At 31.8% G+C, this 69803-nt stretch overlaps 11 protein-coding genes across 16 annotated transcripts; 6 read left to right on the top strand and 5 right to left on the bottom strand.

Annotated features, from left to right (window-relative positions):
- The first annotated feature begins 122 nt into the window (after positions 1-122).
- LOC130934913 (uncharacterized) lies at positions 123-1313 on the top strand. The gene is made up of 3 exons (XM_057864435.1): positions 123-353; positions 471-782; positions 873-1313. Exons 1-3 carry the CDS (start codon positions 123-125, stop codon positions 1311-1313), a joined length of 984 nt encoding a protein of 327 aa, XP_057720418.1.
- A 5471-nt stretch (positions 1314-6784) lies between these two features.
- On the top strand, positions 6785-8394 carry LOC130935128 ((S)-8-oxocitronellyl enol synthase CYC2-like). Its single transcript, XM_057864707.1, has 2 exons — positions 6785-6896; positions 7042-8394. Exons 1-2 carry the CDS (start codon positions 6855-6857, stop codon positions 8173-8175), a joined length of 1176 nt encoding a protein of 391 aa, XP_057720690.1. The 5' UTR covers positions 6785-6854; the 3' UTR covers positions 8176-8394.
- A 7764-nt stretch (positions 8395-16158) lies between these two features.
- LOC130936603 (uncharacterized) lies at positions 16159-18582 on the top strand. 2 transcript variants are annotated; one of them, XM_057866696.1, is made up of 3 exons: positions 16159-16403; positions 16924-17510; positions 17936-18582. In XM_057866696.1, the coding sequence occupies exon 3, from the start codon at positions 17941-17943 to the stop codon at positions 18433-18435; it is 495 nt and encodes a 164-aa protein (XP_057722679.1). In that variant the 5' UTR covers positions 16159-16403; positions 16924-17510; positions 17936-17940; the 3' UTR covers positions 18436-18582. The 2 variants fall into 2 exon arrangements, with proteins under 2 accessions (XP_057722679.1, XP_057722678.1); XM_057866695.1 differs by having other exon boundaries at positions 16851-17510.
- Positions 18583-23295: 4713 nt separating this feature from the next.
- On the bottom strand, positions 23296-25269 carry LOC130934912 (uncharacterized; the record flags this gene model as incomplete). The annotated part of the gene is given in 5 exon segments (XM_057864434.1): positions 23296-23412; positions 23716-23875; positions 24169-24297; positions 24915-25089; positions 25092-25269. Coding segments are annotated over 5 exon segments (759 nt in total), but the record flags the coding sequence as incomplete, so codon positions are not given.
- A 242-nt stretch (positions 25270-25511) lies between these two features.
- LOC130934911 (mitogen-activated protein kinase kinase kinase 20-like) lies at positions 25512-26488 on the bottom strand. The gene is made up of 2 exons (XM_057864433.1): positions 25942-26488; positions 25512-25859 (listed from the first exon to the last, which is right to left on the bottom strand). The coding sequence occupies exons 1-2, from the start codon at positions 26486-26488 to the stop codon at positions 25609-25611; spliced, it is 798 nt and encodes a 265-aa protein (XP_057720416.1). The 3' UTR covers positions 25512-25608.
- Positions 26489-28547: 2059 nt separating this feature from the next.
- On the bottom strand, positions 28548-30216 carry LOC130936111 (uncharacterized). Of its 3 annotated transcripts, none has more exons than XM_057866106.1 (4): positions 29925-30216; positions 29718-29831; positions 29399-29582; positions 28548-28969 (listed from the first exon to the last, which is right to left on the bottom strand). In XM_057866106.1, exons 2-4 carry the CDS (start codon positions 29817-29819, stop codon positions 28944-28946), a joined length of 312 nt encoding a protein of 103 aa, XP_057722089.1. In that variant the 5' UTR covers positions 29820-29831; positions 29925-30216; the 3' UTR covers positions 28548-28943. The 3 variants fall into 3 exon arrangements, with proteins under 3 accessions (XP_057722089.1, XP_057722088.1, XP_057722087.1); XM_057866105.1 differs by having other exon boundaries at positions 29718-29827; positions 29925-30215; XM_057866104.1 differs by having other exon boundaries at positions 29718-30216.
- Positions 30217-31051: 835 nt separating this feature from the next.
- On the top strand, positions 31052-32913 carry LOC130934910 (uncharacterized). The gene is made up of 3 exons (XM_057864432.1): positions 31052-31664; positions 31748-32094; positions 32251-32913. Exons 1-3 carry the CDS (start codon positions 31052-31054, stop codon positions 32911-32913), a joined length of 1623 nt encoding a protein of 540 aa, XP_057720415.1.
- Positions 32914-37917: 5004 nt separating this feature from the next.
- Positions 37918-40280, top strand: LOC130935225 (uncharacterized). The gene is made up of 4 exons (XM_057864849.1): positions 37918-38247; positions 38926-39031; positions 39280-39339; positions 39883-40280. Exons 1-3 carry the CDS (start codon positions 38132-38134, stop codon positions 39292-39294), a joined length of 237 nt encoding a protein of 78 aa, XP_057720832.1. The 5' UTR covers positions 37918-38131; the 3' UTR covers positions 39295-39339; positions 39883-40280.
- An 87-nt stretch (positions 40281-40367) lies between these two features.
- LOC130935223 (protein NPGR1-like) lies at positions 40368-45640 on the bottom strand. Of its 3 annotated transcripts, none has more exons than XM_057864847.1 (7): positions 45264-45640; positions 44482-45179; positions 43552-43862; positions 43011-43269; positions 41558-42798; positions 41076-41223; positions 40368-40885 (listed from the first exon to the last, which is right to left on the bottom strand). In XM_057864847.1, exons 3-7 carry the CDS (start codon positions 43750-43752, stop codon positions 40575-40577), a joined length of 2160 nt encoding a protein of 719 aa, XP_057720830.1. In that variant the 5' UTR covers positions 43753-43862; positions 44482-45179; positions 45264-45640; the 3' UTR covers positions 40368-40574. The 3 variants fall into 3 exon arrangements, with proteins under 3 accessions (XP_057720830.1, XP_057720829.1, XP_057720831.1); XM_057864846.1 differs by having other exon boundaries at positions 44275-45179; positions 45264-45639; XM_057864848.1 differs by lacking the exon at positions 44482-45179.
- Positions 45641-51956: 6316 nt separating this feature from the next.
- On the bottom strand, positions 51957-57296 carry LOC130935259 (uncharacterized). The gene is made up of 13 exons (XM_057864937.1): positions 56913-57296; positions 56106-56277; positions 55637-55717; positions 54693-54787; positions 54501-54616; positions 54284-54394; positions 54057-54166; positions 53665-53974; positions 53481-53558; positions 53350-53400; positions 53135-53224; positions 52745-52822; positions 51957-52291 (listed from the first exon to the last, which is right to left on the bottom strand). The coding sequence occupies exons 1-13, from the start codon at positions 56920-56922 to the stop codon at positions 52241-52243; spliced, it is 1353 nt and encodes a 450-aa protein (XP_057720920.1). The 5' UTR covers positions 56923-57296; the 3' UTR covers positions 51957-52240.
- Positions 57297-63313: 6017 nt separating this feature from the next.
- On the top strand, positions 63314-66738 carry LOC130936065 (receptor-like protein EIX2). The gene is made up of 2 exons (XM_057866043.1): positions 63314-65722; positions 66511-66738. Exon 1 carries the CDS (start codon positions 63557-63559, stop codon positions 65717-65719), a length of 2163 nt encoding a protein of 720 aa, XP_057722026.1. The 5' UTR covers positions 63314-63556; the 3' UTR covers positions 65720-65722; positions 66511-66738.
- The last annotated feature ends 3065 nt before the right edge of the window (positions 66739-69803 follow it).

Raw genomic sequence — 69803 nt, 5'->3', positions numbered from 1 at the left:
ACGGAGAGCGAGTAAGAAGTCTAGAGGATAAGTGGATAATGAACTTGGATAAGGATCTTGATGTTAGAAACCTTGATATTGAGTTTGTGAAGGAACTAATTATTCAAGGAGAGGGGTAGAATATGGATAAGTTAAAGTTGTATTTTGATGGAGCTTCAGTTGATAAAATCCTTAGAACCTCAGTAAGTCTTTTTGGTAGGGAGGATAGGTTTTGTTGGCCTTTCAGATTGGATGGCATTTACACCATCAAAACGGGATATCATGTTGCTCGGAATGAAAAGAGCCTACAGAACAATAATCCATCCACTAGTGTAGACTTAAAGTTCTTACGGCAGGAGATCTGGAATTTAAGAGTTCCTCAAAAAATCAGAACCTTTTTATGGCGGGTTTCGCATAACATTCTTCCTGTCTTTGGAAATCTTTTTGATAAAAGAATTACTAATACCCCTATGTGCCCTATTTGTTTGCAGGAACCAGAGACCATTGAGCATGCATGGCTACTATGTCCCTGGACTAGAGCGGCTTGGTTTATAGCACAAATTCAATGCTGTCATATGGCCCTAACAGTTTCTTCTTTTGAGAAGTGGATGATGGAACTTCTAGGAAAAATGAGGTTGAATGCAGGGGCTATTTATGATCTAGTTTGGGAGGTGTGGAAAGCGAGAAATCTAGCAATATATCAGAAGATCAATCCTAATCCTATAATGGTGATTCACAAGGCTAAACTAATGGAGCTAGAATTTGCGAAAATGATAGAAGAACCAGTAAAGCATGCAACTACTGTAACAAGATTAGGCAGCAGGGTTACCTGGAAACCGCCGCTGTAAGGTTGGAGCAAATGCAACGTTGATGCAGCTTTCACTGGAGCTCAGTCTGTGGGTGCTACGGCTGCAGTATTCAGAGATCATAATAGAACCCTCCTCTCAGGAATTAACTCCACCATAGTTGTGGCCTCGCCATTGGCTGTGGAAGCATTAGCAGTTAGGGCAGCGTTAATTATGTCACAGAATTTTCTAATGCAAAAGGTTATCATAGAATCAGACAATCAGATTCTCATTCAAGCACTAAAGTCACATGCATCAGTGGCAGAAATTCAAGTTGTATTAGATGATATTCGACATTTAACAAGAGGCATTCCAAATTGTGGTTTTACCTGGGTGCCCAGAGAAGCAAACTCATTAGCGCATGAGGTGGCAAGACTCACACATCAGGGAGCTCTCCACCAAAATTGGGTCATGCATAAGCCAATTTCTATAAGGAACATCCTCCGCAAGGATAATTTGGCTGTCTCAATGTTGGGAAACAATTCTTGACTGAAGGCAGGAGCTTTTTGGGAAGACAGGGGGTTGAGGTTACTCCGGTGAATATCTCGACGCTCTAGGAGTAAGTGCTGACAGCTAACGCAGAGATTGGAGTTGCTGCATTGCCGGAAGAACTAGCTACAGTGGGCTTCTTCACCTCGATCTACGATTTTCATGAGACTTGGTAGTTGGAGGGCTGTGGCGGGTGCATCTGCCGACAACTAATTTGAAGGGAAGGTATGTAATTGGAAGGATGTGGTGCGGGGTGCCAAATGAAGTACAATTCCGGTCCCAACCCCTAAAAGAAAGGAAGCTTAATTAGTACCATGATAAAACATAGAACAATATTCTTGAGCCCAACAAGAGCTCTCCGTCGCTTCACTTCTTACCTAGCTCTGGTTTATGGTTTCTATTCAACTAATGATGGCTTCCAACAAGACCTGTGTAGTGGTGGATATGCATGAAGCCACTTAGCTCTCAAACTGTTGATCTGGAGGTGGAATCTCTGAGATCTGGGCTGAACCTCATGGCGCACAAGTCTCTTAGGTAGCGTTTGGTGGAGAGACAGAGACGGAAAGACAGAGACTGAGAGACAGAGACTAAGAGATAGGGATTGAAATAAATCTCAGTATTCTGTTTGGTACAAAATGGGAGACAGGAATTGAAACAAGAATGAAACTCTAATTTAATTTGCACAAAGGGTAAAATTGGAATTAATTAATTGAAATGAAAGTATTTTAGGTATAAAATGTTATTAAAGTTTCAGTCTCCATCTCTAAAAATTTCAGTCCCCTGTGTCCCTACTTTTTTGAGGTACTAAAATACTGAAATTTTAGAGACAGAGACAGAAATTTTAGTACCAGTCTCTGAACTAACAAACACGATACTGAGTCTCAGTCTCTCAGTCTCTGTCTTAGTACCTCAAAACAAACGCTACCTACAGCGATGTTGCATTGATCTGGAACGGGATTCAGGCATCTGCAAGTGGGAGATGACAATGGAGAGGGTTTGGCTTCGTTGGCAACCTTAGGAAGAATGGTGCACAAGGGATCTGATGGAGTTTGCTTTCTGGGTTGGGTGGGTCTTGGGGGGTCTATCCACTTTTTGTGCTTTTGGCCCTTAATGGGCCTTGGCACTGTCCAAAAAAAACAAAAAAAACCAACAAAGTCAAGCTCGTTTTTAACTCAATAACATCAGTGATATTAATTACAATTTTCTGCTGACTTAATCTCCTCGTGACAGAACACACGTGACCACAATAAAAGACAGCTTTTGCACTTTCTACCACGTATCAGAACTTGTCTATCTCTAGGGACAGTTGTCATATTTAAAATCTGCCACCGCACTTCTACACATGTAGAAGGCGCCAGTCATTCTACACCAGAGAATTGACCCAAGCGAATAATGGTAATAATCGTTGTCAATTGCCAATGCCAAACGCGTTTACTTTGTCAACGATTTCTCAGAGATAGAGTCACTTCCCAATCTTTTTTTTGCCATAGATTTTTACAACTTTGAAGAGTTGGAGTATATTGGGACTCTTCTTATCAGTTTTTGAAATAGTCAAATTAGATTTTAAAAAATCTAATTAAATTCGTCTTTCATAAATTTAGTTAGTCATATTAATTTTTTTGTCATTTTTGTTTATAACATTGTCAGAATTTGTTTATGTGGCATGTTAAGTAATATTATAATAGATATCTAGTAGTCTTAATTGACTACTAACATGATAAATTTATAAAATTAGATCAAATCAATCTCAAATTGAGAGATTTCAATGCCTCAAATTCTCTCATCAGTTAGGTTTTAATTTCATCTAATTTCATAAATTTATCATGTTAATACTCAATTAAGACTTTTAAGTGTATGTTGTGGTGTCACTTAAAATCTTTGAAGGACGAATTTAATAAAAAAATATTTAAAAACAAATTTAAAAGACGAATAATATTTTAAGATCAAATTTAACAAGTTACTTTCATTGTATAAATTTGTTTGGACCATTCACCATTTGTCTTTAGTCTACCATATTTATTTGATTTGGGAGGGGGGAGGGGAAGGAAAGTTACTTTTTGCTTTTATCAAGGAAAACAAATATATGTTGCCCTTCTAAATTCTAATAGATAATTTTTAAAATACTGGTGATTTAAATTAGGAGTATTCATGAATCGGATTTGATCTGCATATCTGCGATATTTATCCTAATTCGATCCAAAATTTGTGAATATAGTTATATAGATCCAATTTGCAAGGCTATTGGATATAATCCGCACATTAATAGGATCGGATTGCATATTTTATGTATCCGATCCACATATCTGTGAATCCGCGCAACCAAAGCTCTCGACCTCTGTCTGTTCCTACTCACGAAGCAATCGAGGGCATCTCCTCATTGCAAAAGAAAACGTCAACAACCACGCGAAGGTAGTCCGTCTCTTCCTCGCACCTAACCACATCCTCCATCAGCCCTAAATCCCCTGTTTGTGTTATGTTTGTTGTTTTCTTTTTTTTAAACCATTAATTAAAAGGAACGAACATGACTAAATTAATTATTATTAGTGTTGTTGTTGTTAGCAAAGAGATATAGTAGTGGGTAGGAAAAAATTATTGTTATTTCTTTTTGTCTTTTCTTCTATTGTTGTTGTTAATAGTGTTGGTGGATTATGAGAAAGAGTCTGTGAGTTGTGTCTCTAAGTGAGAGATGAAAGTAGAGGTATGAATGATTCGGTGCGTATGGTGGTGGGTGAATGAGGTTCAGTGGGTTATTGGTATTGGATGAGGTTGAACGGTGGTGAGTGGATGAGTGAGAAGAGCTTGACTTTCATCAGAAAGCAAAACGGGTCTCCTCCCAGATCTGGTGCATATGAAGTAATTAACAACTGTTGTGATGGAGTATTATCTTTAATTTCTGGAGGTGGTGGCAAAACTTCCACATCTTCTATTCCATTTATCCTAGCATCTTTTGCAATATACTCGTGGCTAATAATGTAACTGGAATGAAGAGTTTTGTTGGGAAAAGGTTTTTTAATTTTAAAATTTATTTTTTGTAAGGGTAAATTTGTTTTTTTAGGGTGAAAAGCATGATTTTATAATTTTTTATAACGTTGAGGATGATTTTAATACCAAATAAAGGTTGAAGATGATTTTGTTTTTGACCCCAAACCTTAAAGAAGAAAAAAAATACTTAATCCTTAATTTATTATTTTAAAAAAAATATGTTTAATATTATTTTAAAAGTAAACATATTTAAAAGAATAGAAAAAAAGAATTTTATTGATATTTTTAATAAAAAAAAGCTTTAAAAAATATTTTTGTATTTTGCGGTTATATCCGATCCAATCCGCAAATATGTAGATCAGATCGAATTTAAACTAAAAAATTGTAGATATTAGATCCGATTCGATAATTTTAATACAGATTAAATCGAACTTTTAGTTATATCCAATTTGATTCGATTCGCATTTATCCTTAATTTAAACAAAAGTAATCCCAACTAAACATACCCAAAATTAATTAAACTACACCTTAAATAAGAGATATTTTTTATGGTTTCTAGAGCTGGAAAAATGTCCATTACTTTAGAAATGGTATCATTTCATCAGCCCAAATTTCAAATTTGTAGAAAAATAGACCTTCTTTTCTGGTCAAAAAAATGGAAAAGTCCTTGATCCAAAAAGAAAATGGCTCATAATACATTTTATTTTAAACAAACTTTTTGTAATCTTTTCCAACTTAACTTTTGTCACTTAATATACCGTGTTAGTAAATTTTTTATGTCATCAATAAAAGAAATAATAGAAAAACTAACGTGATTAATTTAAAATTTTTAAAATACAAATTTAGTTAATTTTTTTAAATTAATTTTAAAAATAAACAATCTTTTAAAAATAAATTTAATTATTTACTCTCGTTGTATACTCGTTTGGACCATTCACCATTTATTTTTAGCCTAACTCTTTTGTCTACCATATTTATTTATTTGGGGGTGAGGTGTTGGTGGTTTAGGAAGTTACTTTTTGCTTTTATCTCTGTCATTTGAAAAAACAAATATATGTTTTTCTTCTAAATTTTAATAGATAAATTTTAAAAGGTGATTGCTATGATGTTTGAAAGGTAATATTAGATATCTAAGTTATCAAAAAAAGTTAAAATTTAATATTTAATTTAAAATATATAAAAAATAATTTAAAAAATTTAAAATTTACTATAAAAAATAAGTTAGATAAAATTGAATAATATTATATATCTAAATCTTTTTATGAACCAAGTCTATCTAAGTTAAATAATAAAACTTAAAATAATATTAACTATAAATAATTTTTATTATAGTAAATTAACTTAATTGAACTTGATTAATAAAAAATTAAATATATAACATTATTTGACAAAATTTAGACACTAACTCAAACACAATAAAAATGGCCATTTCAAAACACAGGTAATTTAAACAAAATTATCCCAACTAAAGAGATCTAAAATGAATTGAAATACACCCTAAATAAGAGCTGGTATTTTTCTATGGTTTCTATGGGCTGGACTTTGAAAAATGTCCATTACTTTTGAAATGGTATCATTTTATCTAGCCTAAATTTGTAGAAAAGTGGTTCTTCTCTTCTCGTCAAAAAATAAAAAGTCCTTAATCCAAAAAGAAAATGGCTCATAATACATTTTATTTTAAAGAAACTTTTTGTAACCTTTTCCAACTTAAAAAAAAAATTGTTAATCCAATATATTTATTATTCTCACATGCTAGCATCTTAGACTCTTAGTATAGTTTTATTGAACATTTTTTTATTTTTAATTTTTAATTAATGCAAAGAGCTATATAAGCAAAAGAGTATTTATACTATAAATTAGTTATTAAATAACAATATTTGGTAAAAAAATTATATTTAATTTTTAGTTTTTCTTTTTTACGGAAACTGATTAATTAGTTGTATGTGAATAATAGTTCAATAATTATTTTTTTAACACTTTGTATTTTTATTTAATGTTATGATATAAATGATTATTAGAAGGTGAATTATATGGTAACAATGTAAGTTTATAAATTTTTTTTAATAGAATAAAAGAGAGATTAATAAAGATAAGACTCATATTTTAAATAATAAAAAAATAATTAAAAAATTATAAAAAAAATTTATACTCCCTCTTTGTATCATTTCAATCTTTACAGTATGCCCTTATTAAAAATACCAAAAATGAAGAATGATTATGTTCTAGGATGTTCTCTATTCTTTAGATAGGTCCCGTGTACAATTTCTCCAACCCCACAACTTACTGTGCTCAATCATTAATGTGAAGTTATCAACTTAGTCTTATGTATGTATGTCATGGCACTTGTCATCAAATAAAACAATTCAAACCAAGATTATGTTACTATATATTAATATTATTTTGCCATCGTTTCTTCTGAATCCTAGTACTATATATAATATATGTCTGAATGAATCATGAAAGTAAATATCAAAGAATCAAAGTTGCCACCACTTGCTAAAAACCAAAGCCATCTTTTCTTACCCTTAATTAAATCTTGATCTCCAAAAATAAAATAAAATGAGCTGGTGGTGGGAAAGATCTACTGGAGCTGCAGCCAAGGTAAGTTCAAATTAAATGACATTAATATGTTGTTTTCCTGTTATATGTTCTTTGTTTTATTTTCCTAAACATTAAAATTGCTTTAATGATTTAAGTATTTAACTATATCTCTAACATAAATTCATATTTTGGTTTTTGCATGCAGAATATATCCAATGAAATCGATGAATCATCACAAAACTTGCAAAATGTGGCATTGATTATAGGCGTGACAGGCATTGTAGGCAATAGTCTAGCCGAAATTCTCTCTCTCCAAAACACACCAGGTGGTCCATGGAAGGTTTACGGCGTAGCGCGGCGTAATCGACCGGCATGGAACACCAACCACCCTGTCCACTATGTTCAATGCGACATCTCGAACCCAAACGACGTCGTGTTGAAGCTCTCACCGCTAACTGACGTCACACACATATTTTATGTCTCATGGACCAGCAAGTCCACTGAGGCCCAAAATATTGAAGTCAACGGGTCCATGTTCCGCAACGTCCTCAACGCTCTAATTCCAAACGCTCCCAATCTCCGCCACGTGTCTCTCCAAACAGGAGTCAAACACTATGTAGGGCCCTTTGAGCTTTTCGGAAAGATCAAGGCCAACGAGCCACCTTTCACTGAAGACTTGCCACGTGTTAATGCACCAAACTTTTACTACACCCTCGAGGACATATTGTTTGAAATGACCCAAAAGAAAAAAGGCCTAACATGGTTTATAAATAGGCCACGAGTTATCTTTGGATTTTCACCGTATAGCCTGATGAATCTTATAGGAACCCTTTGTGTTTACGCAGCTATTTGTAAACACGAAGGCGTTCCGTTAAGATTCCCAGGAACCAAAGCTGCATGGGAGTGTTACTCAGCGGCTTCAGATGCCAATTTGATTGCGGAGCAGCACGTGTGGGGTGCAGTGGACGCACGTGCGAGAAACGAAGCGTTTAACGTTAGTAACGGTGACGTGTTTAGGTGGAAGCATTTGTGGAAGGTGTTGGCAGAGAAGTTTGGGATTGAAGAGTATGGGTTTGTTGAGGGTTCGAGTTTGAGGTTGTCGGAATTGATGAAAGACAAAGGTGGTGTTTGGGATGAGATTGTGAAAAAGAATAATTTGCAAGCTACTAAGCTTGAAGATGTTGGTGATTGGTGGTTTGCGGATATTATATTGGGAATGGAGGCTGTTTTGGATAACATGAACAAAGCCAAAGAGCATGGCTTTTTGGGATTTAGAGACTCCAAGAAATCATTTATAAATTGGATAGAAAGGACCAAAGCTTACAAAATTGTGCCATGAATATAATAAGAGCAACAATAATACTTGGCACCGACACGAATCTAGTCTTGGCACACTTACGTGATGTAAAATAAATGTGCCTATACAAAAACTAAATGTGTCTGTGTTAGTTGTAAAATAGGTAAGGGATTGAAGTCTGATGGGATGGCTTTTACTTAATTATTATGCTAATAAACATTTTCATGTAACTTTTCACTTGTTTGTTATATATTTTGGTGAATTAATAGAGTAATATTAGAGAATCAAAGTTTTTAATTAATATTAGTAAATTTTTTAAATTATTTTATTTTTTTTCAAATTATAAATTCTAAAATAATTTTTTTAATTATAAATTATAAATTTTTTAAAAATTAAAATTTTTAAAATAAAAAAATTAATTAATATTGACTAATTAAAAATTATTTTTCAGTATTTTTTTCTTAATAAAATATGATCGGAAAAATAAAGAATTTAATAAAATGCCAGTAATATTGCTCATTCATAGCTACATTGCTTAAAATTATGTAAACAATTTTTAAATTCTAAATTTTATATTAACTAATTAAAATTTATTTTCCTATATTTTTCCTTAATAAAATATGATAAGAAAAATTTCAGCAAAACACCGGTAATATTGCTCATCCATAGCTATATTGTACTTCTTTTCTTCTTAATAATTGATAAATTTGTATCAACTCTTGATCATCATTTATAGTCTAATCAGTGTTAATTGTTTACGATACTTAATTATATCAATTTCATCGTAAATTTTGTCCTTTTTGTTTTATGATAATTGTTCTAAAATAAAACCAAAGAACACATATTGACTAAGAAAAATAAAAACATTCTGCTAGAAATAAAAAATGTAAACAGACAAAATTATTTTAATATAAAAGATAAATTTTAATTAATAAAATAATTATTCCTATAACTTTTTTATTTCCTAACCCTCCCTTTTTCTCTCGTGGAGTAAGGCTATCTGCATTATAATCTTCTCAGATCACATCAGATTTAAGTTTTGCAAATAAAAAATGTTAATTGCACACAAAACGTTAAATATCATATTAGACATTATATATTAGCATATATATATATATATATATATATATATATATATATATATATATATATATTGTTAAATTTATTTTTAATATATATTTTATATTTTAATGTATATTTTATACGAATAACTAATTTTCGATTTACACTTAATTAGTTTGTTTTCACTAAAAGCACAAATATAAATATATAATGAGCTAAAAAATATTACAAAATAGTTATTACAAAAACTATTAATCTATATATGTTCAAATATATTATAAATATTGAAATGAGATTATAGAAAATAATTGAACCCTTTTGTAATTGATTATTAATCACTTGCTACCTCTATTCTTCTCGGGAACCTTCACCACATATGTAGTAGTACTATGTGCTTTCACAATAGCTTTTGTTTCCATTTGGGTCCCTGAGATAAAGGGAAAAACTCTTAAAAGAAATCCAAAGGTCTTTTAGATGAAAGTTTCTTCTTTTGTGGCAGCAATTTTGTATTATTATTATCTATGGAAAATGACAGTTAATACTCATTAGTTTAATTCATTTTCTGTATTTTGATTTCAATGAAAAATGGTAGCCAGATTATTATTGTGCATGAATTGCAAATAGTTTCACGGAATCTTAAGTTTAAGGGGGATGCTACCATAAAGATGGATAAAATCTTTTTTTTTAAGATATTTTTTAATAACTAAAATTTAATATTTATAATAACTTAAATTGTGTTATTTTTGTCAAAATTAGACCAGACAAATTAATTTGATCGAAAAATAGTGAATCAAATTTTGAATTGGTCTAAATTAATATTATTTTTTATAAAAAATTATTACACTACTCCTATTATATAAAATGACCAAAATATTCATATTATATATATTAATTTTGAAAATACTAAATTCTAGTCCTTTTCTTCTCTATTGTTGTAGGGTTAGAATTTAAACTTTTCAAATATATATATATATAATAGGGATAATTTAATTGTGGTTTATATCAAGGACATTGTAATAATTTTTTATAAAAAATATTAATTTATACTCATTCAAAATTTAATTTATTAATTTTTTTGCTAAACTAATTTGTGTAGTCTAATTTTAATAAAAATAATATAATTTAATTGATTATATGTGTTAAATTTTAATTTTTATAAAACATCTTTAAAAAAAAGACGTTTTTGACATCTTTATCTAAATAGCTCCCTAAGTTTAAACCTCATTGCAACTTATGCAATAAAATAAAATAAAACAAATAAATTTATATATTATTTTAACACCAACATTATGTTAATAATTAATTTGTTTTTTTAATTAAAAAAATGTCAAAAGTATTTAGTGTATAAATATTGTTAATTGAAAAATTTAAATAAATAAATTAAACAATGATCAAACAATATTATTTTATTATTTACTATTAGAAGTCAAACTAGTTGATTTTTGGTGGACCCTAATCCAATTAGATGTTCAATAATCAATATACATAAAATCAGACCAAAATTTAAGTCTTTTTAAGTGTTATTTTTTAATGCAGTTATGATTTAAATAAGATGTTAAAAAGATAGCGTGTAGCGTGGTATATGGTCTTACCCCATATCGGACGTTGAATTCGTGAGTTACCTGGCATCCAGAAAACCGTATATTAAACTATTCTTCTATCTTAGTCCATAACAACAATAAAGAAGTCTCACAATCCACAAATTCAACCCAACAAAATTTATAAATTCAGTTTTAATTTTAGTCTTTATTATTTTATCTTATTTTTATTTTACCATCTTATTTTATCTTTACTTTTTTTGGCAGACAATACTCCATCTCTATATATATTTAATTTTACTCTTATAATTCGATCAAATCAAGAAATACATACGAAAATATTCTTTATCTTTGCGTACTCTTTAGGTACTCTTTCAATTTTGGTATCCGTATGTTGTCCGTGATCCGTGACGCGCTTGAGAATTTTATTTTCATTGCACCAGACGACCATCCTTGTGGGACGAGATTGCAGAGGGGAACGCATTATACTTCCAAGATCCTGTCCGATGCTGAGCCCCTACATCCGAACCCGCATCCGCATCAGCATCAGCCGCATCCGCATCCGCATGCTCATCATCGTGGTCATCCCATGGGTTGGGAGGCAGAGGCTCAGCATCGAGAATGGCAGGATCTTGGAAGTATAATGCGTTTCCCTCTGCAACCTCGTCCCACAAGAATGGTCATCTGGTGCAATGAAAAGAAAATCCTCAAGTGCGTCACGGATCACAGGCAACATACGGATACCAAAATTGAAAGAGTACCCAAAGAGTACGCAAAGATAAATAATATTTTGATATGTATTTCTTGATTTGATTGAATTATAAGAGTAAAACTAAATATATATAGAGTATTGTCTGCCAAAAAAAAGTAAAAATAAAATAAGATGGTAAAATAAAAATAAGATAAGATGATAAAGACTAAAATTAAAACTGAATTTATAAATTTTATTAGGCTGAATTTGTGAATTGTGAGACTTCTTTATTGTTGTTATGAGCTAAGATAGAAGAATGGTTTAATATACGATTTTCTGAAATGCCAGATAACTGCGAAATGACGAATTAAACGTCCAATATGAGGTATGACCATGTACATGCTACACGCTACCTTTACTCTGCTTAATTTGTAATTACTTCTCTTTTTTGGACTTATGCCCCGTCTTACTACTTAAAAAAAAAATTCTGCATTTTGCATAATTTCAATGCATTATCAACATAAAAGTGTATATTATTTTTAGTTGTTTATATTCATGTGTTGTTAATAATCTCTAAAAAATTTTGTCCTATCTTTTTAACATCTTATTTGAATCATAACTACATTAAAAAACAACACTTAAAAGGACTTAAATTTTGGTCTGATTTTATGTATATTGATTATTGAACATCTAATTGGATTAAGGTCCACCCAAAATCAACTAGTTTGACTTCTAATAGTAAATAATAAAATAATATTGTTTGATCATTGTTTAATTTATTTATTTAAATTTTTCAATAACAATATTTATATAGTTTTATTATTATGTATGATTATATAAAAAAATTATTTACTTCATTTGTGATCTTTTTAAGCATTATTTTAACATTAATTAAATTTTATATGGTATACAATTTTATTAAGTTACCTATAAAGTGATCAACCTTCTTGAAATTGTCATTATATTTTCAGAAATAAATAAAAAATATATTTTTTTCCAAATAAAAAAATGTATTTATTGAACTCTTTTTTATTTTTTTCAACTATTTAATAATTTTTATTAGTATTGTTGTAAAATCATTTAACCCAAAAAAATAAATTAGACATACATAAATGATTATATATAATACGTCTCTCATGTAATAGTTTTTTTTAATTATAAAATTATTTAACCTAAAAGATTTAAAATATTAAATAAAAACATATGAATAATTATGTCTCATTGATACAAAACAATACCAAAATAATTTGCACATGTTGAAAGAGCTCAGATTTTTTAGAATAGGTTTGATAGCTTCCAACCTTATATAACATCACAGCCTCCAACTTTATATAACATCACAATATTCATGTATAATATACACTCACACACTCAGCACTAAGCGTTTTCATTCACTATTGACCTAAGTTAATTGACAGTGAAAAACTGTGTGAAATTATATTCTGATAACAAATAATCACAGTAATCAATTATAAGCATAGGTTAAACAACTTTAGCAGTGTATTTAGCCTTAATACCTTAAAGGTCACAATATAAAGTCCTGCGCTAGTGACGTTGTTTAAATTGAGATTGGAATGATATGTTGAGCTTTCCCATTTTTTCCCCTTTTGATTTTCTCCACTCACTCATTTTCTTAGATTCCAATTTCATAAGTGATGTTTTTAGTTTTGATATATTACTATTATCACATATTAGTGTTAACCTATACCATTTGCAGTTAATGAGTATATTTATGTCTTGTATCCAAATTTTACCACTTTATATTATTTGAAACCACATTGCTATACAATGCTTTTTCAATTGTTTGCAAGTGTCATATGTTAGAAGTCACATTTAACTTTTTCTCGCTAAAACATGCTTTCAAACTACACCATCTTTTCTGTAAATTTTCCTTAGTAGTCCCTATCAATAATTTAATTAATCTGCCATAAACCTTTAGCGCCAGACAAGTGTCTGATTTGTGTGCTAACCTACATAAATCAATGTTATTTTTGTAGTTAGCTACGAATATAAATTATTTTGTATTTTTTTTTAGTACGCACAAGCTCTCTTCCCATGTTTGAGTTATTTGAATTTTTGAATTGTTTATAACACTAATTTGTAATCTCCATATTTGCTGTTCACTTCAATTTTTATTGGGGTAATTGGGGAATGATTTATTATTTATCTTTCCAAGACATTTTGCTAATTACTAAGTAAGAATTGGTTGTTTTATAAGATTAAAAAACATTGTAGGCATTTATTTCTTTCTTTAGTATTTTTTAAAAAGGATTTGATTTTCATATCACCAGTAAAAATAATTATTTTTTATATAAATAGTCATTAAAAAATAAATTTAGATCTTTTAAAATGAGAAAGTTAATAAAGCAATAAAATTAGGGATTAATTAGGTCAATTATAGCATACAGATATAAATTCATATAGAGAATACAGATATTCATTTTAAATCATACAAATTATTATTTAATAATACTAGTACCACTGTTGATATACACATGTAGTTATTTTTAACCACAAAAATTTAATCTGTAGAAAACAAATCTTTACAGTAGTGTTTCTGGTTAATTATCATTGATTTTGTAACTTCATAAAATGTGTATCTTACTATTTTAATTTAAGAGTGATTAATTCATTTTATCATTTTACTAATTTTTTTTATTTTAGAGGATCTTAATATTTGAGAAACAGACAAAATTAGATGATTGTGATTTATAAAAAATATTTCATTTTATTAGACAATAAAAATTAATTTCTTAAAAAACTGTGTAAAATGATTCAATTGGTAATTATTTTACTTTTACTTTTCGCATATTACTACTATGTATGTCCTATAAGACCTCCTTTGTGATGGAGGTTGGGACGCACTTTAAGAGGGATGTTGAAATTCCTCTTTTGTATAGGATATTGTGGACTAATGTATAATTTTGTGCTTCTTTCACAAGTCTTTTGGCCTCCTTTTTATTTTTGGGGAGTACGTCAAATTTTAGGTAGTTGACTATAGAAGTCATCCACTCTAAATGTTCATTACTTTCCAGAATCCCTTCTCCGTGAGGAACTCGGTGTTGTCCCGAGGTTCCTTTCCCGTGAGGCCCTTGGTGTTGTGGTGGAGGAGGAAGCACGAGTGAAGGGTCTTGTGGTTGAACTTCTTGCTTAGATTCAGATGCTATATGGTCGTCTTCGCGTTCATGATCCACCATTGGTCAGGTAGTGTACTCCAGGTTTCCGGCAACGGCGCTAATGTTTCGAGAGTTATCTGAAACGTTGGTTTGGACCTGAACGTGAGGTCCAAATCTCTTTGTGTGGCAGCGTTCGACTTGTTGATGCCGAAGTGTTGCTTGTCCGAGTTTCTCGTGAGGAGGTGTGGGTGGTACCTGCAAGAGACTCTGATACTTAAATTAGCAAGAACTTTGAGCAGGTTTTTAGTAGATGAGAACGTGATTTATACCTGAGAGGTGCCAGTATATTTACAGTAGAGTTAATAACCACTTTTCTTGAGTAGTTTCATCTTTTCTGATGGATAAGCGTTCTCTTTATTTTAGGAATTTGTTAAGACCTCCCTTCTAGATGTAGCGAAGAGATATCCAGAGACAATTACTTATTAAGTCAAGTAGAGTTGGACCTCTTTGTGGAAGTCCGACCTCCTTAAAGAGGTCCAACATACCATTCGGGGACCACTTTATTAGTGGGCCTTTTGATTTATTGGCCTGACTTTTATTTATTGGATCAATGTATGAACAATAATAATAATAATAAAAAATTCATTTAAGGACTTATAAACAATCAAAGATTGATTCTTCAGCACAACAAAATCCTGTGCATCTTCTTGGTTTTGTGATGATCTGATGATACAAATAAAAGAAAAAAAAAAACCTCTTTCTCTTTTTCTTTTTCTCACTTTATCTAGAAGCATTGTTACTATGAAAGAAGTAGGCCAATATCTTTGACGAGAATCAAGATTCTGGAAAAGTAAATACCCATGTCCCCTTTACTCAGCTATAGTGGTAAAATAAATAAAATATAAAAAATTTATAAAACCTAAAACTGCTTGAATCAACAGTACAAAAAACTAGATACCAAAACCAAAAAAAATACAAAAAACTATTAGAAAAATATTTTATATCCTAATAGTTTATATTAATTTTATATTAAATTTATTTTTAATATATATTTTATATTTTAATATATATTTTATACGAGCAACTAATTTTCGATTTACACTTAATTGGTAACGCTTTCACTAAAAGCACAAATATAAATATATAATGAGCTAAAAAAATATTAAAAAAAATAGTTATTACAAAAACTATTATAGTTGAAGAATTCAAGTGCTTATAAAATTTTTTCAGATTTTGATCTCTCCATGTGAATTTTTCTTTTCTCTTTTTGGTATTGATTCCTCGAACCTCATAACATCAATCCACAACAATATTGTGTGTTCCTTAGACATATTTACATATTTTTTTGTCCGTGATTCATCCTGATATTTTCACAATAATCCATATTTACATTCTTTGTTTTGGTCAATCCTTTTCTTATATACAAAAATATTATTATATTGGCTACGTTTTTTTTTTGGTATAATATTATATTGGATTATTAGCTCTTTACTAATGGGCTTTTGGAATGAGAACATAGGCCCAAATAAGGCCCACAAAATGGTCTTATTATTGCTTTGGTGCTGATTGTTTTTTATTGCGCGCGCTAAACAACACAAATTCAAAGAAATGGCTCCAATTTACAGCTCTGTACCAAAAAAACCAAACTCATTTCGTTGTAAGATGAAACGAAATGAAGCTCCAATTCCAACAAAATTAAAGCTTCATCCGAGAGAAAGAGAGAGAAAAAGCGTGTGTCCTTCTTAGTTATGAAGTTAAGTTTGAAGCTTTGTGTAGCACTGTGGCTTCTTCCTTCTTTGTGGTTTCAGCGAATTTGAGCTCTTCGAAAGTTTCCATCGGTTCCTCGCATTATTACTCACACAGGTTAGTTGCAATTACTCACTCCATTCATGTTGCTATTGTCATTCCCCATTTTGATTTTCGCTCAACCTGGTTCGAGTTTTGCAACTGGGTATTATGCTCTCCATATGTTCGATGAATTTCCTCAGTGACACTTAGGCTCTTTTGCATATTAATCAAATATCTCTATATTAGACATGCTATTACTAGTATATCAATAGGCACGTTTTTTAAAAATAATAAATTTTGAAATTGGTTGAGATGAAATTTGTTTATAACTTAACTACGGGTCTTGCTTCATGTCTTGAAAATAACCAAAAAAATATATTTTTTATGGATTATATATAATAAAAGGTATTTTAGTAAAACAAGTTGTGCACCAACTCAATAGATTATTATTTAGTGAATTAAAAAAAAATTACTTTTTTGTGCAAAACTAGTAGAAATGATCGAATTGCATTCTTCTATTAGGGCGGTTGGATAAAAGTTCCATGGATTTGTGGTTAGAATTTACTTCATCAAATTACTATAAAATCTGAAGCAGGCCTCATTCCCTCATTCAAGCCACACACAATCATCCAAAGTTGGAAAAGATCTTGAGTTACAGATGGCTTGTTCAGACATGTTTGTACTTGTTCATCCCAATGGATATATAAAAGACACTGTAGGTGGTGCAACCTTTCAAAGTTGGAATCCTTTTTTGATGAATGTTGTTACTGATCATCAAGATTCTCTACTTGAGTTGAAGAATCTGATATTGGCGAACATGGGTGAACTTGGAAGAAAGAAGATATCTCATATGGCATATAAGTTGCATGGTATAATAGGTCCCCAATTATCTGACAGTCGGGTTATTTGGCTCACCTCTGACCAAGACATTCACTTGATGTTTGATTTCCATGTCTCAAGTCGTGAGCTACGGTGTATAGAGTTGTACATTAAAGTTGAAGACATGATTAGTTCAGCCAGTTCGAAAGCCAATCCGCAAGTTGTTCAATCGGACAATATTTGTATTTGGTAGAGGACCAAAGAGAGTACAATCACCAGTGACATCCCCAAGTTTTGCGTTCCCCAACTGTGTTGAAAATGTGAAAGTTGATGGAAAAAGAACCAATGTTTGTGCAAGCCCAGGTGAGTTCTCTCTGTGATGAGCTGTTTATCAATCAATTCAGTTTTCAAGTGATTTGTCAATTTTGCATATATCAATTTTCTAAACCACATCCATAATACTATATCTTAGTAAGAGAGGGGGAAAAGAAATCTAGGAAGAAAAACTCAAGAATGGAGTGAAATCCAGTTAAATAAAATATTGACAAATTTATGTTTCAATTTACCAATATTTACTTTTCTTTAAGAAAAAATAAAATAAAATATATAATGTCCTCTTTTACTCAGCCTCTTTGGTGCTGACTGCTGAAGGAGAGTGTTATGCTCTTAAATCTTAATCATCTGCCAAGGCCACTATCCTGCTGCGTAAAATTTTGATTACTATGCACAATGTAGCCAATAAAATATACTTTATTTTCTGACTTGAGTTACTTTCTCCTTTATTGCAGCTAACATGGCATCAAGAGGTGTTGCAGTGGACAAACTCTGCCTTCCACCCAAGACTGGGAATATTGCAGGTGCCTGCGGTGTCTTTCCACCTCCAACTTCAAAGAAATCTTCATTTGTGGACATGGGTGCTGATCTAGGACTTTCCCCTCCGAAAAAAATGCAAAAAATGATGGATGGCAAAGGGAAGCCAGTTGAAAATGGTATGCTGATCCCCCACATTGAGGAGTCCAATGTGTACTCCAAACCCTTTCGAGCCCAAGATATGTGCCGCAACTTGGAGCCACCTATCACCTCCAAATCTCAGATGGTGCTAGAAGGCCGAGTTAAGGAATTAGAGATCCGCCTTGAGTCAAAGGAAAACGAGAGAGCTGCCTTAGAGGAATTGAAGGTTACTTTAACCGCCAAGATTAGTAATCTGGAAAACAAGCTGAAGGAGGCTGATAAGGAGAAGGCTCAGTTAAGGAAGGAGAAAACAACATCAAAGCCTCAAAGGGGATAATTGAGCCGTTGGAGGCAGAGGTCAAACATCTGAGATGTTCCATCCTTGAAGCAAAGGAGAGAGCACACAGGAACATCATGGAGCAAGTGTGTCTTCTGGCTCTGGGTATCGACTTTTTGCTTGTTCACCCTGATAATCGAGTTGTCAATGGAGAGATTGTATGATACAAGCCCATTAACAACTGCTACTTCCGGCCCAATACAAGAAGCTGAAAGCGATGAGAAAGCAATTGGGCCAGAGAATCTTTCTCTGCTCAGCTAACAGTTTCTCTGGCCCAATTGCTTTCTCATCGCTTTCAGCTTCTTGTATTGGGCCGGAAGTAGCAGCTGTTGTTAATGGGCTTGTATCATTGTAAATCCTAAGAAGGATAGAGTACCACAAGTTACCTATGCTATGGAATTTGGATGCAAACGTCCAACACATCCAATGTTGCGTCCATGAAGCAAAGGAGATATCACATGGTAACATCATGGAACAAGAATAGTAGTGAACCCCAAGTTCGTTTTGTTGGCAAGCACTCAGGTGCAACGCTGATTGCATAGGCAAACTGCAAACACTTCATGCTACAATAGGATAATTTCGTTGATTATGTATTAGCTTTATTTTTGAAATTTTAAATATGACACTCACTGCAAGGTGTAAAATTAAAGTGACTTGTATGAGGAGATGCATGAGGCCATGCATCAATTCTGTTGGAATGCAGTTTTATGTTAGATTTTGCGTCTTGTTCTCTCTGGAATACAAGTACCACTTATGTAAACTAAAGTATTGAAGCAACTGTTAAACTTAGTGAATATGCATTGCGCCAAATTTTATTGGTAAAGAGATGTATCTTTGCTTCATATGAGATATTTTCAGTATACCCAAACGTTATTTAAATATTAAACGGTCAATAATTTTAGTTAAAAAAATATAAATCATCTAACATCTCTCAATTTATCTTCCCATAAATAAGAAATTAGCCACAAAACATTGCATACGCCATATGGAAATTTATGAATGTTTTTAGCAAATAGTCTTGGTTTAACTCTTTTAGGTTGTTTTCCATATGTTACTCTCCTGTCGTGCTTTCGGATGGTTCCAAAAATCAATTCCAACCAAATTAACTCGATTTTTATTTTTGTCAATCATAGAATGGTAGAGATTGCTGATTTCTTCCAACAAAATTTGCTCATTTCTTTCTGACCTTGATTTATTTATTCATTTGCTTTCAAGAATTTGTTTTTATCATTTATTGATTGTAGATTAATCCTTGTTGAAAGAGCTAGCTTCACATATCAAGGTCAAACAGAAGTTACTTCTGTAGTTTGGACTTTCGACGAACTTGTGAATTAATAATTCTCAAGATTATATATCTCCCTGGAAATTATACTTGCTTATGATAGTGGTTTGGCAATGTTGCTACTAATTCAATGCAAAACTCATCAAATTTTTGTACAGATTAAGTGAATATTTTCTCTGAAAACCAACAACAAAATGTTAGTTTTGTCCTCTTGTCATTATATATTATTCTACTAGTTTCAATCAACAACTTTTATTCATGAATTATGATACATTAGTGTGGTTGAGTGCAGAATGATGCAAGCTTTGGTGGACAAACTCGTGCCACTGTTACTTCTACAGATGCTTCAAGATTATGATGAATGGGTTCAAAATCAATTGGAAAATACTACTTAACATCTGGATTCTAGTTAATAAATTATTGGGCAATTTACCAAAATAAAACAATTGAGTTTTAAAATTTACCAAAATACAACTTTTACAAAATGGATACCAAAAATACAACTTTTAAAAATACAACTTTTTAGTAAACTATGTAAACTGCGAGAGGGTTCCAATGGATTCCAAACATACATAAACCGCTATACCCGGATACCCGGATACCCGGATAGGCATAAACTTCGAGTTCTTTTGCCACTGAACCTAATACATGTTTCATCCAACAGCAACCATGAATTGATCAAGCACCTTTAATGGATCAACCAACTAAATTTTCATGGATGAGGAAATCAATACCGAATTGGTGCAATTAATAAGAAATTTGACCAGTAAATTTGATCCTAACACGGGTTGACATTTTTCTATCTAATTAAATTATTTGATCATATACTGAAAAGCAAGATTATAAAAGAAAGAAAGAAAAAGAAAATTGAAAGAACTGATAACATTCGAAGTACAAATAGCAAACTAAATTACTGTTATTAAAATAGTTTATTAAATCTTACAAACTATAAATGTTAAGAAACATAATCATTATGTATCAATACTTTGTACAGCTTTTCTATTTTCTAACACCGTCCGACTCTAACTCTTTTTCGGCAAAGCCATCAAGGAGAAGAAGACGGCCTGACCCAAGAAACTCTACGGCATAGCCATCAGGTCCTTGGACAGGGGACACAATAAACCAAACCATTCAATCTTACAATGCCATCATAATAGCTCTAACTACATAAACCATAAATAAGATTGCAATGAAAGTAATTAAGAAAAATAATCATAGCCAAGTTGCAAGATAATATGAATGAAACAGTGTGATATAAAAGAAAGGATGATCAAGAAGCTTGTTAGCAGTCCACCTCTTGCTAGGATCCTTCATAAAGCACTTTTCCAGAAAATCATGACAGAAAAAACCTATTCCGTGCGGCTTCTTGGGTAAACTGGGAAATAGGAAGGGACAAAATATAAAAGAGGCTAGGATTCAATGCTTCAAATTTCAATCATGTTATTACTTGTTTTGAGTGTAAAAGGATATAAGCTAAGTGGTAATATCCTTTCATGTTAGCTAATCTTGTTCATGATCATGGTGTGGTTTATTTGCATCTAAGTTCCTTACGGTAAACATAAACAAACAATATGTATTCCTTTCATTTTGTTAATTAAATACACAATTAATTAATAACAATCATATTTTTATAACAATATAAAAAATATTTAAAGTATGAATAGCGCTGTTGTAAGTTATTTTATACTTACTACCATGAAGAATAGACACACATCTTTTCAAAGATTTTTTTTCTTTGGCCCCCCCGGGGGGTTCAATTACATTCATAAAATTTTTGGCACTTTTTTTCTCTTCATGGTAAAAACTGATAAAGAAAATGAATAGGTTCTTCAAATTATGAACCAAGGTCAGATCCTATGGTATGGCTATTCATGATTTTACAGGAAAAGTCTAAAATTTCATCTAGCTTTTTGAATGAAAAGTTAGGTAAAAATTGTTTACTATTACACACTTAAATCAACCATTGGCATATGTAAAGTTACATTGATTAGGTTAGAAGTAGTAAATGAAACATGCATTTTTTGAAACTTTAGTGATGTTTTCACTGGAATTAATCTTGTTGGATAATCTTTAATATATATATATATATATATATATATATATAGTTAAATTTGGGTGCTTTAATATATGTTATTGATGGAGCATTTTGAATTTAAATCCCTAAAAGTGAGAAAATTAATAAAGTAGTAAAATGAAAAGTTAATCATTATTGATTTTATAACTTTCATAAAATATGTACCTCATATCTTAATATTATTTTAATTTTAAGAATAGTCAACTCATCACTTTACTAACTTCCTCGCTTTAGAAGATCTTGATGATCTTGATCCGAGCATTTCTATCTCTACCTTCTTGTGCTTAGATTAAACATCCAATTCGCACTGTCCCACTAATTAAAATTTTCTTTTTTTATTAAACTCCCACAAATTAAAGTTGATTGCCTTGCGTTTTCAAAGGATGGAAGTATGGAACCATTATTCACTAAATTAAATATGTATCCGAAAATCTTCCGACTATACTGGGTTTCATTTTTTCCGAAACAACACATCCCCTCTGTAAAATTTTAACACATTTCTTAATCCATTATTACACTAGAAAGAAAACTTGTGAGGCAACTTCAGCGCGTTTCGTAATCCATTTCTATCACCATTTTAATTTGAGAAAGTATAGGGAGCCAATGACCTAAGCGTACAATGTGTACAATGAAGGTTTAGAAAGTATTAGAGATATGATTATTAGTGTTACATTGTCCTATCAGGTTATGCTTTTGGGATGAGTGGTTTTAGGACATGGTATTAGAGTTCTAGATCCGAAAGGTCAAGAGTTCGAACCTTGTCAAAATTAGCTTTTTATAACATATCTTTGCTTGGTGTTTAAAAACTAAAAACAAGAATATCCAAAAGGCAAAAACATATACAAATAATAACTATGACAGTTGAACTATGATTAGTGTGAGTACAACTGACATCTCAAAAGACTATGAGCCTTAGTGACCAAAAATGGTCTTAGTCATAGTCGCTAGAAAATGCATGGAATCATTTACTAGAAAATTCTCAGTTTAGGCTTGGATCCATGAGTCCTCCTTATTCCCGCATAACATAAAGGGACTTGGAAGTCAAAATTGGCAACCTTTGATCAATTTTAGACAGTCAAAATTATGTGGAATTCAATTCTGTAAATGTTGGATTAACTTTTTACTTTTACTAGTAGTATATACTTGGATAAGTGAAATCTACATAGCAATTGGATATTGAAATTAACATGTGATTATTTCAGTTCAAATATGTGAGAATGTCAATTATCTAAACGTTGATTTAACATTTGCCTTTGCTAATAGTATATACCTATGCTTAATAAGACACTCAACAACACATAGACAACTGAAATGCATACCTATTTGAATTGCAATAATCATATGTCAATTTAAATGTCCATATTTAAACCAATAAAAAAAAAATCCGAGTGTAAACTAGGGACAATCATAAGAGTCATTTGAGATATCAAAATCTAACCCGGAATCTCCTTGGTCACACACTCTCTGGCTGTGGCGAGCATAAGGGGTATGGCGTCTAGGAGCTTCACTTTTGTAATGATCTGCTGCCATTGTTGACACTCTGTTGGTCTTTTCTTGTGTTCCGAAAAAATCCATCTCTATCCCAGCTAACTTCATAATCAGCCTTTAATCGCGATCCTTTCTGTCAATAAACAAGAAATTCTACTGTCACTCATCACATAAACATATCTAAGTTTCCAATATCCATCATGTATAATTCACGAATTGAAGCAAGAGTGAGGCGGCTTTATACTTCCAGATTAAGCAATTGCCATAACACTTCTGACCACAGTCATTGACAGTAAAATGAACGGATCACCTTACTATAGACATCCAAAACAGAAATAGTGACAAATGACAATAAAGATGTGAATTGCAGTGTAGTAAGAAACTATGCTTATTTCACAGTGGAGTTACCAAACATAAGTCAGAAACAAGCCAATACCTTTTGCAATGAGCGACCACATAGAACTCTCAATGCATCATGGAAGTCTCTATATTTTTCAAACTGAACCACAATCTTACAGTAAAGGCCTGAAACTAGGTCTCCGCTATCTTCATTTGCATCCTTACCTGGATCATTGTCCTCAGCAACATTAAGATTCCTATTAAATGTAAGTTACAGAACAAGAAAACTATGTACACCCATAGTAAGGTGAAATATGATAATTCTCATATAAGTACCAGTATAGGGTGGAATATAACAACATTTAACAATAAGTACAGCAAATTAAGAAGGTTCATTGTACTGCTTAAAAAGGTCAAAGAAACAAAATCATGGAAGGAAAAAATATAGCCTTCACCTCCAACTTAATCATGATTAAAAATATTTGTTCCTTGAAAAATAAAATCATTGAAAATTAGATACAAGATAAAAACAATCAATTCCTGCAAGAACCTTATCTTGCCAAATGTTGAGAAGATGGTATGTGTGACGAGCATGGAAGGCTTAGAAGAAACTCTAGGCTCAGCTAACCATCGTGAGGGCACACCCCTCAAAATAATCGTATCTGGTTCACGCTTCCCTCTATAGTACCCTGCAGAAAGATCAAACCTTTACACCTAATTAAAAATACAATCCAGCTCTTCCCTTTCAAATCACATAAAGAAAAAACCAAAAATCACACCGAAAAAAAGAAGCAGCTCAAGTTAGTTCCCAACAATTATCTTTGCATCAAACTAGTCCTCTAGAGATTTTGAGCTTCAATCTCATCCTTCAAAGTTTAAATAAACACCAAGTCAATCTTCTAAAGTCTAATGTATATTAGGCATCAACTTTAGTCCTTAATCTGCGAAGAGACTCTAATTCGATGTACTACAAATCTAGAAGCAAGCCTTTAAGCACTTAGTAATAAGAACATGAGTGAACGATCAAAGGCCAAACCACTCCCTGAAGTTGATAATCATCTTCAATTTCATCCTTGAAGTGAACACCTAAGTACAAACCTGACCAATTTGACTACCATAACAAAAGCTGCTAAGCCTTTCTCACTAGTCGGATCAGCTACATTGATTAAACTTGACCACTTTTACTCATTTTTGAAGATTTCAAGGACCTTATAGACAAATTTATAGTCATTACCACTTTACATTACTACTAATTTCATGGTTTACACAAAAAATAAGAAGAATGAACGCAGAGACAAACCTCGAGTATCCAATGCAAAAAACTGTTCCCAATCTTTCTTCATTGCCTCAAAATCATCCGAAACGGGAACAGCAACATCAAGCTTGAACTTAACCCCTTCAAGATTCAGCTCAATCCCGTTCATCTTCTCCACCAACCTCTTCCTCCACTCCCAAACCCTCTTCTCAACCACACCTCGCCTTCCTCATCTTCTTCTTCAACGAACTCAGGATTCCAGATCCTGAGAGTCCCCGAAGCAACAGGCTCCTTGCGCTTCCGCTTCTTGAGGTCCCTCACGCGCTTAACGCCGAGGTCGTCCTCGGGAATCGCGAGGGAGTGTTGGGGTTGTTGGTCGTTGCTAATTAAATTAATTGATCATATACTGAAACCAAGATTATAAAAGAAAGAAAGAAAAAGAAAATTGAAAGAACCCATAACATTCGAAGCACAAATAGCAAACAAAACTATTGTTATTAAAATAGTTTATTAAATCTTACAAATCATAAATGTTAAGCAACAGACTCATTTTGTATCAATACTTTGTACAATTCATTATGTATCAACAGACCCAAAAAACCCTACCGCATAGCCATCATGCCCTTGAATCGGGGACACAATAAACCAAACCATTCAATCTTACAATGTCATCAGAATAGCTCTAATTACATAAACCATAAATAAGGTTGCAATGAAACTAATTAAGAAAAACAATCATAGCCAAGTTGCAAGATAATATGAATGAAACATTGTGATATAAAGGAAAGGATGATCAAGAAGCCTGTCAGCAGTCCATCTCTTGCTAGGATCCTTCATAAAGCACTTTTCCAGAAAATCATGACAGAAAAAACCGATTCCCTGCGGCTTCTTGGGTGATAGTTCATGATGTTCAACCAAGTACCTCAACTCCTCAATAAGCAAAGGGCTCTCACCCCAGGCAGGCAATCCAGTGAGCATTTCAATCACTATGCAACCAAGTGCCCATATATCCATCGGAGCATCAATATGACCAGAAAACGCTTCCGGTGACAAGTATAACGGCCGTACCTCTCGGCTTGGACTTCCACAACTCAACATCTGCTTCCTCCTCTTTGGTCTTCGATAATCCAAAATCCGCAATCTTTAATTGATAGTTTGCAATCTCTTTATCCAATGAAGGAAACACAAGAATGTTCTCCGGCTTGAGGTCACAGTGGACGATTCCTTTGCGATGAATATGCGAAAGTCCTTTAACAATCATGCGTGCATAGACACTCACCTCCGTCTCGGGAAGAGGTTTCTTGTGAATCAAGTCAGCCAAAGAACCGTGAGGAGCATACTCCAAGAAAAGATTGTAAAAGCAAAGTCCATGCTCTACCGTGGTCTCAGTTCCAAAGCATTGAATGATTTCTTGGCAACGACCGCTTTCATCTTCCCAAACTGATTTAAAAATCTGTTCCTCTTTCTTCAGTGAGAATGCCAGTTTGGGAATAGAGCTCTTCACAGCAATGAAGCTATGAAACCGTATTTGTTCATCAACAAGAATGCCAAGATAAACAGTGCCATAAGAACCTGCTCCCAAGACCTCCAGCTTCTTCCATTGTAAATCACTCATCTTGGATTGATTTTTCTTACTCCTGAATCAGCATCAAAGGTTACATGCATATAGTAATCAAATAATTTTATTTATGAATATACAAATTTTTTACATACCTGCAGTTGGCTAGTTCTTTTGGCTTTTTTTAAAATTCTCAACTCAGCTTTGTGTTTGATTAAGGATTAATTATTACTATGTTTTCTTATAGCTTGTGGCTTGTTCGAATAATTATTACTATGTTTCTCTTAGTTACGCGTTTATTTTATTAATGGAAAGTGTCAGTAGGATTAATTTAAACCAAAAAACAAATTTAAAAATCTTGAAATATCTCTATCTTATAAAAGTTTTGAATCAATTTTAATTTTCAAACCCAAATAAAAAGTGAAATATATCTTATATATCTTATAACAGTTTTGAACCCAGATTTTGTTAGTAAAAAAGATTATGAAATAGAGATAATTTAATTTTAGAATCTTTGCCTATGTTTCATGGTATTTATGTCTACTATGATCTCCAAAATTTCTTTTAAATTTTAAAAGTCAATCAAATATTTAGTCTAGTTTGATTATTTAAAAATTTAAATAGATATAATTTAAATTAATGATTTAATTTAATTTAATAAAAATAAATGTACTCATTTTGCTATATCCATATGATTAATTATGAACAGAGTTCTGGTCACTGGACAAACTAGTTCAAGTCGCTTTTTAACTTTCCAAAAAGTTAATTCATAACTTTTTAAAGAAGTAGAAATATATGACTTTTCTTCTCACTAAGTCATTCTATAATTTTTCTAAAAAAAATTAATTTTAAAACAAAAAAATCTACTTTTATTTTTGGCTCTGTGAAAATGTTTTATGTTCCTACTGAAAATACTAATTGTATGTATTATCCAAAAAAAATTTAAATAATAAATTTTTATTTATATAAAAAATATCTATTAATTGTGCCTATCATTTTTTTCTTTCATTTTTTTCTGCAAGTATTAAGAATTTTAGGAGATACATATTGGTTTAAATTATTCTGCACGGTGATTTTATTGAAATGCTCATTGAATCTAAAGAGCGTTTAAGGTTTATGGTTGGGTTTCATAAACAAAAACAAGCACCTAACGTGCCAATGAATATTGTTTCTATCATTTTTCGCTTTAAAATATTAAAAGATGTGTTTTTGTGATCAACCTCCTATAATTTGGACTCTCTTGAAATTATGAGATTTTGTTAGTTAAAACTTAAAAACGATTATGAAACAAAGATAATTTAATTTTAGAATTTTTGCCTTTGTTTTATAGTATTTATTTATGTCTACTATGATCTCCATAATTTTTTTTAAGTTTTAAAAGTCAACCAAATATTTCATTCTCAAATCTATTTATCCATCTACTTATCAAGTCTAATTAATTATTCAAAAATTTAAATAGATATAATTTAAATTAACGATTTAATAGACACTAAAAAAAATTAACGATTTAATTTAATTTAATAAAAATAAATATATTTATTTTGTTATACTCATATAATTATGATTAATATTTTAATTTTCAAAACCAAATAAACATAACTGAAAAACAGAGTGCATGACCAGATCGCTTATCCGAAAAATAGAGTACATAACTGAAAAACTATTAGACGAACTGCATGTATTGTCCGTAAAAAATATCTTGATAAATAATGCTCTTTTGTGCTTTTAGAAATAAAGATTTTTTATTTATATAAAAGTATCCATTAATGGTGCCTATCATAATTTTTTCTCCCTTTTTTTTGCTGCAAATATTAAGAATTATAGGAGATACATGTTGGTTCAAATGTTTCTACCGGTGATTGCATTGAAATGCTCACTGAATCTTAGGAGAGTTTAAAGTTTATGGTTGGGTTCTATTAACAAAAACATGCACCTAACATGGCAATGAATACTGGTTCTATCATTTTTCTCTTCTAAAATATGAAGAGACGTAATTTTGTGATCAACCTAATATAATTTGGAAACTCTTGCTTTCAATGCTGGGTTTATATGTTAGCTCTAGATGCTAATTTTGCAAAGAATTCTTGATTAATACAAAATTTACAATTGAGTGAAAAGAGTAATAAAACATCATCTTGAATATGTACATGTTACAAAAGGATTCGATACAAAACCAAAGCTCATCAAGAAGGTACAATAGTATATATCACACCTAACATGTCCATTCCCTCTTTCATCTCCATCTCATGCATCTTATGACTTGTGATACCACTACAAGAGAGAGCTCTTGATGAACAATTTTAAAATAGGAAGGGAAAAAAAAAAGAAGAAAAGGAGAACTTTTTAGCAACAAATGAATAACTGAGCAAATGCTATGGTTGGCTATAAATATTAAGTCCCAAAGCATTTGAAATGTTAAATTAGCTTGAAGCAAAAGCTTGTCATTCCTCATGCTCTTTCCAGCTACAAACTGATATCAATTATCATCACGTGTGTCTAAGCCTTCTTCCTTCTACATTGCGCGAATCGCAATTAAAACTGCAGAGATAACGATAAGTGTAAGCTACATTACATACAAAATACCAAAGAGAGTCTATGGTAATTGGTAAGAGATGCTGAACAAACATGGTGCTAAAAAGTAACAAGTTATTCAAATTCAAATTCTCATGAGCCATGGTTTACTATATGATATTTGGAAACTCCACAATAATGAGCAACAAAGTCAACTCAACAAAAGAGGGAAAGAATAAGCAGGAAGTGATGGCAACATGTGCAACCTTTTCCAACAAAGGAATCAATTATATAGTAAACCCAACATATAAGCAAGAAGGCCATTCAATTATCAAATTACTTAAATTCCAAAGTTGTAAGAAGCTTTTTATCACTAAGAAATTGAAGGACATGCAAGTACACTTGTGTCTATATGAATGTGGAACACACGGTTGCACAGAAATACAAACAACTTACCAATCAAGCAAAGGAGAACAACAATGGAAACTGTTATTCGAACTGGTTGACTGTATCGCATTTGGTATTGAGATCTTCGAATCTGTCTCTGAATGGCACCATACCATCCATGAAGTTGCTTGTCATAAGATTCATCAGAACTTTCAAGACAACTCTTACTTTTTTCGAAGGATGCCTTGTTGCCCTTTTTCAATTAGATAAAGAAGGAATTAGGAGTATTAGTAAACCAACCAATGTATAAATTTTCTTTCTTTAATAAAAGTGCTACTGAAGTATGTTTCCATATCAGCAAAACAGCAAGATGAGGTTAAGAACAAACCTTTTTCAATTCGGTCATTGGAAGTAGCGCATTATCGGGTTCTTTATGATTCAGCTTTCTATAACCATTCCTAGGCCACTTCAACACAGGTACGGATCCCATCGAACTTGCTACCTTAGGCATAAAGACAACACAATAGACGAGCTCAATGAATAGACCAAAATCTTTTTTACAACTAAAAATAAAAGGGGAAAAGAAACAACTCACCCGAAGCGGCTGAACTAGCACTGAATAGCGGTTACTCAGGCGCGGAGGAATCAACACTAGCGATCGTCATCGCCACCATGCTCGAATAGATCGATGAGGCGGAGAATAGGCAGATCTGGCATGCAAAGGAGTTTTCCTGACCTTGGCGCCCACGAACTCCATGATTTCCAATGCAAGGCTAGGATTCAACATCAGAGAAGCTCGAGGAAGGCAGACAATGAGGGTAAATTGGGAAATACAAAGGGACAAAATATAAAAGAAAAGGACAACCTTTTACTCTTTTAGCAACAAATGAAGAGATATTCTGGTCCTGTCTATGATAACTTGATCTTTCACAATAAAAATAATTTATTTTAGTCTTTTTTTTTTTATAGCATTTGTTTTTTAGAGATAGAACACAGAAATATGAACAATAAATATTTACAAGACATAGACATTAAATATATTATTTTTAAGATAATTTTTTAATTTTTATGTCCATTTTTTTTATGAAAGACAATAATAAACACGGAACTTAAAAAGGTAGATAAAATCTTTTTTATGAAATTTTTTTATCGATAAATATTTTTTGGCACAAGAATTTCAATATGGGAAGCAAAGGGGTGTTTTGGCCAGAAATGGAGCAATAGTGTGTTTCACCCAATGATGGATGCAAGCTCAAAACGCAGGGGCGTGTTGCCTGCGACAAGTGGTAAGCGCGATGAAGTGGCGAGGCCTGAGCGGGACACGTGGCACCACGCGGGAGCATGCTGACCTAGCACGTGGGGGCGTGATGATGACGTGGGGAAGCTGGAATGGTCCATGTAGGCAACACGTGGGGGCGTGCTGACCTAGCACGGGGGGCGTGATGGTGACGTGGCGAAGCACGAATGGTACACGATGGCATCACGGGGGGCGTGATGATGACGTGGCATCACGTGGGGGCGTCATGGAGACGTGGCCAAGCTTGATTGGTACACGAGGGCATCAAGTGGAGGCGTGCTGAGTCAGCACGCAGGGGCGTCCTGACACGTGGCAGTACGTGATTGGAGTTCGTGGTGAATGCTACTCTATATATAAGGCAATGGTTGGGTTCATTTTCATTCTGAGTAAGTGTGGGAGTGTTCTTTGAGTGTGTTTCTGGTGTAATGGAGGATACCGCAAAGTTAGTAGTGTATCGCGACGGTGAGATAATATGTAATACTCATGAGGGAGTGAGGTTTGTGTGTCAGAATCCGTTTTCGTTTGTGGTTCCATGCACCATGACGTTTATGGAACTTCAGAACGGTCTCTGTCAAAGCATGGAGAACGGTACATTAATGAGAGTGAGCAGAATTCTGTACTGGAATCCGGTTATAGTTTTTGGTGGTCTAATACAGTTTGATACCATGCCAATCACTAACGAAGTGACTATGCATAATATGTTTCAAATTCACTGGCAGACTCAGATGCGACAGCCACTGATTGAGCTGTATGTTGAGTTTGAAACCGTAAAGGCGGAAGGGATTCAAAATGACTTAGAGGTGGCGGATGATAGAGCTGCAGTGTACGAGGGAATGAGTAGTGACAGCGAAGAGGACTTCGAAGCCACTTATGAAGCCGGTGACGAAGAGCAGGATGGTGATGTGGGAGTTGAGACAGCAGCTGATAATGTAGTGGTTCACCCATCGAGCAGTCAACCGATGAACGTGCCACCTTTTATGCGTGAGTTGGATCTCGACGCCATGCATGCACCGGAGTTTCCGGAATATTCAAACATAGGTACATGATGACCGAATAATATGTTTTTTTTTTTAATATATACTTTGGATTGATTAATAAACGATGATGGGCACTTTCTGTAGGCGTTGCTAATCCCGAGGACGGAGAGTTCCGGATTGGAATGGAATACAGTTCTAGAAAGTCGGTCGCGGCAGCAATTAGAAGTTACACTATCGCTAGAGGAGTTGACTACGACGTGTATGAGTCTGAGCCACAGACGTTCTATGCAAAATGCAAGATGTATGGGCGCGGGTGCGACTGGCTTATCCGAGCCAGCTTGATACAGAAAAAAGGTTGTTGGGAGATACGCAGATACAACGGTAGGCACACGTGCACAACGGGAGTGATTTCACAGGATCATTCCAAGTTGGACTCGGACACAGTTGCTGAGGCTATAAGGCCATTGGTCGAGACTGACCCGTCCATAAAGGTGAAAACTATAATAGCCAAAGTCTAGTCAAGGTTCAACTATACCATCAGTTACCGAAAGGCTTGGTTGGCAAAGCAGAAGTCCATAGCAAAAGTTTTCGGTGATTGGGAGGAGAGTTACTAAGCCTTGCCGTGGTGGCTCTCGGTTATGGTTCAGAGGATGCCTGGGTCAGTTGTCCAGATAGAAACACGCCCACTCTACAATGGGAATGAAGAGGCGCAAGGGGTAAAAATACTTCATCGCGTATTTTGGAGTTTCAATCCATGCGTTAGGGCATTCAGGCATTGCAAGCCCCTAGTTCAGGTAGACGGAACACACCTATATGGAAAGTACAAAGGTACACTTCTGGTAGCTGTTGCACAGGATGGGAACCAAAACATTGTGCCTATCGCTTTTGCCTTGGTGGAAGGGGAGACAGCCGATGCGTGGCACTTCTTTCTAAGGAATCTGCGAATGTATGTTGTCAGAAAAGATGGTGTGGGTATGATCTCGGACCGGCATGAGTCAATTCGAGCAGCAGTAAATCGTTCCGGAGGTGACTGGCAACCTCCAAGAGCATGGTGGATGTTTTGTATAAGGCACATCGGCAGCAACTTCCTACGAGCATTCAAAGTCCCTCGCTTGCAAAAGCTTGTGGTCAATATTGGGTATTCAAGAACGGTGGAGGAGTATAACATCAACTATAAGAGGTTGGAAGAGCGAGGCGAGGCATATGCCAGGTGGTGCGATGCCATTGGACTTAGACATTGGGTATTGGCATTCGACGAGGGACATCGATGGGGCCATATGACGACGAACCTTGTCGAGTGCATTAACTAAGTGTTGAAGGGTGCCCGTAATCTACCTGTGTTGGCGCTAGTCCGAGCAACGTATTATCGGTTAAATGAACTTTTCACACGGAAGAGTGCTGAGTCTCACGAACGCAAACGTGCTGGATATACTTATTCTGTATTCGCACAACAGCGGATAGAGGCAAGTATGCAACAGGCTAGGAATATAGTTGTGCACCGTTTTGACAGACGGAATGAAGTATTTGAGGTGCGCGAAATGACTAGCGGAAAGGTATTAGTGGTTGATCTTGCACGACGTACGTGTGACTGTGGGCACTTTCACACGATGCACCCTCTGACGTGTGGTCGGAAGCAGGACGCTGCAAACCATGGCTCATACCTATTGATGCCCCACGTGGATCAGCTGAGGCTGACGGTGAATGCATAGCACTAAAATCTGACCAACCACCCAAACTAGCATTGGCCCAATTTTGTTGTTGCTGATCTCCGTGACCGCCGATGGAGAAGTCAAACAAATCATGACCGACTGGAATCGTCAGCATCGACTGAGAGTGCGGAGAGTGGTGGCTGGACGCACTCTGGTCCTGTGGCTGTGGTGGCTGTGGTGGCTGTGGTACATAATAAGGAACCGGCTTAAACACTGCATGCTGAGGTGGGACCTGAGGTGCAGGTGGGATCTGAGGTGCAGGTGGGACCTGAGGTGCAGGTGGCTGCGGTGCAGCTGGCTGAGGAACATACGCCGACAATCTCAGCATATGTCCGTATAAGCGCATGTACCAATCCCGATACTCCGGGGTCGGTATGAAATCCCAGGTCGGAAGGGGGTGCAGATCCCAGAGTCGAGTGTTTCGCCTGTTGCCCCACTCCGCTATCCACCCCCATGCAAAACTCTCCAGTCATAAAGCTGCACTCCGCGAAGATCCATGCAATGCTGGTCCAGTGGAATGTCCCTTGGTATTTGTGCGGGGGGGGGGGGGGGGGGGCTGTGCGAACCCAAACTGACACATAACTCGGTCCACAGGGTGCCACTCGATACACTCGAATGACAACAACGGAGCAACGATATCACACACATCAAGATGTCCATGTAACTCGCCGGGTACGATCATTCCTTCGTACGGCCGCCACTCAAACTGCCACAAATAATTCCAATGTCATAACCCTAATAGTAATGTATGGAACTAGGATTCATTAGAACCATAAATATTTACCTCCTGCATGTAGTCTATGTCATGCCTAAATGTCTCAACGGTCTTCTCTAACCACGCTGTGCTCCGTTCCGAATGACTCCACCTGAAACATGTGTATTTACGTAAATACCCCTAATTGAAACATGCGTAATGAATATAATCTCTGACAAGAACCATAAATATTTACCTCATGGCAACTGGTATCTCAACAGGTGGAAGGATATGTCTCGGTACAGGCGCAATACACGGCATTCGCTCTCATGCCCAAACAAACAACAGATTAAGAGGGCCATCCATCTCCTTCGTATCATATCGTGATGCACGGCATAGTACTCTGTAAATATGTGCAAGACATGATGAACCCCAACTATAAGTATGGATCCGCTCGAAATCGCGAAACAACGGTAGATACTTCGCATGGGCATATGCGGTCGACTTATCTGTGAATAGGGTCGACCATAACAGACAGAAAATCTGACATCTCACGTATCTTCTTATGGACTCTTCAGTATCCAACGGCTCTTCATCTCTGATACTTCGAACCCAACCAAGCTTTATATAGGATTTCGAATTACAACTGATCACCGGTTGACGTCCGAATATTGCCATGCTCTAACTCTGAACGAAATCACTACTACTATCAGTCCATCCACTCACAGGCTCTCCATCAATTGGTAACCCAAATATATGTGCGACATCTTCCAATGTCACTGTAACCTCACCCACCGGCAACACAAACGTGTGAGTCTCCGGCCTCCACCTTTCAACCAGAGCAGCTAACAACAGGTGAAATCCTCTTATCATCCCAATCCTAGATACGTGGTAGAATCCAGTGGCGCGTAAGTAATTTTCGACCCTCGGATTCCAACTCTGTGGCGGATCCAATTTACGCACCAACAAATTTCTGTTAGGCTGCATCAACAAAAATATATTTGTTATATTAGTTATAACTATTCATTTATTAATAAACAAATATTACCATATCTATTTATAAAATGTATGTGATCACTTCAATTAATAATATTATTTACATATTTATTTATTTTAATATTTTATTTGTTAAAATCATTAACGTGCAGTGCATTACCATAATTAAAATATTAATACTTTAATATTATAAATAAATAACAACTTATATATATTTTTTTAATATTTATTTATTACTTTAACATTTATATATTAAACTTTTGAATATGTTCAACATTACATACATATTTATTTATTTACAGTATATATATTTTTATTTTATTAGAGTATTATTTTTATATTTTTATCGTAGAGAAATATATTTTTTTAAAAAAACTTTAGTATATCCTATAATATAGTATTGTATAATATATATTTTATTTTAGTATTTTTATATTAGAAAATTAATTTAAAATTAACAAAAAATTATTTTTTAATATATTAAATAACAAAAAATAACGAATAAAATACACAATAAAAATATAATTTACCAACTTACATATATAGGATGATCCAAATAATTTATTATATGTTCCTCCGGAGCATTATAATTACGAACCATTCTTCAAAATAAATACAAAATAATATTTTTTTTCACCCTTTCCACTAGCAGCAACACCCTTCCCCGCAACACCCTTTTTCCCTCTCACTAACACCCTTTCAAATGTTGCCCTCAAACCCTCTCACTCACTAACTCTTTCTGTATTGTAGATGGAGGAGAATGCTCCTTATATAGAGCATGAAGAGGCCACACTTGCTGTTTACCGGGAAACCTGTCCCCTGCATGGCAGCAGCTGCAGCACGCCCCCGAGGTGCAGGAACATTGGAACTCCGCGACGCCAGCTCCACCTCGCCCCTGCGTGGTGTCAGAAGCGTGCATGGTCGCCGCGTCACCTCGCCCCTGCGTGGTGGTGACACGTTGGTCCGCAGCAGGGTCACCACGCCCCTGCGTGTTGACTGGGTATTCCACCACCCGGTAAATCACCCCAACCTCCAATATTCTCCCAAAACACCAATAGTTTTTCCATAATAAAAATAAATTCTAATATTTTTTATTATTTTACTATTATCTCTTCTTATTTTTTTTAATTTAAGCTTCTTTTCTACATCATTATTATTCTCTTCTTTCTATTCTTTTTTTATCTCTACGTTCTTCTTCCTTCTTTTTTTTAGGTACTCTCTTCTCTTTGTAGAATTTCTTACTTGTCTAGATAATTCCTTCCTTCTTACATTATTGTCATTACTTCGATACTATTTTTATATAGACCAATTTTTCTTGTAATATCCTATACTTTTAGTACTCTTATTTTCTGTTAAATTAATTTGTATTTAATGTGAAAAATTTGAAATTATATGGCTATTTTAGTCATTTCATATAATATTTTAGTTGGTCATATGTATCCAAATATAATCCTGGATATTACATTAGTGTCTTGTACAATATATCCAAACACAATGCACAAATAATTTTTTTAGTATCTCTACTATATTATCCCTATTCTCAGTGTCATGTTCGGTCATGTCTCCAAAAACAAACACATTCCGTGACACAACACGGTCTGTGTGAGTGTTTTTCTGTCAACTCTGAATGAAAAATGACATGCCATGTTCAGAAATGGATATGAAGCTAATTGTCTCTAAATTCAAATTGGTTAGGGATTTATTTGTTGCTATTCTTTAAACAATATCTTTTTTAATTTTTTTATTCATTTTATTAACATTTTTTTAATAAATTATTAAATATATAGTATAATAAGTAGAAACTAATTAATAAATTATTCAAATTTAAAAATATCATTTATGAATATTATAATTTTTAAATATAATTTTTAAATATATATAAATAATAAATATTAAAATTCAGTTAATACATTAATAGTAATAACTCTATGATATACTATTAATATTATAATCTAGATAATTTTTATAATAAAATAAAAATTAATGAATACATTATTTGATATATAGTAAAAAATTTTTGAGTAATAACAAATTTAATTTTTTTTATCTCTTTAAACTAAATTAATAGATTAATAATATTATTGATACTTTAAGTTTGTTGAGTTTATAAATAGTTTTCATAATATATATATATATATATTTTATTTAATATTAATAGTCTATTAATAGTGTATTTTATTACAAAGATATCAAATAAAATTATTAATTTAGTTTAAAAATAAATAAATTTATTATTACTCAAAAGAATTTTATTATATATCGAATAATGTATTTATTAGTTTTTATTTATTATAAAAATAATCTAAATTATAATACTAATATTATATCATAGGATTATTATTATTAATATATTAACTGTATTTTAATATTTATTATTTATATATTTAAAAATTATTTATTTAATTTTATAATAAATAATATTTTTAAATTTAAATAATTTATTAATTAATTTATACTGATTATACAATATATTTAATAAAATATTAAAAAAATATTAATATAATAATACAAAAATAATTTAAAAAAGATATTATTTAAAAAATAAAAATAATAAATTTTTAATTAATTTAAATTTAGAAACAATTAAATTTTTGTTTATTTTTAAATCTAATAGATCAGTATTTTCTGTTCAGAATCAATGAAAAAACATTTATAAAAATCGTATTGTATTACGATTCACAAAAATAGAGGACATAAACTAAAGTTGATCATTTTTATTGTGAAGGGTCACCATTGTCATTCAGAAAAAAATTGTTAGTTCACTCATAAATATATGTAATTAATAATTTTATAATTACCACGATTGATTAAAAAAGCAGAAGAATAAAGTAAATAACAAACAAAACAAACAAATGAATACGTGTGAATGAAATAAAAACTGATGACGCAATCTTAACGCGGAATAAACAGTTAAACACAAGTATATCCTCGTTTCCTTGTTTTACGACATTGCTTCCACAACAACTAAGGTTGAAGGTTGAAGGTTGAAGGTTAGTTAGTTGTTAACACTTAAAACCACCAAAAAAGGTAGAAGAAGAAGAAGAAGAAGAAGAAGAAGAAGAATACAGCACAGCACAGCTCACACAAGAAAAAAAGGGAGAGAAAAAGAAAAGGAAACAGAGAAAAGAGATGGGTATGTTCTGTAGTTGCTTCAATGGTGGAAATGGTAAACGAATGACAAAAGAAGAAGAGAGATTAGCGTCTGAAGAAGCTCGTGCCAAAGCTGCTGAAGCCGCTGAGAAAAGGTCCTCCTTTTATTTATTTATTTGTCTTATATGCTTTTGCAATTTCATTGGTATCATCGTAATAATTCATTGGATTTGAGGTTTAATTTGGCGTCTTTTGGTTATTGATATATTTCCTGTGGAAATTGTGAATGAAATACGTATCCATTTGGAATTGCCCCTTTTTGTGTTTTGATAAACCCCAATTAATTGGTTGTTTTGTTGAGCTGATTACTTCTTCTCATGCTTGGATTTCATACGTTTTTTACATTCCATTATCACAAATTCACAATAACCAGTACAGATTCACTTTCATTGTTGAAGTGGATTGCTTATATATATATATATATATATATATATATAACTTTTGGCTTATTTTATGAAATAGGAGAATATGAAATGGCCAAAACAAATGGGATATTAGTAGGGAATTAGGGATAAAAGTTATCTCTCACTGTCACTTTTTTTTTTTTGTACAATCTTGAATGCTTAGATAAGATTTGTATTGAGATAAATTGATCCAATGATATACCAAAACATTATAGTGGCAGAGAAAAAGGAAAAGGAATGCAGGGAGTAATTGGTAAACAAAATGAAGCATAAAAAAAAGGAATTTCAATTCTGTTATTGTGGTTTTTTATTAGTTAATAATAGTACGACAAACTATGGAGTAACTTCATGTATTGATCGGAATTGCAGGCAAGCGCAATTTGAGAATTCTGCAGCAGGACGAGCTGCTCGTGCACAGCAACATGGAATGGCAAAGCAAGCAGCAAACGCAAACAAAGGCGAACCAGTGCTAAAGGTAATAGTTTTACAATCTGCTAAACAGTTACAGTACAATTCCAGAGATAAATTCCCTTCTTGATTAAGAGTTGATGTAACTTTTTTGTTGTTCTTGTCTTCAAAATTGTTATATTGTGATATTCTGCTTTATTTCCCTTGCCTTTTGTTTAGCAATCTGCAATTGAATTTATGATCATACCATACTCATTGTATTAGAATTTAGAACCTCACTAATATTGTGTTTTGACTCTTTCATTTGTGGATCAGTGGCAGATGGGTTGAGGTTAGGGAATTTGATATTAGAGTCAACTTTCAATTGTGTGTAAGGTGAGTGATCTATCAGATAATTTTGGGCCCCCTTCTTTTTAATGCTTTTTTAAGTGCTAGTTTTGTGATATTGAACTCATTTTCTAATGAAAGAACTGGTCTTGAGACAATATATGTACTTGTATGACTGCATACACAGTAGATTCTCAGTTAGGATGTTCAAAGGTATACATGGCTTGGATTGTTTTGAGCTTTTGGTCTAAGTTCTCTTGGAGTAAATCAATTACAAAAAAAGAGACCGATAGAAAGCAAACAAAAGCACTTTTTTTTCCCAAGTTAGGGGTGAGACTTGAACCCGCGACCTCTAGGTGAGTATGGGGAGACTATACCATTTGAGTTATAACTCGTTGGTAAACAAAAGCACTTTTTTTTCTTGGCTTACAAAAAATTTACATAAACAAACCAATGAAGTTAGATTAAATTTACTTTTTATGGTTTCTTCATGTTGTCTTAGGACTTTTTCCAAGGGTATTGTGTTTATAACATAATTGTGTATGTTATTTAGGTTATCTTGTGCCTTATTTTTTTTCGTTTGTGTTGCAGTATTAGCAAAAGGTGCGGCAAGGTTCTATGCAGCGCGAGCTTCGCTTTCTGCGAAGATGAACAAATTGTGTGTGCTCAGTGCTGCAAGCGTATCATTAGTGCCAAGTTGTTTATTAAATAGTCTTTGATTGTAAAGATTATGTTGTTAATTAGTTAAGAATAGTTTGATACCCTTTAAAAAAAATGCTAGATATTTGGTAGCAACTTTATTTTCTCTCTGTAGTTCAACTCACCAATGTTTGAAAACGAAAAATGGAAAAGGGAGAGAGTTCAACTCAACCAGTTTAGATTTTTACTAATTCTAGAAATGTTTGTTGAAAAAAAAAATATTATATGTACACCAAATATCAATCATTATGTAGATTTTTGTGTGTGCATATAACATAATGGTTCCTGTATATAGCTATTATCGCACTTAATGTCGATGACATCCATTCACTATTCAAAATTTCAAATAATGTTATTTTACTTAAATGAGCGTTACTATGTGAAGGGCAGCTTTGAGATGTTATTTTACTTAAATCGGCATTACTTCGACCTTGCTATCAGATGAGCTTTAACTTGAGGATTTTGCAATAGAATGAAGTAATTCTATAGATAACTAGCTAGATTATCTATACATCTGAATTTTAACCAAATGATTAACAATGCAACATTGATCATATATCATAGAGTTACCTAAAGTTCTTTTATTACTCAAATTTTTGCACTGGAGCTGAAAGCTTGAGTTCATATGCAGCTTGAAAGAAATCTGCTGCTTGTTGTAATGAACCTTCCATTTTAGAAACCAATCCAAGGTTGAACCAAGCATCATGGTTTGTTGGTTCTATTCTCAATGCATTCATCAAAAAGCTTCTTGCAATTGGAAGTGATTGCATACCAAGTTTGATCATCAATTCTGCAGATGAAATAATACTTGGAATGTAATCAGGTTCTATTGACAATGAGATTGAGAATGAAACAAAGGCCTCCTGGTATAATGATTGCGCTTCAAATAACATTCCTGTCACAGCCATGTAATTTCAGATGAGTGATTAGTTAATGGATTTAATTTCTCTGCACTAATAATGTAAAGTAATTTTACACTGTCAACCAATAGAAATTCAGAAAAATGCCAAATCATTGAAAAATTCGTCGAAACGCACAATAATTGATCATTGAAAACATGAACAAAGGTGTCAAGTTCTCCATACCAGTAATGTGCCAACTTCTGGGAGAGAAAAATTCTATTAACTGAGCTTTGTCAAGACAAGCTTTTGCATCAAGAAATGAACTAAAGTCTGCATATATTGTTGCCAAATCCTGCCATGCTTCCATTTCCAACTTCCTTTCTTGAAGTGCCTGCAAAGCATGAATTCAGATCTTAATCTATTACATTAGACAAGCAATCCTCAAATAAACTATAAGAATTAGATGGTAAATTAAAGTTTTACAGGAAAATAGATAGAGGGGTATTGGTTAATGGCTTTAAAACTTCATTAACTAATCTCTGTATGAGCTTGTATTTATTAATACCTTCTCAAGATTAGTGTCAACCAAGTATCCCAACGATTAAGATATATTTACAACTTAAGATACAGGCTGAGACGCTATTGAAATTGAAAATTTGGAAGACATATCTTAAGATAAATGTTGTTCTTATAGTGTTGCTCCATTCAATAAAATTATTGCACACCTCATGTTTGAATGCTTTTGCTTGATCAAAGTTCTTCTTATCTTGATGCCAAGGCTCCTTTTTAGCCTGGATCAGTGCTAGCAAGATTCTGTAGGTCTCTACTGCTTGCTTCGGTTTCTGCTGCGTGATCTGGAGTACTGCTTTCAATCTCAGAAGTTCTAACTGGTCAATCTTTTCAGTATCTTCTAACGCAAAATCAACTATTGTTTCTGAATCCTTAAACCGCTGTTGTGCAGATACTATGAGCGCTAACAGTTGCCAACCTCTTTTCGAGCTACCAACAGTCATATCTGAGTACATCATTATATTGTCGAAAGCTGCATCAAGATTCCTTTGAATTGCATTTTCAAGTCCAAGGTTGAAGATCACTTCAGGATCATCATTTTGACTTAGAGCAGCCTCATTTAGAAAGTTCAAAGACTCTCTTTGAAATATAGTTCTTTCAGAATCCAGCACAGATCTTCTAGCCGCAGTGCCGGAGCAAACACCCAGAAATGTTTTGCCCTGACCCAAAAAGTGCTTATTTTGAAGCTTCGCTAGATCGATAGCTTTGCGGGAAAACTTAATGCCTTCAAGAGCATGGTTTGGATACCGGGAACACAGTTTAGCACCAAACAAAAATGAAGGGAAATGGGGTCTGCAATTTGCTTCAGAACTACCACAAGACTTCCTCAATAAATTCAAGGCCACTTCGTCCTGACCAGCTGCACTGTAACAAAGAGCAAGAAAGTACCATCTCTCGGCTCGATCATAGATACCAGGAAGGATCTGCTCCACATAATCAGCCAATGATTCAAACATTCCGGTAACAGAAAGTGCGAATGTTAGATGATCTGCTGTTTCACTGTCCCATTGTATTTCCTGAACCACCATCTTTGCCATGAGTACTAATAGCAAAAGTATTGCTTCTTCGATGTTACTCTTTGGTGTCGCTGGAGACCTAGCTTGTAATTGTGGCGGCAGGTCTACTTCAGCACCACAATAGAGTAGTGTGGTGGCCAAATCTTTTTGCATACTGGCCAACTTTCCTGGCTCCATATTCCACGGCTTGATCAAAGCACGGCGATAAGCCATGACAGCTTCGTCTAAATTACCTGCCTTGATCCATAGAGTTGGAAGCAATTCAATTGCTCTGTGGAACATGTCTTGCAACTTACACTCTTCGGCGATGCCATCCGGCATTCCATTAGGAAGAGCAGACTCAACCATATCCAGAATTATGCTGCACGTGTTTGCAGCCTCTGGTGAATAACAAAGTAGCAGTAATGTTAAAATTTGGTATCTGTAACTGCCAAAACACTCATGCATAATGAATTGCATTTTGGAACTCGTAATTTATCTATGCTAATTTGTAGAACTGGATTATAATTATTTAAACTATAAGTATCTGATTGAAAATATTTGTACATAATCCAAAGCTCTAAGATATGATTATGAGTGTTGTAAAAGGTACCGGTGTATCGCCCGAGTTCCTCTAAGGACTTGGATTTAAGCAAGATTGCCTCAACAAGAAGGCTTACTGAATGCATTGACATCACATTAGGGACCACATTATCAGCTCTAGAACGTTGTTTTTTTGGCCTAGTTCTTTCAGCAATGGCTCTTATCATCCTTGGTGTCAAGGCCTTGATTTCAATGCCCTGAAAAACTTGAAGGGCAGCATCAAAGTTCCCTCTTTGATATTCAAGCCTCCCCAGCAAAGCCCGAGCTTCCTGAAATTCATCGAAAAACAATGACAACAACAACAACAACAAAAAACAAACAACTGAGCGTTGTCACATTAAACAGGGTCGGCTACATGAATCAGACAATACCGACTCCACTAAGTTAATATTATTAAGGGAAGATTCTCACTTTTCCAGAGTGATTTTTTTTTAAAGGTTATTTTCTCAACTATATAAGTTTCATCACTTAATTAGGAATTTGGTACTTCACTTAACTTTCTAGTTCACCAAATCATTTCAGAGAGAAAGAAAGACATTAATGATTCATACCTCATAGTTCAAAGAAAGAGCTTCTTTAAGAGTTGATTCAGCTTCTTCAACTTGGTTCTGATCAAATTTAGAATCCCAATCACCCCCAGTCCTTGATGAAGAAAGTCCACTGGCAGAGAAATCTCTCGTTGCCAATGACTCCGGTGACTGCGGCGGTGCCTCCTCGAATTTGAATTGCTCCCCTGAGCAAGCACACAACATCTTCCTTCCAAAAAGAAACTAAAATGATAGGAAAAAGAAAGTGCAGATGTTCTGCTTGATATTGAACCTCACAGAAACCAGTTTCAGTACTAGAGAAAGCACTCCAAAACCTTCAAATCAACACAATTCACCGCAATTATTGCAAATTTTTCAATACAAAACTAAATTAGCATAATGAAGAATGCCACAAATTATAGTACACAATGAACAAAACCACACATGACACAAAGAATGATGGGAATGATGGGTACCTTCTTCATGTATGTAAGCATAATAAAACCAAAACCCCAACAAAAATTCATTGGAAAAAAACAAACAAACCAAGTTCCATTAATGGAAGAAAAAGGGAAGGTGAAAAGATGGAGGGACAAAGATATGACAGATACTCTTCAAAGGCAATGATGAATGTCATGAGAAAAGGTGTTTCCAGATATAACATGAAAGAACATGAAATTGCATGTGGATGAGGGTGATGAAAAAAAGCTAGACAAGCAATAATGAACAACATAGCTTTGAACTTACCATAGCTCAGATTCCAAAGACTTTAAACTTTCTTTTCAGAAGTGTAAGTGTAACTGTGTAAGTGTTCTACTACTACTGCAGCTACTAGTTTTAACCCATGAAAGCTACTCTTCTATTTTTGAACTTTGTGCTTGTTTTTCTAATGTTGGTACATTTTAAAAATGGAAAATTAGTTCTTAGACCTTATTGGTTCATAAGATCCAGCACCTTGAAAAAAGTAAGTTGGAAACTTTGGCCTTAATAATGAGGAGATCCAAGTAGACAACAAAAAATTAGTATATGAAAAATGGTATCTGAGAACTGAGATCTGACAGTAATAATTTTGGATTTAAAAATTGGTTTAGTTTCTCTACTCTCTTTTGGGTTGCAGAATGTTTGGTGATGGAATATGTTAATATGAGTGACAAATGTCATGTGGTGTAGTGTGTCATGAAAGATGTTGGTAGATTCTTTTGAGTTAGATTCAAGTTTAAACAAAGTTGTTCTTTTTCTTTGTCTTGATCTGTTGTATTCATTATAGTGATGTTTTTGCATTACAAATTTAAGAATTTTTATAAAAAATTACAAAACAGGATTTAGAGTGGAAATTAAAGGTTAATCACTCTAAAAATAATTGCAAACTGAACCCCATTTTTTTGTTTTTGGGAGAATTGGTAATTAGACATTTGTCCCTTTATATTTTCTAATTTTACAAAATTTCCCCTTCCCTTTTAACCATCCTTTCGAAGAGAATTGCCATTGATGTTTTCATCTCATCTCAGCAGCTACTGCCGCCACCTACACTCATCACCGTCACCGCTCCTTCTACCGCCGCCGCACCATACTTTCAAGTCCAAAAATTAACAGACCAAACGTCTAGAAACATTCGGAAACTGTGCATAGATTCTCAAATTTATTGTGGAATCCTACCAGAGTAAAAGCATCCAAAGTCACACAAAATGTTCATAGAATAGGCAATAAAGTAAAATAAAATAAAAATAAAATGGAACCTTAAAGGAAGTGGAACAGCGTCGACGACGAAACACAACGAAGTGGTGGATCCGAAATCAGCGGCGGCAGCGAAATCGTGTTGCGACGAAGAAGCAGCGGCTCGGAGTTTAGGCGGCGGAGTGGTGCGGTGATTGTGGTGGTAGCGGCGGTAGAAGCAGCGGTGATGATGTTGAGTGCAGGAGGAAACCCTAGCAGATACACTCCTATTCCGCATTACGTTAAAAGGGGAGGGGAATATGTGAAAAGTAAAAAATAAAGGGACAAATATTTAATTATCAATTTTCCAAAAATGAAAAAACGGAGTCCAATTTGTAATTATTTTTAGAGTGATTTATCTATTTTTAGAAAGTGTCTTTGTTTGAACAGTGTGTGAAAACTTTCATTTTTTTATGGAGCTAAATTTTGTCACATGGAATGGAATTTATCTATAAATATTAAATAAAGTGAAATTTCATAATTTTAATTTTAAATCTCTCTCTAAAAGAATTTTGTTAGTTGTGAAATGTCCTCATTTAAAATTATTTGAATTCATGATAATAATTCAAAAATAATACAATATTTAGATGCTATTATATGTATGGGTATACAATAAAAAATAGTTATTTTTAGGTAAATGATTCAATTCAATCGTAGTGCCAAAATTAAAATAATATCAAATTAAATAGACATAGAATTAATGAAATATATTTTGATATATATTGATGTATACTATCTTAAATATATCCTAACAAGAATATAATTCATATTTTGGTAAAATTCTAAATTAATACATAATAAAATACAAATCAATTTTTACAAAGATAATTAAATAGTTACTCATATTTTTGTTAAAAATAAAAATCTAAAGAACAAAGAAATGGATGTGTGTATATCAATGGAGAAAGGGAAGAACAGAAGAGGAAGGAGGAGACCTGACTTCATCAACAACTTGTCTCCATTAATTTTTGTCCCCTTAAATGTTGCTTACTTTTTCTAGCTTTTGTCAGAAGCACTGACTTTACTACCAACTTAATCAAATCTTATCCTTTTTCCTTATAGTTGTTGAATAGTACTATCATTAGTAATTATAGCAAAACAAAAATTTGCTTCTATTTGTTAAGATTAAAAAAAAAAAAACTCTTAGACATTGATTAAGAAATAACAAACAAATTTGTAATAGGTTTAGTTAATATGGCTAAAATTACTATTAATAGAAAATTTTTAAATTTTTTATTTTAATAAATTCATTTGTAAGAGTACTTTAATCAGTAATCATGACTGGATATTATAAAGAAGACAAAAATAAATACTAACACAAATTAAGCTTAGCAAAGTTTGTATTTGTGATCCCCTGATCCATACATTTTTTGTCAAAAAAGTCACGAATTAAATAAGTGGTAAATCTTACTTTTTGAATATGGACTCAGTAATCCATATTTGAAACGAGATCAGCGGATATTATTATGACAAACCTCTCTAGTTTAGCTATAAAGTATAATAAATTAAAATTCGCACTCTGTGTGATCAACCGAAAGATAGTAACTTTTGAATTATTATTATTATTTTTTATTTATTTGCACAATACATAATTCTATGAGAAAATGATAAATAGATCTTTAATTTTTTTATATATAGACATTTAAGTTTTTGAGAATTTAAAAGTACATTTAAGTTTCTGACTTTTTTAAAACCTGGACATAATGATCTCTTATGCTGTCTTGGGTCTGTCAGACTCAATGGAAAAAACAAACGTAATTCTCATTATACTGACCTAGTTGATACGGATGCATACATGAAAGAGTTTTTAAAATTAAACAAATTAGACTCGAAGATCTATATGTCCAAATTTTAAAGAGGTCAAGGACTTAAATGTATTTTTAAATTTTTAGAAACTTAAATATGCGCGAACAAAAAAAATCAGGAATCGATTTATTTTTTTTTTAATTTTATATTGTGATGTGTTATAAATAGGGTAAAATATTTTATAGCATCCATCTAGAATGTGAGCTTTTTTAAGGTGTCTTTTCTTAGCCTACATTATGAAATATTCCACGTCAAAAAAATCTTACATTATCATGAACATACCATTTATGGATTTAACTATGACAATCATATACAATTTTTTACAAATTTTCGTTGATCAAGTTTTAGCACGTGGTATTTAAGATTATAGTTTAAAATTTTAAATATGCCTAATATTTAAAGATGGTGGTTGAATGGTTAGATATGGTCCCAACTCATATCGAAGAAATGAAGAACTGACGAAGCATATTGGTCAAATAAATACAGCTGGCCCAATTTGGTAATTTACTGCGATCATGTCATGTGAACATGAAAAATTAATTTTAAATTAATTGTTTGTATAAAATATATATTAAAAATTAATTAAATAATATATATAATAATTAATTTAATAGTCAATTTTTTAACACAAGTATTTTTTTTAAATTTATTGTTTATTTATTTATTAAATATGCTTGCTCTAAAATTAGAAGAGAATAATGATGAAATTTACAGTTAAAGAAAGAATATTAAAATTTTAAATACGAGTAATAGAGTTTGAGAAGCTTTATTGTTTTTCATGGAACAAATTTATACATCACTAAATTTTTAATCACAGAATAAATATTATGTTTTATGGGATAAATATCAACATGAAAAAAAACATATACATCATACAATATTTAAGAATATTTTCTAAAACTTTTACATTACTTACAAAGGTAAAAACAAAGAGGAGGAAATCACTAGGCTAATTTTTGAAGTTGGTATCTGACTTTAAATTTGTTCCAAAGACATGAACAATCTTTGTACATTTCTTAAATTTGATAAAAATTTACATATTAGTTTCTAAAAAAATAAGATTTTCTTTTCCTTGTAGAATTGAACCAATGAGATTGTTAATATAAAAGAAAAAAATATTTATAATGTTTACACCTTTTTATATTTTGTATGGTATAATTTTTTTATTACTTTTTATTAATTTTTTTTTAATTTAGATCATCTAAATTTTAAATTTTCACATTAAAAATAAAGTATAATCTCTCACTGTTAAATAATTTCTCTCTCATATTTTTTTTGTCCCAAAGATCACAGTTTATGTTTTAAAATAAAATTTAAAATTTAAAAATCCAAATACAAATTTTTTTAACAGCATGGTATTTGAAGTTTTAAACCCTTCAGAAAATTAATAAGGACGGCAAAAGTCGATAGTTTCATTAAAAACTGTGACGAAAGTCTTATGTCATACGTGTGATAATTAGTTTTTTTTAGTTGTCTACAGTATTTTTCAATTCGACATATCAATGATTAATTTGTTGTGAATCTGAGCTCTATTTAAGGGTTTATCACTGGTTAATAAATTCTACATGCACAAGGCAAAATTCAAATTCTCGACACTTACTTAAACAGATGAGTAAACTGACTACTCGATCAATCCAAATTGATTTTATAATTACTTTACTTCACGTCGGTCTTATCAACAATTACATTTTCCTGTTCTTTCCCCTACACACTGGATGGCCTTATTCTTTGATAGTGTATCGTATCATTTATGTTATTGTTTTCATCTCATATATTTAATTATTTGTTTATTCTAATTTCTCTCATATTACCTAGTTTGGTTTGTTTAGGATCTCAAAATTGTTTCTCGTAAGAGTTTTAATTTTTTTTTAATCATTTTTTAAGTGAAGAGCAATTTTCAAAAGGAAGTGGCTGAGATAAAGAAACCATCGATCATGGCCCAAAAAGTTTTCAAAAGAGCACATGCCATGCACAGAGATCCTTAATTATAACTTTGTAAGGTGGTGCCTATGATGTAGGTAATGGACTAATGGTAAAGTCAAGGATAAAAAGAAGTTCGTTTAGCACTTTAGCTACAAATAGATCAGTGTAAATTACACATGTTTTTTCAAAATACACTATCTATATTCATAGATCTTACCAATCTTTATATAGCTCAACATTATTTTTTTCTGGTAGTATTTATAGTTTCATTAAATTTATAGTTAATTCTTTTTATATTTTAAAAGTGTTTAATTAAGTTCTTATAATGTTGTGAATATCGTAATTAAGTCATCATTATCGTATAAAAAATTATTAGAATTAACTAATATTTATTTTTAAATTAAGGATACTACATTTGAGAGTTAAATTTCTAAAGTTAAACTTTCTCTTATTTTTAAAGTATTCTATTAATTTTAATATTTTTAGTACAAAAAAATTTAATTACAACATTCAAAACGATGTAAAAAAAATTAGTTAAAAACTTATACATTATGAAAATTTAATTATAAATTTGATAAAATTATAACTATTTTTATATAAATATGTTTAAAAATAGACCATTGCTATAGTGTGCCTAAAAGATAGTGTACAACTTGTCAAAAAAATTAAGAATTAATATTTAATGAGTAGTGCTAGGGAGCCAATGGCTTAAGTGTACAATGGGCTAAATTTTTGGTCTAAATTTTTGGGGTTCACCAAGGATCGAACTTTTGACCTTTCGAATCTAGAACTCTAATACCATATCTGAAACCACTCATCCCAAAAGCGTAACCTGACAGGACAATATAACACTAATGGTCATATCTCTAATACTTGTTAAACCTCCATTGTACACATTGTACGCTTAGACCATTGGCTCCCTAGACTTTTTCATATTTAATTTAAAAATATTAAAATAAATAATTTTAAATATTTAAAACTTATTATAAAAATTAAATATCAAATAATAAACAACATAAAATTGACTTTAAAAATATAATTATTCTCCACATATAAGTCATTTTTTTATACAAGTTTATACAAGTCATTTATATTCACGCGCACACGTTTTTCTTCGTGCCATTATTGTATGTTCTTCTTCTTCGTTATTTTTCTCTTTTGTTATCGTCATCACCAACACCATCTCCTCCTCCTCCTCCTCCTCTTCCTCTTCCTCCTTCTTTTTTCATTGGAATTTCTTCTCCTCCTTCCTTTTCCTCCTTCTCCTCCATCATCAGTTATCTCGTTGTTGAAAATAATAAATAATTCAAGTTCAGATTGTTAATTGAACCAGAATAAAATTGATTATTGTTTTGAATCCAATCAAATGGTTGAGGTGTGGTTCGATTCTAGTTAATTTTTTTCCTTAGTAGTTTATAATTCTGTAGGTGAATAATGTTTCATCGTTGATTGTTTAAATAGAATGTAATGTAAAAGTTATGCATTAAAGAAAATATTTTTATATATTTGCAACAAATTTGGGTATAACACGAAAATATTTAGGTGTAACATGAAGATATTTGAGTGTATTGTTTAAGAATTTTTGGTGTATGTGTACTGATAAGTTCTGCATCATTCAAAACTTTTCTTCTCCCTCCTCTTAATCTTCTGCTGTTTTTTCTTCTTTTTCATCATTATTTTCTTTTTTTATTCATCTTTTTTTTCTTGTTTTATCTTCTCAAGTTTTTTCTTGTTTTACTATTTTAACAAGAATAAAAACAAAAAAATCAAACAAAGAAAAAAAAAGAAACACATAATGTTGCAAAATTATTTAAAAGATGATGGACTTACATTCATTCATCTAAAAGAAAGAAATAAATAAGGAAAAAAAGAAAAAAATGCAGCATTAGAAGAAATATTTTTTTGTATTTGCAGCAAATTTGGGTGTAATACGAAGATATTTGGGTGTAACACGAAGATATTCAAGTGTATTGTTTAAGAATTTTCGGTATATATGTGCTGATAAATTCTGCATAATTCAAAACTCTTTCTCTTCCTCTTCCTCATCTTCTGCTGTTTCTGCTTCTGCTTCTTCATCTCCTTATTTCATATTCTCATAATTCTTCTTAGGAGAAAAAAATTAAACAAAGAAGAAAAAAATACATAATGTTGCAAAATCAATAGAAGGAGGAGGAAGAAAAAAAATGCAGTAATAACAACAGTAATAAAAAAACGACGATGAAGATGAAATATGCAAAGAAAAAGAAGGAGAAACGCAAAAAAAAAGAAGAAAAAAGAAAAGGAGGAGGAGAAAGAACGCGGAATACAAAGAGAAACAACTAGATTTTACACACATATTATACAAGTGACTTGTATGACTGTATGCCAAAAAGACTTGTATATAGCAGTATTTTTAAAAATAATATGTTAAACTCGTAAGTATAAAAACACCTTCAAGGATGATATGAGTGATTTCAAGGGGGAATCTAATGAGATGGATGACAAGTACTTAGAAAGTAGCAGTGTGTGTCAGTTTACTTTGTCGCTACCTTAATTTTTGAGTCCATTGTAACTTTCACGTACTCTTATTCTCATTTCATGTCACTATCCTTTTAATCTTCCTTTTACAGCTTCCACGCACCCTCCACTTACATCAATCATTCTCCACTTTGGATTATTTCAAATAATACTAGTCCATTTCCTCTTTTTTCACAGTACGTGATAATGTTTAACGTAGATATATATTGTTTAAAGTATGTTGTTAATTATCAATATAAATTGTTTTACTTAACAGCACATTGAAATTTTTCTAGGATAATACGAGTTTAAGGAAAGGTGGGTTCTATCATGAAAACATGCTTAAAGAAGAGCTATATAAACTTTAAATTGGTGTTAATACTTAGTAGATACACAATTTCTTCTCTCTATATACTATGTTTGGTTTAAGAGAAAATAGGGCTAGAAAGAAAGAAAGTGGAAGAGAAAATGGAGAAAATGAAGAGAAAACATAAAATGAGAACAAGAATTATACATTAATTTCTAGTTTCTATATAATGTTGCATTCTTGATCACATAGGCCACCACAATGTAGAGAAGGCATAAATATTTGGGGCCACCTATGTACATAACAAGAAAATATTCTGTCATGCTGGGACAACATGCAAAAATAAGATTCCTAGCCATTAAGTCAAAATAACAATAATAGCAGAAAATGATGAAGTATAAGATTAGTGAACAAATTCTCAAGTGAACATCATCCCAGCAAATAAGTAGTTCCACTCCAATCCAAAGCTCATGCTTCATCATCACCTGCATTAGCTGCATAATGACCTAAGTTTCTACCCTGTTGATAAAAAAAATGAATTAACCCAACAATATTTTAATTTGACAACATAATCATAAAGTGAACAAGGATTATATTATGATGTAAGTTTACACCACCAACTGCAATCAAATCTTATAGCATTGGATCATCTTGAACTTGGTGCATTTAAGTCATTGCCAACACAATTAGCTAGCTTTTGTAACTATGACGAATTTTTATTAACAAAGGGTAAAAAGTGAATATTGGTTTGACATGTTTAGATTGAGATCCCCATCGTGACGATTTTGTTGCAATATAATTTAAAAGAACAATGGAATGAGGACAAAAACGAAGATGGAGATGAATTGGTGGCGAAAAATAAGCCAACCTGTGAGGAAGGTAACCTAAGAGTTAAAGTAATCAATTTGTAACCATGCATTTTAAACAGGAAAGTAAGAGTTGATGATCTCTATGTATGTTAAGAAAGGTTACCTCAGATAACAATCGTTGTTTATTAAGCAATTGAGTCCTTGCTTTGTTCTGAACGGAATTTGGAGACTTGAACATTCTCTACAAGTGGAAGAATGATGCAGATCAGTGAATAATGGTAAGTACAACGCAAACTCGGAAGTAGCCAAAGATTAGAGAGGACATTTGATATAACCAAAAAAAACCTCGGATTTGGATCCATTAATGTTCAAAATAAACAAGAACTTGTCATATTCACATTTCCATCAATGATTTGATTACTCAAGAAAATAAGAAGTGAAAAAGGATAAACAATCAATGGTAGAGATATGAACATGACAAAAAATCATGTTTGTTTTTAAACGTGCGATGATCCAAATCCCAAAAACTCATTGGGATTAAAAACAAACTAACCTTTTCACCACTGGACATTCGGGGTTCATTGCCACCAAGATATCTTTTCTTCGGGGTGAAATTAAAAACATCATGAAGGAACTCATTTTCCTAAATTGCCAAGGTAGAAGACAAAGAAAAGGGATGGGATAAGTAAACCTCTGGAGTTGTAAGCTTTTTTTGGAACAATTAGGAACACGCCAAAAGAAAGAAAGTTGCCATGAGTAAACACCAACCTGCATATGCTTGATGAATCCTCCCCCTAAAAAGTGCTTGAGATAGTTCAACTGCAAATATCTGAATGTCAGCTTGCTAATACGTAAAAATAATTTTTCAACGAAAAGTAATGATGAATGCAAGTAAAGACCTGTATCATTTGGGACCAAGATGATGTCTGCAGTGAATCGCCACCAATCTTCATTGAAATTTCAGGAGAGTCACCATACTAGTATCACATAGTATTAAAGTAATGTCAATAAAGAAGCTTATGTCAATATCTACATTCTTAGAAAATATATTCAAACAGAAATATTGAGAGAAAAATAAAGCACCTCAAAAAAGTCCAAGATATCTCGGAACAAGTTCCTTTGAGTATTAAGATCTTTCTTAGCAGAACCTTTTCCCCCGGCCTCAACAGAAAGGTTCTCAACTTGATTTTTTACCTTCCCTTTCAATCCTTGTAAATGTATGTAACTTTCCTGCACTTTACTCTCTTCTTGCGTCATATCACCTGTGCTCTCAGATGCAGCAGAAAATTTCTGTATGCTGCCAATATCGAAAATTAGAGCCAGTGCTTCGCCAGCAGCAATGCGTACCGACCGATCTTCCTTTTCTAGAAGACTAGATAAATAAGATATGGAACTGCATCAACATTAGAAACATTTCATTAGATCCTAGTCAATACCACAAATCAAAGAGTAAACACAGAAACAGGATTGCTTACCTTTGCCAAAATTTTGAATTCAGTTTCAATTCACTCAAGGTAGAGAGGAGAAAGGACCATGCAGATACCACGGCAGTTATTAATGGAGCAGAAGGTTTGGCCGCAACTACCTAAATAATAAAATAGAAGAAACAGTGAGCTTATCATGGAAATGTTAAGATAACACAGTTATTGTCAGAAAAATATTACACTCGAGCTTGATTAGTACATTTGAAACAGATGCTTACATTGGAACCTAATTTGGGATGAATCACTCTCCACAATATGTCCATTGATCTCTGAGTTTCCTCTTCATCATTCCCACCAACAAAGGTGATTATAGCCAAACATTCCAGAAACTATACATATAGCATTTAGCAGAGGAAATTGAGAATAAGAGCCTCTGAAGAACCAGAGGGAAATTTTGAATACAAGACATTCCAAAAAATACAAACTCCTACTTACAGGCGGAATTTTTGTAGCGTTTGACTTAGATGTAAGATACTCATCCAGGGTATTAACTGATTCCTCAAATATTTCTCGTGCATTATCACCACAACCAACAGTAATGGCCAAAAGACCTACAAAAGATTAGATTAAATATTAATCAAATGAAACGTAATATATCAAGCATATGTGAGTTAATCAAGTCGTTACCGATTGCATGAGATGCCAATGCTATCTCCTTTGCAGATGCCTTTTTGGATCCTTTTTTTATTGAAGCAAGACAAGAATGTAATAAAGTAGCAAATCTGAAAAAGGGAAAGCACTTCAAGATTATGGTAACTCATAACTATCATAGTTTGATAGATCAATAAATATGAGTAACATATATCATCTCATTATTTGACAAGAATAATCTGTGACATTAATACCTCAAATAGCAATCATCATTTTTAGAGAAATAACAAATACAAAAGAAGATAAATCACATTAACAGGAAGAGTAGACATGGTTTTAGAAACAGAGTCAACAAGACAGCATAGTAGTGCAGGCATAAGTGCTAGGAAGATATATATATATATATATATATATATATATATATATATATATATATATATATGTAACTTAATTGAACAGTAACTTGGTTCAATTGTATGTACTAACACAATTTCAACAGATAAGTTCTGAAGACAAAAATTAAGGATCGACTTCAAATCATTCGAATGAGTCATATAAATATGAGAAATATTTTATATTTTACTTCAATTTCTGAATTTTACCTCAAATAAACTGCAACTTATGTAATATGAAATTACTTGAACTAAAAGAACTATTTAGGCAATGAAAAATTTTGGACAATTGCAAGTAGTTAGTGGGGAATTTGAACATACAATCGGGAGAGCCCTAAGATAATTTCCATTTTCAACACAACCAAACTACAGACATTCAACTCAAATCTATACACTAAGAAACAAAGAAGAACCATGCAGCAAAAATGGGCAGACCGTTGCTTATATATATAGAGGTCTGATAAAAAGCAGATCTAGCTATAAGGATTCATCAATATGTCCCTTTAGAAACATATACTAGGTAAATTACAGAAGGAAACATAATCAAATAATTGTATAATGAGAAAAACTGTATAGACAGATGCTTACTTCTTCTCCACAAACTGATGCTGCATATTACTATTAAATGTCTCAATAATCACTGACAAAGCTTTCTCCCTTGTAGAACCCCTTTATCAAGAAGAAAGGAGAAAACATAAGATAGACAACCCTTAGGCTCAAAATGAAGGTGGTTTAAATAGAATAAGCAAAAACTGAGAATACATTTAGCATACGATAGAAGCTTATTACAGGTTCAAAACAGCTTAAACTAAAAACCTTATTAAGAGAGCTACCTACAAAATTGAAACAACTACTTTCTTCCAAGATAAGCATAACCAAATATGAAGTTAGTTCCATGTTCATTTAACTTTACCATTGCCAATTTTCATGTTAAATCACTTCTTTCTTCTAACATGCACTTAGACTTATTAGCATACACATTCATATAATTTATGGTTGCAAATTTCAATGTTAAAAACTCTTCTAAATTATGACTGCAAGTGAGATAAGTAACTACCTTTTCTCATCTAATGCATCAAGAGCTTGATCGAGCAGAGTCTCCTGATCAACGTGCACCTCTTCGTTCCCTGTCACCGACATTTTGTCAGTTCGGGCACTCGATGATGAACTCACACTACCTTCATCATCACTGTCCAACAATACTGCAGCATTCTTCCGTTGAGAATTACCTACCCAAAACAAAACCAAACAACAAACAGCACTCAATTCTCCCACCAAACAACATCATACTCTAAAATGGTAGTACTCAATATGCAACATTCAACATAACACATTAAACTCACTACAATTAACATAGCAATGAACCTTCACATCACTAGCTTAAATTGCATGCACCAGTCATAATAGTCCTTATCTTTACAAAATTTATGTTCCTAGTCTCTTACATTTTATTTTGCAATTCTCTCCTTGGTCAAAACTCAAAAGATAGTCCACATGAATAATCACAGTTCACAGACATTTATTCATTAATAAAGAAAAATCTAAGGTTGTGATTGGTTTAGAAGATATTTTCTTTATCCCTGTTTGAGAATACCTTCTACGTCAGCTAATCAAAATTTCCAATTTAGGAATTTGACAAATCATGAACACTTAAAAAGCTATCGTAACACATGTCGTTACTCATCATAAACAGATATCCTTCTACACTTTTGTTGGATGATAATGTAAAACACTAAAAATTCAAATCATTAATTATAAAAGTTAGCACCTTATTCCAAAAAAAAAAACTATCTATTTATAGAAAAAGATTATTTTTCCCCTGAAAAACCAAAAAAACAAAAAGATATAAGGTTAAAGTAGGTACGCTTTCCCATTTTTCGTGTCAACGGCTTTTCCCTCTTTTCTTCTCTACTTTGAGCTGTGTGTGTTTGGGATATATTCGTCAAAAGCAGGTACAAGGCTTGATAATCGGAATCTGAAAGGAAGCTGATTTGAGAATCTCGTTTTCTATGGAATTCAACTGTGCAGAATTTGGGGAGAAAACAGAAAACAACAGCAGCAAGAAGAAGTTCGAAGCTAGGTTGAGCTGCGATGAGTAATAACAAGCCATTAAAATTCAAAATTGATAGAGAGGGTGCGTGAAAGAAAGGGAAAATAGAGAAACACACGGAAAATAAGGGGAAGGAAAAAAAATATATTCAGGATTTTGAAGAAATCGCAACGCAGAGAGAGAGAGAGTGTGTAGTTCAAAGAAAGTGGCTGGCGTGGAATATTCGGTAATGTGTGTGAATGTGTGATTGCAAATTATGCTGATGCTGATTCCGTGAACACTTACGTGGCAGATTTGAGACCGTTGATTTTTCGGTGAATTTTTGCCACGGATTTTTTGTTTTCTTTTCTTTTTTATTTTTTTGTCGGCACCTTTGAAGTTTGTGACTTTGTGTGTGGGAGTTATTTAGATTTTAGAATCATGTCATAAATTGATTCAGTTATCTTGATTGCACGGGTGTAGATTGGGTTAAGATTCTTTTGGATATTCGGTAAGGTGCAGTGGAAATAAGAGTAAAAATCAATTATTGAATTTATCTTTTTAAAAAAATAGAATCAATTGAATAGAATTGAATTTACATTTAAAAATATAATGTTAATTGAATATATTTCGGCTGGAAATTTTGGTAGGGTGGATAATTTTGTGGTCCGTATTTTTTGACGTGATTTTCTTAATACAGATATTTAAAGGAATTGTTAAGGATCAATTTACTTTTTTATTTTTAATTTTATGAATTTTTTACTGTGCATTATTTTTTATTATTTTAATGAATTTGCGAGAATGAAATCAATTTTTTTTTAAAGATAATGAGATTTAAACTTGTAATTTTTTAAATAAATATAAAAAAATTATATCATTTAAATTATAGTTCGTTTTTCTGAAATCGATTTTTATCGGTAAGAATGGTTAGTACACAAAAAATGCGAGGCAAATTATCAATGCACAGTAAACAATGTCTTTTATCTGTAATTGGCCTAACAAATTATTAGTAGGCCCATATTCAATTTGAAAAAAATCACTTCGGTAATTTAACCATAAAACTTATCTACTTCTAGAAATAGTACTAAAATAGTATCAAGCAAGAGAATAAAATTTATATAGAAATATAAGGAGAAAATATAGGGTGAATGATTACGGTGAAAAGTTATTAAAAGATTCGTTAATGACTATGAAAAGTTATGTGAATTTTTTATTATTTATGCAAGATTTATTAAAACTTATCATTGAAATTCATTAGGTCTTTTTCTTTAGTTGTCTATCTCTCAAGAGTTTTTAGATTATTTTGAGAGAAGTACATGTTTAGGATTTAGTAATACGTTCACTAAAATATTGATAGCTTGAGGAACTCAAAATTATTTGGAGGAAGTAACACTCCCATGTGAAATTGAAATTTATTATTGAATTGCTAATTAAATTTTAATTTATGAAAGTAGTTATAAGATAAGATAATTTAGTATGCCTACTTTTATATCACTCTTGATTTTTAAATTTTTTATGTGTGTACAATTAGATAAAATATACTGACAAAATAGTCCATCATAACTTAATTGAATAAATTAGCTTCTAAAATAATCATTTTTATTCTTATTTATTTGGATGACAATGAAATGTTAATTTAAAATTGCATACATACTAGTGGAATAAAAATAGTAATAGCAACGTTCATTAATAATTTAATATTAGCACAAACTACTATTCAAATGTATTGTAATTAACCACTTTTTGTGTGTTTAAATTAAATAAAAGATATCAAATGTAACCTTTTTAAATAGATATTATCTCAAATAACTAATCTGTACAAGATGAAATTCTATCATTATTTAACTCCTCCTATTTTCTATATGATTTTATCTATATGCAAGATTTATTTATTATCTTTTACAAATTAAATAATTAAATTTATTGACTTATAAAAACACAATTAACTTAAAAAACCAAAACATAATTAACTCTATCAGCAAATAAAATCAGGTTTAAAAAAAACAAAAAATTTCAAAAACCCAGATAAAATATTTGCAAGCGTATTTCAAGAATAGTAATTTCCAAAATATAGTGACATAATATTTTTTTTAAAACATAAATTAAAAAATTTTAAGTGAATCTAAACTCTTAGGTAGTGTTTGTTTTGAGGTACTGGGACAGAGATTGAGAGACTGAGACGCAGTATCATGTTTGTTGGCTCAGAGATTGGTACTAAAATTTCTGTCTCTGTCCCCAAAATTTCAGTATTTCAGTACCTCCAAAAAGTAGGGACACAAGATACTGAAATTTTTAGAGACGGAGACTGAAATTTTAATAACATTTTATACCTAAAATACCCTCATTTCAATTAATTAATTTCAATTTTATCCTTTTTACAAATTAAATTAGAGTTTTATTCTTGTTTCAATTTCTGTCTCTCACTTTGCACCAAACAGAATATTGAAATTTATTTCGGTCTCTGTTTCTTAGTCTCTGTCTCTCAGTCTCAGTATTTCAGTATCTGTCTCTCTACCAAACGCTACCTTAGGTATATGACTATATATAGCACTGTTAATCTTCATTTATTAGCTCTACCAAAAATAAATATATTAAATATTGTAGTTACTTGTCAACGAGTTATAAGTTATAACTCAAATAATATAGTCTATTCATATTCACTTAGAGGTTGCGAGTTTGAGTCTCCTTATCTTTGATAAAAAAAAAAAAATTGTGGTTCCTTGGTAAAGAAGAAAGAAGAAAGATTTACAAGAATTCTTGAACTCTATGGCTCTCATCACTCCCCAAAGTAGCTTCAATCCTTCAGATCAAGAACTCATTCTAAATTTTCTTTTCAACAAGATCAATCACATACCTTTGCCTAGTGAAGCCACCACCAACATTCATGAATGCGAAGACTTGTTGTTCGGCGAAAAGAAGCCGTGGCAGATTTGGAAGGCGTTTGGCGGCCGCGGCGATGGAAGCGAAGGCGGCGCACTTTACTTCTTCTCAATCAAGAAGAAGAAAACCTCAATTATCATCAATAATGAGAATGGTTCATGGGAACCTGAGAAGGAAAGCAGAGCTAGAACTATAATGTCAAAAGAGGGAAAGCAAAAAAGAATTGGTATCAAACAATCACTTGTTTGGACTGAGAAAAGTAGTGTTAGTTCATGGATCATACACAAATATTGCCTTAATTCATTTATGGTGAATGCTTATTATGCAAACAATTATGTTCTGTGCAAATTGTTCAAGAATCAAGGAGATCATACTCTAAAGGAAGAATCAGGTACTACTGTAGATTATTATATTTTATTTTTAAAATTTGTACAAAAATTACGATTTATATAAATATTGAGAGAACAATCTGATAGTATTAATTATGGGTCATGATTTTGAATTTGAAATTTATTTGTTATATTTTTTAAGAAAAATTACAAGAAATTAATTTTTAGTTACTCAATATTAACTAATGTTAGAATTTAATTTTTTAATTTATGATTTAGGATTAAAGATTTACAAATTTAAGAGTTTAAAATTTAAGATAAACAAAATACTTTTAAATAAGTTTTTTAATATTTACTGAAAAAAAAAATGATTTTCTAGTATTGCTCATTATTTATTGTACTTATATTGAATGTTGTTAGTTTTTTTTCCTCGTAGATACATTTAATGAGTGACATATATAAATTTGTCAAATTAATACCTTTTTGTTGGGGTTGCATAACTTCTTGGACTGAGGAATAAATATATATAATAAGAAGTATTAATCTTCTTTTAGATATAGTAGAGGCCATAAATATTTGAATTTATAATCATTGTATTTGAGTTTTCATATTTGTATAACATAGAAACCAAGCAATCTAAGCAACGGAAAATTAGAGCTACCACCAAATGCACTCTCCCTAAACATCCTGAAATTGGAGCTGCGGCCGCGACATCCACCTATAACAATGGTGTCTGGATAGATGCTTCGGAGAGAACAAAAAGGTTTAAGATAGAACAACCCTTCCAAACACAGGTTGATACTGATGATGATGTGCGGAAGACTAAGGTAAATAATGAGAGAGATGTTATGTAACGAGTAAAATATAGGCCAAGGTCTAATTAAGATAGTTTTATTAATAATCGATCTATTACAACTAAAGTGATCTTAATTGCAGTTGGTAGGAGTTGAGCGCGAGACCTTTGAGATAGAGAGAAAAAATTGGTAAGTATGTGAAAAATGTGTAGATATATGTTGTACTTAAGATTTTGAAGGAAGTGGAGAAAATTGTTCAATCCACCTACTAAAAAAAATAATTTTAATGAATACGTAATTACCAGAAAAATCATTGATATTATTAACAAAGAAACCAATTCAACTGATTCTAAATTTTTTTGTTTTAGATTTATTATTAGAGTGGATTAATGGTTAGTGTTTTAGTAACAGAAATTAAATATTAAAAGTTATTTTATTAATTTAATTAATCTCTATTTTTTTTATTAAATATAGGAAATTCGAATCCGCAACTTTTTAATTGAATATGGGGAGACTATGCCATTTGAGTTATAACTCATTGACAATTTAATTAGTCTCTGTTGAATTGTATTTTTCATTACTTGGTATGAAATTTTAATAGGGAAACTTTGTTTAGCTTATCGATGGAATTGTCCTTTTTGCCTGTGCAATCATATTTACATATCCTCCTGTTTTGAAGTATTGGATTAAGATGCTGTCAATGGTCAAGTTATTTTCAAAAAATAAAAAGTAATGCCGTTAGTTAGTAGTTACACAGAATATTTATTCATCTAAAGTTTTTTTATTTTGAAATCATCCAAATAGTAAAAAAAAAAAAAAATCCGGGTGAAACCGTTACATGCAGTTGCGGGGATGGAAATTCAGTTGCTGCGCGCCAACAGATTTGGAGGCTAATAATTTTAATAATAATTGGCGCCAAATTTAATTTGCAAATATATATATACATATAGGAACTCAATAATTTACCTTATTAATTAGTATCGGTTGAATTGTATTATTCATTAACTAGTACAAACTACAAAGTTTTAGCATTGAGAACCTTTTCATTATTATTGTTTTTTCCTTTTATATTTTATCCCATGTGGTAGTGTACGTTTAATATTTTATTTTTTTCTACTTTTAATCTATAAATAAAACTAAAAATATTATTTTTATACTAAAATCAATCATCAATATATTTATATATAAATACAAATATAATTTAATTTATTTTTAATATATATTTTATATTAATAACTAATTTTAATATACAAATAAAATTGTGCACTTTGTCAATAATGAAAATAGCCATCTACATTTACATATCCTTCTTTTTTTTTTTTGGTCTTGACATATCCTTCTTTGGTCATTGCTCATTAGGTTTTTTTTTTGGTCAATTGCTCATTAGGTTAAGATGCTTTTGATGATTGTTTTTTTCTTTTTTGATTTTTTTGGTTTGCTGATGGTTTTGCTTTTGAATTCGTTGGGTTAGTCGCGTGTGTGTTTTTGCATCTAAAACATAAAAAGCTATTTGTTTGGGCCGAAAGAAATTGGGCCCGCATCCTCAGTTTTATGGCATTTATTTGACCAAAAATATAACATTTAAAAAAATTAAATGCAATTAACCCTAATTGTGAATGGAAGATTATTTATTGATACAATTTTAAGCATTTGAATTAACTTAATATTTTTTATTTTATTTTTAACTTAATATTATTTTTTCCATATTCTAATCCTTTACCGGGCTTTAGTTATTTTGGAAAAATAAAATCTTAAAATAATAAATAATTAACTACAATTAATAACAATGGTGAAAATTGAAATATGACCAAGCAAATGAGAAAAAAAGTCACGCGGACTCAAAACTTTTTTTAATATAAATACTTGAAAAAAAAATCTATGAAATTTTTAATATCTCATTCGGTTGAAAATATAGTCTAGGTGCTAATGTTAGAATACAAGTCAATTAGTCAACCCTTTAAAAAGGGTCAACAGGTACAGGAAAAAGAAGATGGCAAAGATTTTAATCACTGAAAATGTGAAATCACAAGGGGCATGAAATTTTCATCATGGTCGTTATAAAACATTTAAAATAATATATAAATTAGTTCAATAATTACCAAGAATAATACAGGAAGCCTCCTAGATCTTACACCATTGCCAATTTTCCAAAAGTTGATCTGAAAAAGGAAACGATCACTTTATATATAATATAGTAATGCAAAGAAGATGCATAAGAAAAAGAAGTCAATGTTGGTGGCTTTGACTTTTTCCCCTCTAAATGTTTTTATATTCCGTTTACGGAAATATTTGGTCGCGATAATTAATAAATGCTAAATAAGGCAAGTTTTGACTGTTTTTTTTGTCTACCTTTATTTAAATTAATTAAAAGATAACCTTATGATCCCTCTCTTTTCTATAACTAAACTGTGTTCTCCTCCACCACTTTGAAAATAGCAAAATCCCAATTCAATCCTTCTTGTCCAACCAACCATCCATGGTTCCATTCACTTCACAAAGTTACTTCATATTCCTACTTTTCCTACTTACAATAATGTTCAATGGAAGCATGTGTAGTAGCAATTCTACATTGGTTCCTTGCAATGAGAAAGATCAAGGAGCACTATTGATGTTCAAACATGGTGTCATAGATCGTTACAACAATCTATCTTCATGGTCTATTAAAAAAGATTGTTGTGCATGGAATGGAGTTCTATGTAGCAACATTACAGGCAGAGTCACACATCTTCTCTTGGAAGATTCATATTTAGCAGGTGAAATTAACTTATCATCTTTGCTACAACTTGAATTTCTGAAATTCCTGGATTTGAATAACAATGAATTTGAAGCAATAAGTGTTGACAATAATAATTATGTCACACTTTATGATACTAACCTTGAGCACCTTGATCTATCTTACAACCAAATCAAAGGATCAATTCCGGATTTGATTGGACAACAAAAGAATCTAAAACAGCTTAACCTATCAAACAACCAATTGAGAGGATCTATTCTCGATTTGTTAAGCCAACAGATGAACTTAGAATACCTTGATCTATCGTCTAACCACTTTAACGGCTTGATTCCAGAACAATTTAGCCAAAACAATAAACAATTGAAGTCCCTTGACCTTTCCAACAACTTGTTCACCGGTTCAATTCTTTCAACTCTAGGAAACCTTTCATCCTTGAGAGAGCTAAGAATTGGCTCGAATTCATTCTCCGGAACCATATCCGAAACATTCTTTTCCAAGCTTTCTCACTTGGATACTCTAGACTTGAGCAACTCAACTTTCGAGTTTCGTTTCCATCCTGAATGGATTCCTCCTTTTCAACTCACTCAACTTTTCTTGGCAAACACGAAACTAGGTCCTTACTTTCCATCATGGATTTATACACAGAAATCACTTCGTACTTTTGATGCGTCAAGCTCAAGAATTTCAATTGTAGATGAAGATAAGTTTTGGACATTAATAGACCAATGTTCCTTGGTCTTTATGTCCAACAATTCAATAAATCTACACTTGTCAAACTTAACATTAAGTACCGGAGTTTTAAGATTGGACCATAACAATTTCACAGGAGATTTGCCACATATATCACCAACCACCATATACATAGATTTATCTTACAATTCCTTCTCCGGATCAATTCCTAGTGATTGGGAAAATTCTCAATATTTATTTTATATCAACTTGTGGAGCAATGCTTTAACTGGAGAAATCCGCCAATTGAACTTTTCCAAGATGAGTGCTCTGAAATCATTGAATCTTGGAAAAAATGAGTTTTCCGGAATTATACCAAGCAATTTTCCCAAGTTGTTAGCAATGGTGGTACTAAGATCTAACAACTTTGAAGGAGAAATTCCATCAGAAATTTTCAACCTGCCTTCTCTGTTTCACTTGGATCTTGCTCATAACAAGCTTTCAGGACCAATGCCAAGATCCACCTACAATGTCACTGAAATGATTGCAGAAAATTACTATGGCCTTGAAGGAATGTTCGATTATGACACAGTTGATTCGTTTACAAAAGGTCATGATTATGATTATAGAGTCAATACAAACATGAAAATCATTGATCTTTCAGCTAATAACTTGTCCGGCGAAATTCCATCCGGTTTATTTAGACTAATTCAGGTTCAATCATTGAACCTGTCTTATAATCGATTTACCGGAACAATTCAGAATGCAATTGGGGGCATGAAGAAGTTGGAATCTCTTGATCTATCCAACAATATGTTTTATGGAGAAATTCCTCAAAGCATGAGTCTTTTGACTTTTCTGGGCTATCTTAACCTATCTTGCAATGATTTTAACGGGCAAATCCCAATTGGGACTCAGCTTCAAAGTTTTGATGCATCAAGCTATGTTGGTAATAGTAAACTTTGTGGAGCCCCTCTTGGAAAATGTGAGCAAGAACCGGATTTTGAAGAGCAAAATACAAGAAATGAAGATGGTAATGATTTCATTGAAAGAAAGTCACTCTTTCTTGGCATGGGAGTTGGATTTGCTGTGAGCTTTTGGTGTATTTGTTGTTCGTTTGTTTTCGACCAAAAATGGAGGCACACATATTATCGATTCCTTGATCGAATGGCCGACCAACTATATGTTATGATCATGATAAAGCTCAATAGGTTTCGCAAAATTGATGTAACTTGAGAGGTAAGACAGCTAAATTAAACTAAACTAAACTATTGAAGTTGATATTTAAGAATGTTAGATGATTTGATAAGTTTCATTAAATTATCTTCTAACGATTCTCAACTAAACTATTAACTTTAGATAAAGTCATAAAGACAAATTGTATATGAATTTTCACCATTTATATATATATTATTTAATTTATTTTTAATATATATTTTATATTAATGATTAATTTTTATTATTGAGTTATGAAATGAACATCTCCTATACTATTTAGAATAACCATCCGAGTACAAGGGATAATAAACATCTTCTATTTTTGGGTTCATCAAGGATCGAACTCTTGACCTTTCAGATCTAGCGCTTTAATACCATGTCATGATACCACTCATCCCAAAAGCTTCAGCTGATGGAAAAAGTAACACTAATAATTATATCTCTAATACTCCATAAACCTCCATTGTACACATTGTATAAATATTTCATTGGCTCCTCATACTTTCCCTATTTTTAATTATATGAAAACATTTTTGTACGAGTAATCACCGATGTTCATAATGCATTATTATATATATATTAGAAAAGTATAGGTAGACAATGAAAATATTAAATAATGTGAACAATGGATATATCGAATGTTTATTTTATTAGGTGTGCGAATGGTTATTCTAATATTAAAATTTAGATAAATAATTTAAAAGTGTAATGTATTTTGATTTAATTGGTGATTATTCCTAATGTTCTAGTTACTTAACATTATCCGTATGTATTTTACTAACTAACAACCCATTGTGATTTGTGACCAGGAATTTGTAGCTAGAAGGATTTCCATTGGACTCGAAGTATATATTTTCTTTACCCTTTGATCCTCCCGTTGTTGTATCATCTTTCTACAAATACAAGTTGTATTTTTTTTTCCTTTTAAGGTAAGTTGTATTCTATTTTCATCACATGAGTGCCATGAGAAATCATAAAATGTATGTTGCCTCTGAGAGCATTACATTTTGTGCAGTTTGTGCTTCTATTTATTGTTTCAAAATAAAATTCAAGAGTAGATTATTGTTTTAATTTCTAATATATTAATTTATCGATAAAATAACTCTGACAAAAAACAATATGTAATTTAAAGAAAGAAAAAGTATGGATTCAGATCTTAATTATTTATTTTATACATAAACTTGAACATATGAATTTTCATACAAAATGAATCACTAAAATTTGATGTCTACACTACTAACAACAAATTTAAGGATTTTACCGAATGTTTTTTGTTAATCCACCTTGTATGCTGAGAGTATTAAGGTATAAACTATGACTAATTACATGTTCATTTGTTTGATTCTTGTTTTTATATTGCCTAAAGTTTAATTAACTAATAAAAAATAATTGATAATTTTCTAATATTTCTCAATAAAAATTTTCATGGGTCAATTTCAAAATGGATATCAAAATTTGCAATATCTTAATATTCCTAATAACTTGTTCTATGGTTTGATTCTTTCAACTTTGGAGAACCTGTCATCTATTGGAATTAGGTAATTAAATATGCACACTGCTATTTTGTTTTAGGTAATTATCTTATAATATTCACATTATGAGTATGTAACACATACAGTCATACATCAATGATCACTCTATACCTAATAGCTTTCTGAAAATAAATTGAAAAAAGAAAAAAAATGCCTACTTTGAATTGGTCTTGCATTGCTTGCGGCCTAGGAACAAAATGCATGTGAATGTTCATATATAATTTTATTTTTCTTATCATCACTTTGTTGAAATAATAATAAAAATAATAATAATAATAATAATAATATGAATAGCAATATAACACAGAATTATAAAACGATTATTTTAATTGAATCATAATTAAATTGATTAAATTAGTAAATCAATAAATCAGTAATTAAACTGGTTCGATAATTCGATTTTTATAGAACACGGTACAATTGCTGAGAATAGTAGACTGTGAGATACATAATTAACAAGTTTCGTAGTTAAATGAACAAAGCCCCCACCATTTACGGGGACAATAACTTAGCCTTCTTTTTATAAAGTTTAGTCTAGTAAAATGTAACTTAAAGAATAGGGGTTAGGACCATTGCTCGTTTCAATAACTTTCAACAGTAATAATGTAATTGACAACTACTTTTAAAATTTAGTATTGTAGTATATAAAAATAATTACATGAACTTACGATACGATATTTAAATATTTATTTATTGTATTTGATATTACCAACCAGTAGTAATTGAGGCTGGCAAATATTTATAAAAAAAATTTAGATAACTAATTCCATCAATAAATAAAATTTGAGATAGTTTTTTAACCATTTGTGAATCTTTTTTTTTGGTTAACAACCATTTGTGAATCTAGTGGAACATCCCTTTGGAAATTATTTGTGAATTATAAAACTTTTATTAGTCAATGAATCAAGGTTTTTTTTTTCTTTTTTTTTTTTTTGTTGGAGAGAATGAATCAAAGATGATGGTGATAATGTAGTTAGGTTTAGCTCGTCAGGTATTGAAGATGGTCCTTTACAGGCCCAGGCCCAGTAACAAGGCATAGGTTTATCTAGGCTCAGGAGTTCTGACCCACCACAAAATCTTTCCACAAAGCACGTGCATAAATTTGTTTGTTTTTTTTTTCTATATTTCTTTGGGCATTTATTTAAAGTTTAATTTAATACATTCAAGTGTAAGATATTTTACACAATCATATAATTACTTTTGTTCTTTTTTATCATCATTCATGCGATCAATATAAAATAAAATTATTTTTACTAATGTGACGTTATGTAATTACTAATTAGATACATGTGTAAAACTACTTTATAGTCGTAATGTATCAAAATTAAATTCATTTATTTATATATAATTTTTGCAGGGATAAAAAGAAAAAGTTAATTAATGGTTGAGCGTTAATTATTTAACTGGAAAAGTTGAAACACTTTATAAATATTTATGACAAAATTAAAGCATTTTAAACAAAATTAAAGCATTTTAAACTATAAAGAAAAAAAAAATCAAAATTTTGAAAACAAATGTAAAATTGGCATTTAATAATTAATATATTTTTTATAAATTATTTATTCTAGTTGTTTGAAGGCTAAAACTTTTATATATAGATTATTTTAATATAAAATACGAAAATATTTGATCATTTTAATATTTTACACTGCTATAATAGTAATATAAAATGTCAATTTATAAAAAAATTTTAATTATTTAAAGACAAAAAATCACTTATGTTTTATAAAAAATATTATTTTAATTATAAAAAGACAAAATATCACTGATATAAGTCTGTACCAAATATAACACATAGTTTAGATTATCTTTAAATAATTCATCACTCATAATCAAATATATAAAAAGAATTTCTTGTTTGAAACTATTTTCATCCCACAAAAATGTGGTTCATGTACAGTACTCTCCGTAAAGAAAGGCTTTTTTGGCCTCTGCATGTCACGTTAAATTTCATAGTTTTTTGTTTCTTTTTTTCTGATTTTTCCTTTTCCCCAACCTGTATCTAGCAGCAATGGTCTGAACTCTGAACAATATGTGTCCACTGTGTCGTTTTGATTGTAAGATGTCTGAACAAAACATTTCTACTTAGAGACTTGTGATTACCGCAATTTATTAAGACAATTATACTTATCACATCATTAGTGCCAACCTCACTAAAATTGTGTAAGGTGAGCTATGTTGAGGTATTAGTCCGCATTTGGTTTGTACAAACATTAAGGTTGTGTTTGTTTACAAACTGAGAGACGCATAGAGACACAAAATTATGTTTGATAAAGAAGATATGGATATAGATAATGTGTTTAAAAATATTGAATTAGTGTATTTTGTGTTCATCTCAACAGGAAGGACACGAAGACCTTAACAAGGGATATAACTTATTTTTTTTTCTTTTATTATTCTTGTTAATTTTTTATAATTATATTTTTTATTATTATATTTTTCATCTCAAATTTTTAGAATAAAAAAAATGAAAATAAATTGAATTTTTATAATTTGTTCTAATTTATTACCAAATAGAATACAAGAACACAAAATTTTATATTTCTATTTATCAATGTCTTGTCTTATCC

Source organism: Arachis stenosperma, chromosome 6 (assembly GCF_014773155.1).
Source record: "Arachis stenosperma cultivar V10309 chromosome 6, arast.V10309.gnm1.PFL2, whole genome shotgun sequence".
Classification (NCBI taxonomy): Eukaryota; Viridiplantae; Streptophyta; class Magnoliopsida; order Fabales; family Fabaceae; genus Arachis; species Arachis stenosperma.
This window is presented reverse-complemented; position numbering and strand designations above follow the sequence as displayed.

Excerpts from the sequence above, each read along its gene's own strand:
- LOC130934913 (XM_057864435.1), top strand. The coding sequence starts at position 123 with ATGGATAAGTTAAAGTTGTATTTTGATGGAGCTTCAGTTGATAAAATC. Across the intron at positions 354-470 it reads AGGAGATCTGGAATTTAAGA|GAACCAGAGACCATTGAGCA; the intron begins GTTCCTCAAAAA and ends ATTTGTTTGCAG. Across the intron at positions 783-872 it reads CAGTAAAGCATGCAACTACT|TCTGTGGGTGCTACGGCTGC; the intron begins GTAACAAGATTA and ends ACTGGAGCTCAG.
- LOC130935128 (XM_057864707.1), top strand. The coding sequence starts at position 6,855 with ATGAGCTGGTGGTGGGAAAGATCTACTGGAGCTGCAGCCAAG. Across the intron at positions 6,897-7,041 it reads CTACTGGAGCTGCAGCCAAG|AATATATCCAATGAAATCGA; the intron begins GTAAGTTCAAAT and ends TTTTGCATGCAG.
- LOC130936603 (XM_057866696.1), top strand. The coding sequence starts at position 17,941 with ATGGCATCAAGAGGTGTTGCAGTGGACAAACTCTGCCTTCCACCCAAG.
- LOC130934911 (XM_057864433.1), bottom strand. The coding sequence starts at position 26,488 with ATGAGTGATTTACAATGGAAGAAGCTGGAGGTCTTGGGAGCAGGTTCT. Across the intron at positions 25,860-25,941 it reads GTGGAAGTCCAAGCCGAGAG|TGATTGAAATGCTCACTGGA; the intron begins GTACGGCCGTTA and ends TTGGTTGCATAG.
- LOC130936111 (XM_057866104.1), bottom strand. The coding sequence starts at position 29,840 with ATGCCTAAGGTAGCAAGTTCGATGGGATCCGTACCTGTGTTGAAGTGG. Across the intron at positions 29,583-29,717 it reads CAATGACCGAATTGAAAAAG|GGCAACAAGGCATCCTTCGA; the intron begins GTTTGTTCTTAA and ends TAATTGAAAAAG. Across the intron at positions 28,970-29,398 it reads TGTTCTCCTTTGCTTGATTG|TTTTAATTGCGATTCGCGCA; the intron begins GTAAGTTGTTTG and ends TTATCTCTGCAG.
- LOC130934910 (XM_057864432.1), top strand. The coding sequence starts at position 31,052 with ATGGAGGATACCGCAAAGTTAGTAGTGTATCGCGACGGTGAGATAATA. Across the intron at positions 31,665-31,747 it reads TCCGGAATATTCAAACATAG|GCGTTGCTAATCCCGAGGAC; the intron begins GTACATGATGAC and ends CACTTTCTGTAG. Across the intron at positions 32,095-32,250 it reads AGACTGACCCGTCCATAAAG|AGGATGCCTGGGTCAGTTGT; the intron begins GTGAAAACTATA and ends GTTATGGTTCAG.
- LOC130935225 (XM_057864849.1), top strand. The coding sequence starts at position 38,132 with ATGGGTATGTTCTGTAGTTGCTTCAATGGTGGAAATGGTAAACGAATG. Across the intron at positions 38,248-38,925 it reads GCTGAAGCCGCTGAGAAAAG|GCAAGCGCAATTTGAGAATT; the intron begins GTCCTCCTTTTA and ends TCGGAATTGCAG.
- LOC130935223 (XM_057864847.1), bottom strand. The coding sequence starts at position 43,752 with ATGTTGTGTGCTTGCTCAGGGGAGCAATTCAAATTCGAGGAGGCACCG. Across the intron at positions 43,270-43,551 it reads CTCTTTCTTTGAACTATGAG|GAAGCTCGGGCTTTGCTGGG; the intron begins GTATGAATCATT and ends GATGAATTTCAG. Across the intron at positions 42,799-43,010 it reads GGAACTCGGGCGATACACCG|AGGCTGCAAACACGTGCAGC; the intron begins GTACCTTTTACA and ends GTTATTCACCAG.
- LOC130935259 (XM_057864937.1), bottom strand. Across the intron at positions 54,395-54,500 it reads ACGCTACAAAAATTCCGCCT|TTTCTGGAATGTTTGGCTAT; the intron begins GTAAGTAGGAGT and ends CTATATGTATAG. Across the intron at positions 53,401-53,480 it reads CTTGGTCCCAAATGATACAG|TTGAACTATCTCAAGCACTT; the intron begins GTCTTTACTTGC and ends AGATATTTGCAG.
- LOC130936065 (XM_057866043.1), top strand. The coding sequence starts at position 63,557 with ATGGTTCCATTCACTTCACAAAGTTACTTCATATTCCTACTTTTCCTA.